The sequence below is a fragment of the Pristiophorus japonicus genome, chromosome 7 (genome assembly GCF_044704955.1).
Source record: "Pristiophorus japonicus isolate sPriJap1 chromosome 7, sPriJap1.hap1, whole genome shotgun sequence".
Taxonomy (NCBI): Eukaryota; Metazoa; Chordata; class Chondrichthyes; family Pristiophoridae; genus Pristiophorus; species Pristiophorus japonicus.
The window spans coordinates 237,106,279-237,177,675 of record NC_091983.1 but is presented as its reverse complement, the minus strand read 5'-3'; the positions used below and the strand labels follow the sequence as shown (position 1 = coordinate 237,177,675).

The following is a 71,397-nucleotide window of genomic DNA, read 5'->3' as shown; positions in this document are numbered from 1 at the left end:
ATTTGGATGCTGACGGCAGTTCCGTTCAATACATTTGCTTGCTTTACATTTCAAAGTACAATTCAGTACAATCCAGGATACATTGTAATATAGTCATCAAATTACGTTACATGTGGCACTATATGGTACACGGAATGGGTGAGGGTACAGTTACAATTCTTTGCAACATACATTACTAAACAGAACTTGCATTATACTTGGCACTACATAGGTGTTTTCAGATCATGTGCTCTATGTATACAAAGGTTTACAAGTACAGCCCGAGGGGAGTTTTATACTGATTCCAGCCCCTGGGTTTACCGTGGCAGAAGGGCTTTAAACTGTGGCTCTTCACCACCGTGCCTTTGCGGCGAATGCACCAATTTTTAGTGCATCCCTCAGCACATACTCCTGGATCTTGGATTGCACCAGTCTACAACACGCAGACGTGGACATGTCCTTGCTCTGGAAGACCAGCAAGTTTCGGCAAGACCAAAGTGCGTCTTTCACCGAGTTGATGGCCCTCCAGCAGCAGATGATGTCTGTCTCGGTGTGTGTCCCTGGGAACAGCCCATAGAACACAGAGTCCTGTGTTACGGAGCTGCTTGGGATGAACCTCGACAGCAACCACTGCATCTCCTTCCAGACCTGCCTTGCAAAGGGGCAGTCCCAAAGGAGATGGATGACAGTCTTATCATGGACAGATACATCTGCAACAGGTAGATTGGTGAGGACGAGATCAAGTAAGTTTTCCCTCGTGTTTGTTCTCTCACCACCTGCTGTGAGCCCAGTCTGGCAGCTATGTCCTTCAGGAATCGGCTGCTCATTCAATGTGGTACTACCGAGTCACTCTTGTTGATGGACATTGAACACCCCAACCAGAGTAGATTGTGTGCCCTAGCAGCCACAGTGCACCGGTGGTGGAGGGAGTGAATACTTAAGATGATGAATGGTGTGCCAAACAAGTGGGCTGCATTGTCCTGGATGGTGTCGAGCTTCTTGAGTGGGGGCTGAGATGATTTCTCCAACAACCACAACAATCTTCCTTTGTGCCAGATATGACACCATCCAGTGGAGAATTTCTCCCCTTAGCCTCATTAACATCAGTTTTGCTCGGGCTCCTTGGTGCCACACTCGGTCAAATGCTGCCTTGATGTCAAGGGCAGTCACTTTCACCTCACCTCTGGAATTCAGCTCCTTTGGCCATGTTTGGACCACGGCTGTAATCAGGTCAGGAGCAATGTGGTCCTGGCAGAAACCAAATTGAGCATCGGTACGCATGTTATTTGTGCATAAGTACGTGGGTGGTCATTGGCTGTTAGATTAGTCCGGCTTTTTTCCAGCAGGAAATACCTGTCAAATTTTCCATTTGTCGGGTAAATTCCAGTACAGGAACAACTTGGCTAGAGATACGGATAGTTCTGGAACCGGCATGTTGTTGGGGCTTTGCTGTATCCAGTTTGCTCCACCGTTCTTTATATCACGTGGAGTGAAGTGAATTTATTGGACACTGGCATCTTCGATGGTGGGTGGAAGAATACAGCTTTTTTTTGTGTTATTTTCAGCTAATATCTGTGCTTGAAAACTGCTCCAAGATGGCTGAACCTGGCTTTGCCATGTTTTAGTGACCCACAAGACTTTGCGAATTCAAAGACTTTCTCATGAGTTTTAAACACCTCACAGCTGCAAAACACTTATCTGAGAACTGTGGAAAAACACTGTCCAGGATAAAAGAGAATGAAAGACCTATTCATTGTGAGAGAGTGTCCCTTTGTTTTGAACCTAGACAATTGCGTACACAGTAGACAGACATCCAGGAAAACAACATAAAATTGCTGTAACACATGAGGTCAGGGGTGGCAGTCAAGAGAATTGGTAACCTGGTCAGTTACAAAGGGAATCAGGGAGTTAATTTCTGATCGTTGACCACGTCTGGAATGAACCCTGTGTGAGTGACTTTGCTTTCTATTCATCACTTAGTGGACAGTCAATTTTAACCATTATGGGATAGATTGGTGCGGGCTAATGATTATAAATTCTTGTGCATTTGATTCTGTCGTAAATTGATTGTACTTCTTTTGATTATTCTAAGTAAAGATAACCCCTGGATAGGGGTGAGAAAAGAAACATCCTGAATCTGTGTGTGTTGGTTTTTTTATCTCACAAATCTGAACTCTGTAAAGTGTAGATAAATCTTACAGGCTAAAATAAGTCTTAATTAAAATAAGTCTTACAGTTTTGGTACCTGATCAGGGACTTGTGATAGACAAACAAAAAATGTCAAGGACCATAGAAGAGTCAGTTACAAAGAATGTGATGAAGAAGTTGCCCCACCAGAGAGGGGTGGGTGTTGATCATTATAGATGGTGATCGGTGGTGGAGGCTGATTTATGGACCCAAGGGTCCACTTGTCGGCTGAGGTTGAAGATAGCCATCTGGTTGTTGGCCAATCGAAGCCAGGTTAAGTTCATGGAATGTGCAAACATTAAGTTACGAAAGAAGATAGAAGATAGAGAAACGGAAGTAAACCAACTTCTAAAGGAGTTGGAGGGAGAAATTTGCATTTGCCCACTCACCTAACCTGTCCAAATCACCCTGCAGCCTTTTAGCATCCTCCTCACAGCTCACACCGCCACCCAGCTTAGTGTCGTCTGCAAACTTGGAGATATTACACTCAATTCTTTCATCTAAATCATGAATGTATATTGTAAAGAGCTGGGGTCCCAGCACTGAGCCTTGCGGTACTACACTAATCACTGCCTGCCATTCTGAAAAGGACCCATTTATCCCGACTCTCTGCTTCCTGTCTGCCAACCAGTTCTCTATCCACGTCAGCACATTACCCCCAATACCATGTGCTTTAATTTTGCACACCAATCTCTTGTGTGGGACATTGTCAAAAGCCTTTTGAAAGTCGAAATACACCACATCCACTGGTTTGCCCTTGTCATACTCTGCGAGTTTCATCCTCAAAAAATTCTATAAGATCTGTCAAGCATGATTTCCCTTGCATAAATCCATGCTGACTTGGACCGATCCTGTCACTGCTTTCCAAATACGCTGCTATTTCATCGTTAATGATTGATTCCAACATTTTCCACACTACTGATGTCAGGCTAACCGGTCTATAATTACCCGTTTTCTCTCTCCCTCCTTTTTTAAACAGTGGTGTTACATTAGCTGCCCTCCAGTGCACAGACTGTTGGAAAATGATCACCAATGCATCCACTATTTCTATGGCCACTTCCTTACGTACTCTGGGATGCAGCCTATCAGGCCCCAGCGATTTATCGGCCTTCAATCTCATCAATTTCCCGAACACAATTTCCCACTTTATAAGGATATCCTTCAGTTCCTCCTTCTCACTACAGCCTCGGTTCCCTAATATTTCCAGAAGGTTATTTGTGTCTTCCTTCGTGAAAACAGCACAAAAGTATTTGTTTAACTGGTCCGCCATTTCTTTGTTTCCCATTATAAATTCACCTGAATCTGCCTGCAAGGAACCTATGTTTGTTTTCCCTAATCTTTTTCTCTTCTTATAAATATAGAAGCTTTTGCAGTCAGTTTTTATGTTCTCAGCAAGCTTCCTCTCATACTCTATATTCCCCCTCCTAATTAAACCCTTTGTCCTCCTCTGCTATATTACAAATTTCTCCCAGTCCTCAGGTTTGCTGCTTTTTCTCAATTTATATGCCTCTTCCTTGGATTTAACACTATTCCCGTTTTAGCCATGGTTGAGCCACCTTCCCCGTTTTATTTTTACTCCAGACAGTGATGTACAATTGTTGAAGTTCATCCATGTGATCTTTAAATGTTTGCCACTGCCTATCCACCATCAACCCTTTAAGTATCACTCGCCAGTCTATTCTAGCCAATTCACGTCTCATACCATCGAAGTTACCTTTCCACAAGTTCAGGACTCGAGTCTCTGAATTAACTGTGTCACTCTCCATCTTAATAAAGAATTCTACCATATTATGGTCACTCTTCCCCAAGGGGCCTCGCACAACAAGATTGCTAATTAGTCCTTTCTTATTACACATCACCCAGTCGAGGATGGCCAGCCCTCTAGTTGGTTCCTTGACATATTGGTCTCGAAAACCATTCCTAATACACTCCAGGAAATCCTCCTCCACTGCATTGCTACCAGTTTGGTTAGCCCAGTCAATATGTAGATTAAAGTCACCCATGATAACAGCTGTACCTTTATTACACGCATCCCTAATTTCTTGTTTGATGCTGTCCCCAACCTCATTACTACTGTTTGGTGGTCTGTACACAACTCCCACTAGCGTTTTCTGCCCTTTGGTATTCCGTAGCTCCATCCATACAGATTCCACATCATCTAAGATAATGTCCTTCCTTACTATTGCATTAATTTCCTCTTTAACCAGCAACGCCACCCCACCTCCTTTTTCTTTCTGTCTCTCCTTCCTAAATGTTGAATACCCCTGGATGTTGAGTTCCCAGCCTTGGTCACCCTGGAGCCATGTCTCCGTGATGTCAATTACATCATATCCGTTAGAAACATAGAAACATGGAAAATAGGTGCAGGAGTAGGCCATTCGGCCCTTCTAGCCTGCACCACCATTCAATAAGATCATGATGGTCATTCCCTCAGTACCCATTTCCTGCTTTCTCTCCATACCCCTTGATCCCTTTAGCCATAAGGGCCATATCTAACTCCCTCTTGAATATATCCAATGAACTGGCATCAACAACTCTCTGTGGCAGGAAATTCCACAGGTTAACAACTCTCCGAGTGAAGAAGTTTCTCCTCATTTCAGTCCTAAATGGCCTACCCCTTATCCTAAGACTGTGTCCCCTGATTCTGGACTTTCCCAACATCAGGAACATTCTTTCCGCATCTAACCTGTCCAGTCCCGTCAGAATATTATATGTTTCTATGAGATCCCCTCTCATCCTTCTAAACTCCAGTGTATAAAGGCTCAGTTGATCCAGGCTCTCCTCATATGTCAGTCCAACCTTCCCTGGAATCAGTCTGGTGAACCTTCGCTGCACTCCCTCAATAGCAAGAAGGTCTTGCCTCAGATTAGGAGACCAAAACTGAACACAATAATCCAGGTGAGGTATCACCAAGGCCCTGTACAACTGCAATAAGACCTCCCTGCTCCTATACTCAAATCCCCTAGCTAGGAATGCCAACATACCATTTTCCTTCTTCAATGCCTGCTGTACCTGCATGCCAACTTTCACCTCCCCTTTTCCTAATCTGCCGCCATTCAGATAATATTCTGCCTTTGTGTTTTTGCCCACAAAGTAGATAACTTCACACATTTATCCACATTATACTGCATCTGCCATGCATTTGCCCTCTCACCTACCCTGTCCAAGTCACCCTGCAGCCTCTTCGCATCCTCCACATGGCTCACACCGTTTAGTGTCATCTGCAAACTTCGAGATGTTACACTCAATTCCTTCATCTAAATCATTAATGTATATTGTAAAGAGCTGGAGTCCTAGCACTGAGGCCTGCGGCACCCCACTAGTCACTGCCTGCCATTCTGAAAAGGACCCGTTTGTCCTGACTCTCTGCTTCCTGTCTGCCAACCAGTTCTCTATCCACGTCAATACATTACCCCCAATACCATGTGCTTTGATTTTGCACACTAACCTCTTATGTGGGACCTTGTCAAAAGCCTTTTGAAAGTCCAAATACACCACATCCACTGGTTCTCCCTTGTCTACTCTGCTAGTTACATCCTGAAAAAATTTCAGCAGATTTGTCAAGCATGAATTCCCTTTCATAAATCCACGCTGAATTGGACCGATCCTGTCACTGCTTTCAAAATGCGCTGCTATTTCATCCTTAATGATTGAGTCCAACATTTTCCCCACTACTGATGTCAGGCTAACCGGTCTATAATTACCCGTTTTCTCTCTCCCTCCTTTTTTAAACAGTGGTGTTACATTAGCTACCCTCCAGTCCATGGGAACTGATCCAGATTCGATAGACTGTTGGGAAATGATCACCAATGTATCCACTATTTCTAGGGCTACTTCCTTAAGTACTTTGCGATGCAGACTATTAGGCCCCGGGGATTTATTGGCCTTCAATCCCATCAATTTCCCGAACACAACTTCACGTCTAATAAGGACATCCTTCAGTTCCTCCTTCTCACTAGACCCTCGGTCCCCTAATACATCCGGAAGGGTATTTGTGTCTTCCTTCGTGAAGACAGAATCAAAGTATTTGTTCAATTGGTCTGCCATTTCATTGTTCCCCATTAAAAATTCACCTGAATCCAACTGCAAGGGATCTACGTTTGTCTTCACTAATCTTTTTCTCTTCACATATCTATAGAAGCTTTTGCAGTCAGTTTTTATGTTCCCTGCAAGCTTCCTCTCATGCTCTATTTTCCCTCTCTTAATTAAACCCTTTGTCCCCCTCTGCTGAATTCTAAATTTCTCCCAGTCCTCAGGTTTGCTGCTTTTTCTAACCAATTTATATGCCTCTTCCTTGGATTTAACACAATCCTTAATTTCCCTTGTTAGCCACGGTTGAGCCACCTTCTCAGTTTTATTTTTACTCCAGACAGGGATGTACAATTGTTGAAGTTCATCCATGTGATCCTTAAATGTTTGCCTATCCACCTATCTGCGCAGTTAATTCGTCCACCTTATTCCGAATACTCCTCGCATTGAGGCACAGAGCCTTCAGGCTTGTCTTTTTAACAGTCTTTGACCCTTTAAGATATTTGCTGCAATGTGGCCCTTTTTGCTTTTTGCCTTGGGTTTCTCTGCCCTCCACTTTTACTTTTCATCTTTCTATCTTTTGCTTCTGCCCCCATTCTACTTCTCTCTGTCTCCCTGCATAGGTTCCCATCCCCCTGCCATTTTAGTTTAACCCTTCCCCAACAGCAAGAGCAAACACTCCCCCTCGGACATTGGTTCCAGTCCTGCACAGGTGCAGACCATCTGGTTAGTACTGGTCCCTCCTCCCCCAGAACCGGTTCCAATGTCCCAGGAATTTGAGTCCCTCCCTTCTGCACAACTCCTCAAGCCACATAGTCATCTGAGCTATCCTGCGATTCCTAGTCTGACTAGCACATGGCACTGGTAGCAATCCTGAGATTACTACTTTTGAGGTCCTACTTTTTAATTTAGCTCCTAGCTCCCTAAATTCGTCTTGTAGGACCTGATCCCATTTTTTACCTATGTCGTTGGTACCTATATGCACCATGACAACTGGCTGTTTACCCACCCCCTTCAAAATGTCCTGCACCCGCTCCGAAACATCCTTGACCCTTGCACCAGGGAGGCAACATACCATCCTGGAGTCTCGGTTGCGGCCGCAGAAACGTCTATATTCCCCTTACAATAGAATCCACTATCACTATTGCTCTCCCACACTTTTTCCTGCCCTACTGTGCAGCAGAGCCACCCATGGTGCCATGGATTAGGCTTCTGCTGCTCTCCCCTGATGAGTCATCCCCCTCAACAGTACCCAAAGCGGTATATCTGTTTTGCAGGGGGATGACCCCCCTATCTGGCCGTGTACCCTTTACCTGCGGTTATTGTTATTGGTTGGGTGAAACGCACCACCAAACTTCTCAGGCATGTTCTCTTAGCTGATTCATGGTTAACACACGAATAGACTTGCTGTGTATCGGGGTTTCTAGTTTCTGAGTATGATTAATACATGCTGTGGTCAATGGCTGGTTGTTGGATTGATTTTTATATTCAACAGTCCAACACTAGAGGGAGCCGTTGCCTTGGAAACTGTTGGAGTGCAGGTTAAATCTTGGGAATGAACTGCAGCTCCTCAATCCCTGTAAAATGGGAGACTCCCTGAACTTATCTTAGACGTGAAGCAATGACACCATCCTATCCGATGTCTTCACCACTGATGTGTTGATGATATTGCTGGGACGGTATATAGTGGGGGTGGACCATATGTGGGAGGGTATCGTGGGGGTGGGGGTGGTGTGGGAGGGTATAGTGGCGGTGGGGGGTGTGTGGGAGGGTATAGTGGGGGTGGGAGGTGTGTGGGAGGATATTGTTGGGGTGGGGGGTGTGTGGGAGGGTATAGTGGGGGTGCGGGGTGTGTGGGAGGGTATAGCGGGGGTGGGGGGTGTGTGGGTGGGTATAGTGGGGGTGGGGGGTGTGTGGGAGGGTATAGTGGGGGTGGGGGGTGTGTGGGAGGGTATAGTGAGGGTGGGGGGTGTGTGGAGTGTATAGTGAGGGTGAGGGGTGTGTGGGAGGGGATAGTGGGGGTGGGGTGTGTGTGGGAGGGTATAGTGAGGGTGGGGGGTGTGTGGAGTGTATAGTGAGGGTGAGGGGTGTGTGGGAGGGGATAGTGGGGGTGGGGGGTGTGTGGGAGGGTATAGTGGGGGTGGGGGGTGTGTGGGAGGGTATAGTGGGGGTGGGGGGGTGTGTGAGACGGTTTGAGGTCTGTAAACTTGTTGCCCTTCCTTTCACAGGTGCCTCCATTTAAAAAATGAGTCCTACACGGCCCAATCTCCAGTACTCCGGCCCTCATCCACCCTCAATGGAGCCCTGAAATATATTATCTGGGGCCTGGGCAATTTCCTCCCGTTTCCCGCTGACCTCTGGCTCGGCCCACCCATGGGGCCACTGGATTTTTGGCCCTCCCAGTTCGGTGAGCGACCCGTTAGCACACATTGAGCACAGGGCAGCTTGCTGACTGTATGTTAATGAGGCCCGAACCCAACACTGGTTTGGGGCCTCTCACTCAATCTATTGAGGGGACACACCGCCAACTTCACTCCCGTTTGAGTGAAAACCGTGCCCCTAGTTTTATCCCACACTCCGGCTATTTCCCCACACTTTAATATTCCTCTTTATTCCAGAGAGTAACTCTGTAATAAAAGCATTCATGGACTTTGCTTCAACACCGTGTTGTGGCAGAGAATTCCACATTCTGACCACACTCTGTATTGGAGGAGAAATTCAACTCACAGCCTTCTGTTTTGACCAGGAGGGAGGGGGTGGCCTGGAGAGGGGTAGGAACCGGTTGGGAGGGGGAACGACCAGGTGAGGGGGAAATGACCGTGAGGGAGGAGACCGAGTGGAAAGGAGGAGGGAGATGATTGGACGGGAGGGAGGGAGCTTATCGGAGACTGGTAACGGTCTTCGACACTGCAGTGGGGCTGGGAGGGGATCTCCTGCACCTTGTGGTTCCACATTCAGGTAAGTGTTTTTTAAATGAACCTTTTTGTTGGCAGCCTCCAGTGGTCCCTTTAAGGACCGCCAGCTAGGCCGCAGGTTCCAGAGAATTTAGCCGGCCCGACACCAGAGGCGTCCGGTACAATTTACTACAGGCATGAGGCCTCCTATTGGCATATGGAACATCCACTGATGGGACTGCAGCAAGGGTTTATTGTGTGAAAATTCTGCTGTTCCTCCTCCTCCATAGGACAGCACAGAGAGGTGTGTCCAAGGTGAACCCCATACCTTCTCCAGTTGTTCTGAGTATGAGGGGAGTCCGGGAGGACTAATATGAAACTAGTGATGTGATCAGTAACCAGTTCTGTTTCTGAGTAAGAATCTAACATGAGACCAAGTGTTTGATGCATCACCCTCTTTATTTCACAGTGAGAATACATTCCCAGCAGTTTGAAAAACAAAAGACAATCAAAGGCTAGAAGACAACGGCTTATTTTCTGAACAAGAGAAGCCTGTGAATGGGCCGCCTGTTAACAGGAGCAATATCTGAATAGATCATTTTCTCAATCACAGATTCAGTCCGTGTATATTCCAAGTGTGAGTGCCCAGTATAGGTGTGAGGAGATCAGAATCTGAACTTTAGTCCATCTTCAGTCCCTGGATCCTAATTTTGGATTGGGATTCATTCTCTATTTTAAGGAGCAGTTTTAACCTTGGCTGTGAGGAAAGATTGGAGATCTTTGGAACAGAGGAGGCTGAGGGGAGACATGATTGAGGTGCATAAAGTTATGAGGGGCCTGGATAGAGTGGATAGGAAGGACCTGTTTCCCTTGGCAGAAGTGTCAACAACCAGGAGGCATAGATTTAAAGTAATTGGGGGGAGGTGTCGAGGAGATATGAGGGGAAATTTCTTCACCCAGAGGGTGGTGGGGGTCTGGAACTCACTGCCTGAAAGGATGGTCGAGACAGAAACCCTCACCACATTTAAAATATACTTGGATGTGCACTTAAAGTGCCGTAACCTACAGGGCTCCGGACCAAGATCTGGAAAGTGGGATTAGGCTGGATAGCTCTTGGTCGGCCGGTGCGGACACGATGGGCCGAAATGGCCTGTCCGTGCTGTAATTCCGATGATTCTATGAACACCTGTGCTCCCAAAACCTTCCGCTTCACTCTCCTCACCTGGGCCCATCTGTTTTCTGAACCTGTGCTGATCTGAGTGAGGCCAAACTGGATTGAGAAACAACCTTTCTGCTCATCCCCACCACAATGTCCAGTGTTTGATTATCAGGAATGGCAGGAAAAGGGAATACTTTACTTCCCACAGAGAGTGTCCCCATTAGCAGGTTTCTCCAGTGAATGTGTTGCTCTTCCTACAGTGCACAGCGTGCAGTCGACACAGTCTGTTATACAGTCCATTCCCAGTATATTTCAGGGTACAGGGGACAGAACAATTTAAACACAGAGGACATTCTTCAAGGTGATGTGATGAAAGGCTCAACATTTTACAAATGGTGAACACACTGGGTCTTACAGTTTAAACATTCCCTTGTAATGAAATGATTCAATGTGGAACTAACTCAGAGTGTGAGAGCCCAGGTACGATCCCACATCTGACCACTCCATGATTTCACATGTAACAACTTCAACGCTCTGTGCTCGGCAACACTTCCCATTTTCTATTGGCTCTTTTCACATCACCTTTCAATGTTCGGGTCAGCATGACTGGGATAAACATAAACATAATCCATCGCTGTGTGAAGATTGAACATCCTGGAACTATATCTGGTAACAGAACCATCTCAATCTCAGTCTGTGCACCATTCATTTAAAGAAAGTTTACAGAAAAGGGAAATTACTGCAGTGATTAATCCCTGTTGCCCCAAGGAGGGCCCACCACCCATGTACAACTGGGTTTACCCTGTGTCTGTGCAGTATGGGGACTTTAAACTAATATCTTTGTGACTTGATGGCTCTGTTTCTAAACCCCAGGTTTCTAACCAGAAATGTTTAAATGTGGATCTTCCTATTCCTGGCTGAGTAATTCTCCTTTATCTTTCAGTGCGGTTTCTCCGCACTTACACAACTGCTCGATCACCAAAGCTGCCCCTCAGAGGTGGTCAGTCAGCAATGAATCTGGGACATTGGCAAATAACTTGGAATTGAAGGGGGCACCTAATTATAAACAATATTAAAAGGAACAACAGCAGCCAGGACCCCTCTGCCAGGGACAGTCAGATCTGCCAGGGCCAGAGCCCAATGTCTGGTTAACGTGTGGGTGGAAGACCACGTGGCTCCCCAACATATTACATCTGGGAATGACAAGGAGGTCGGCCCCCTGGTGATAACCCGGGACTCTCTGCCACAGGACGATAAGTGGTGGTACATTGAACTGGGCACCTGGAAAGAGCTGTTGTTTAGACTCAGCGCACAAAACCAAATAATGTGAACACTGAATGTAAAATACAAACCAGGAACTGGCAAAGAAAAGCTCAGTGTTGGAGTTAATGTAGCTGAATAATTCTGAGTAAAGAAGCTCCACCTCACAATGCAGCATTGTGGGTGGGAGACAAACACTGGCAACTGCCAGTAGGGGGCAGTATTTATAAACAGGGTCACCATGCACAGGGCTCTGGAGATGGGGCATGGGGGGAATCGTTCAATATCCCAATACTGGCACATGCTCAGGGTTAAATCCAATGTGTACTAGGTGGGAGGTCAAAGGAGGTTATGAATAGAGTTAAGCACATCTCACTGTTTGATGTCTGTAAAGGTAACAGAACCTTCAGAAAAGTTTCATTCTCCTATCTTGTTAAAGGCTACTTCCATCAGCCCATTTGTGTTAAAGAAAACTAGGTGAAAGAAACTCCTATCGAAGGATTGCTTGTCTTTTTCCAAGTCATTGAGGAATTCAATGACACGTCCTTCGTATTGTTGGTCGTCAACTTTGGTGTCGAAAGTCCTGCAACAGAATTCAGAATGATTACTTTTTTCTTCCTGGCAGATCCAGTCTGGAAACCAATCAGATTGAAAGGAAGATAGGAACAGGAGTAGGCCATTCAGCCCCTCGAGCATCCTCTGCCATTCAGTTAGATCCTGGCTGATCTGCACCTCAGCTCCATTTACCCGCCTTAGCTCCATATCCCTTGATACCGTTACCCAACAACAATCTCTCGATCTCAGTCTTGAACCATCCAATTGACCCAGCATCCACAGCCTTTTAGGGGGGAGAGAGTTCCACATTTTGTGTGAAAAAGTGCTTCCTCATTTTGTTGCTGAATGGCCGATTCTCCCATCAGAGGGAATAGTTTCTCTGTATCTACCTGATTGAATCCTTTTAACATTGCAAACACCTCATTCTGGTCACCCCTCAATCTCCTATACTCAGGAGAAGACAAGTTGAGGCAACCTGGCTTCAGAATTTAACCCTCTAACCCGCGGTATAATTCTGGTGAATCTGCCCTGAAGCCACTCCAATGCCAATTTATCCTTTGTGAGGTGCGGTGCCTATAAATGAACGCAGTACTCCAGATACAGTCTGACAAGTCTCTGTTCAACTGAATTATCACTTCTTCCCCTTTGTACTCCACTCCCCTCGAGATAAAGGCCGACATTCCATTGGTCATTTTCATTGCTTTTTCTGTTTGTTGGCTCACTTTAAATGATTGGTGCGCTTGGATTCCCAGATCTCTTTGCTCCTCGACAGTTTCCAGTTTCTCACCATTTAGAAAATACTCCGATTTATCTTTCTTTGGTCCAAATTGTTTTAGTCAGCTGTGGCTCAGTGGATAGCATGCTCACCTCTGAGTGAGAAGGTAATGGGTTCAAGTCTCACTCCAAGGATTTAGAGATATATAATCATAGAAATTTACAGCGTGGAAGGAGGCTATTTCGGCCCATCGTGTCTGCGCTGGCTGACAAATAACTATCCAGCCTAATCCCACTTTCCAGCTCTTTGTCCATAGTCCTGTCGGTTATGGCACTTTAAGTGCACATCCAAGTACTTTTTAAATGTGGTGAGGTTTTCTGCCTCTACCATCCTTTCAGGCAGTGAGTTCCAGACCCCCACCACCCTCTGGCTAAGTATGCACCCCTCAACTAACCTCTAAACCTCCAAGCAATAACTTTATATCTATGTCCCCTGGTTGTTGACCTCTCTGCTAAGGGAAATAGGTCCTTTCTATCCACTCTAGGTCCCTCATAATTTTATACAGCTCAATAAGGTCTTTCCTCAGGCTCCTCTGATCCAAAGAAAACAAACCCAGGCTATTCAATCTTTCCACATAGCTATAATCCTCCAGTCCAGGCAACATTCTCGTAAATCTCGTCTGTACCCTCTCTTATGCAATCACATCATTCCTGTAATGTGGTGATGAGTACTGCACGCAGTACTCTAGCTATTGCCTGACTTAATATAGTGTTTTATACAGTTGAAGCATAACCTCCCTGCTCTTCTATTCTATGCCTCAGCTAATAAAGGCAAGTATTCCTATTGCCTTCTTAATCACCTTATCTACCTGGGCTGCTACCTTCAGGGATCTGTGGATATGCACACCAAGGTCCCTCTGCACTTCTCAGTGTCCTACCATTTAATGAGTATTCCCTTGCCTTGTTAGCCTTCCCCAAACGCTTTACCTCACACTTCACCATGTGGAAATGTATTTTTATCTAAGCTGTATCACACTGTATTTTTGTGCCCTTTTTGATATAAAACAAAATGGAGTCCTGGTCCTTCCAGAAATTTCTGCAACAGACAGTCGGTTTGCATAAACAGCTAAACCTGGCTTGAAACGGCTGATAACTAATCAATGGTCACCAGACAGTTAGGAGACAAGTCCTGCTGAGACAAGTACCACCCATGGTGCTCTCCTATTGTCCATACAACACCAGTTCCACTCCGCCCCACCCTTTTTGAAATACTCAAACCACCAGCCATTATCTCTTGTACAGACCTCATCCATTTGATGCACAAAGATAACTGACCAGGAAACTGGACAATCCTGACACAATTCAATGCCGGTAATAGCTCATTACCACACTCTTATCGAGTAATGGCTGACTGGCCAACTAATAACCCTGACAAAAGGAAATATTTGGAGACCATGTCAGGACAAGGATGTCGTAATTAACTCTTTATCTGTATTCACTGACTGTAAGACGGAGCCAATACACAGGATGAGGCCATAACTTGGGTTTTTATTGTATAAATATCTCGTGAAGTTGTACCATTTCGAAGGTGTTCACTTAGCCATTGATGAGTGAGACCTTTCCCTTGCTAGCAAGTAAAATTAAAGGAACATCTGCCGGGCTGAAGGTGTCTGAGTTGTATATTGTGAGTCGAGATTTCGACAGTTACATCTTGGAGGTTCCACCGAGATTGCTTACTCTCTAATCTGTGAGTTAAATGGATGTGGGCATAGTGCCTCTTCAGTGAAGGGTTTCACTGGCCAGAATAAGGTGAGCCTTTTTCTCACAAGAGGTTTCTTCACTGTTGAATCGCATATGTAATCTGTTGACTACAGGGGACATAATACGATCTACAAGACTCGACATTTGAAAGCTAAAGTTGTTTTTGTGATCATTTCTTTCTCAGCTTGCAAGCAGAAGGGATCTGGTCCTGGAAATATTTTGAAACAGCCCGGGGAGATTTTCATTAGGAGTTAGATGTAGTCCTTACTACTAGGGGGATCAAGGGGTATGGCGAGAAAGCAGGAATGGGGTACTGAAGTTGCATATTCAGCCATGAACTCATTGAATGGCAGTGCAGGCTCGAAGGGCCGAATGGCCTACTCCTGCACCTATTTTCTATGTTTTAATTTTTCTAAAATGGTTCTTATGTGATAAGATTAGGAAACGGTTCTTATGTGATAAGATTCGGGGGGAAAAAAACGCTAATCGATCGACAGTTCTTATGTGATATGAGTTAAGGTAATGGGACCATAAGTTTTATAAGTTTTATTAGGATAAGTTATGGACTCGGTCTGTAGTGGTGTACAACGCAGACTGAGAATTGATTATTTATTTAGATAGAGTTTAAGGTTATGATTTGTATACTCGCGTGAATATTATTTGTCCTAGTTGTCCTTGTTATACTGTTGTGTTTAAAACCTTTGTGCGACATTGCAATTAGAGAAACGGGAAGAGTCACTCGGGAAAATTGTGATTCAGGAAAACAAGGATTGATTGAGAAAAGAAACAGTAACTGATTGATCAACTGCGGTTGGTTCGTGCCAACATCTCTCACAACCCAGACTGAGCCCGAATTAAGAGCCTTTTCAGGCCACGTAACAGCCAGGAGAAATGGGCGTAGAGAACTCGGTTGGCCAAGAGGATTGTGAGATCAGAAACTGTGGAAAATCTTAATCATTCAGAATGAATGCTGGAGCAAGTAAAACACCACAAAAGGGCACACCAGCCTATTTTATGCTCCAGAATTGTGGTCAGTCTTCAATTGAACACCTAAAAAAAAAAAATGGGTAAAGTGGACTAAGGATGAAAACAGGCCATTTCCACCTGATGGTTCATTTAATTTAGAGAGAACAACATGTCTCGAGGAGTGTCTTATAAACAGAGACCCAGAAGAGGTAAAGAAAAAAAAAAGGAAAGTAATAGAAAAGGCCTGGGTTCCGATTCTTCAAGCCCACGTAAAATTAACAGAGAAAGCAAATCAATATGTAAGAAAAAAAGAGAACGTGATAGTGACTTATGGATCCAAAATAGAGCTGGCCAACAAAAAGCTTTGTTGAATGAAGAGAGACTTTTGTGAATGTCTGTCTTTGAATGAGAGTGCTTGTGTGTGTTTTTTTTTGACTGCGGAATTTTTCATGTGTCTGGAAGCCTGTTTGGAAAGGTGGTGGAACTGCCTGTTTGTTTTAGCTCCACCCACTTTTTCAAACAGAGTGAAGGTTTTTTTTTAACCTTTCGTGGTGTTGTCCTGTATGTGGGAAGTTTAAGACATTTTAAGTTAGAAACGCAGGTGTGGATTTATTCGGATGAGGAGTTACAGAGCTAGGAAATGCACAAAGGATAGGTTTGTTGAGATATGGTCCCGGTGGTTAAAAAGAAAGAGAATTTATTTGACACGCCCACTTAATTGTCGAAAGAAGACACGCAATCATTGATTACATTGGGTTGAAAGACATAAATTTAGTCTAGGAGTGAGTTTAAGAACGGGGAAGGAAAGTTTCAATGCCTTTTTTTAAAAAAGCCTTTGTGGGTCTCTCGAGGTTGCAGGCTGGGGGAGTACGCTCCCATTGTCCTTTGTGTAAAACCTTGACGCGAAAGCTTCTAGCTCAGTAAGAAGATTTTTAAATAAAAGATTGGCAGTATAAAATTTGAAATGGGATTTTGAGATATTTCAGGTGATTCTCCTTGATCAACATTTTGGGTGTATTGAAAAAAGCTTGGGTTTGGAAGCCTTTTAATAAAATTATAAAACAAGTACTTTGCATTCTGTGATCTGTGAATCACTATAAGCATAAATGAGAAGTTCGTGTAACACTCCGATTCTTCCGGTTTAGAAGCCCAATAGTGACAAATGGAGGTTTGTTCAAGACCTACGAGCTGTGAATGAATCTACTATATTCTCACAATGCTAAAAGAAGGATTTGGAATCAAGTATCCTGGAATGGTCGCTCACTTCAGCACCAGCCTTGGGATTACCAGATTACACTAAGACATTCAACTTATTTGTTCATCACAAGTCGGGTTTTGCACAATCTGTTTGGACTCAGTTACATGGGGACAGGCAGCCACCGGTAGCGTATTTCAGTGCCCAACTAGACCCAGTGGCACGCGACTACCAGGATGTCTTCCTTCATTGGCAGTAGCTTATTACCCTGTACAACAGGCTCAGACAATAATTCTAAATCAGCAAACCGTTTTATATATCCCACACTCTGTCGAGATTTTACTTGCTAAATGTGCCACCCAACACCTAACTTCTGCAAGAACCACTAAATATGAAGTTGAACTGTTATCAAATCCGAACCTTATCATTAAAAGATGTACTACCTTAAACCCAGCCACTCTATTCCCCACGGAAGAAGACGGCGAACCTCATTCATGTGAAATGGTAACCGAATTAGTGACTAAACCACGTATCAATTTAACAGAAGTACCAATGTGTAACCCTGATCTAGTGTACTATGTTGATGGATCAGCCTTACGAAATGATAGGGGCCAACCTAGAGCGGCTTATGCAATTGTGACCCAGTTTAATGTTGTCGAAACAGCCTCTCTTCCAGACTCCTTTTCAGCCCAACAAGCCGAATTGTTTGCGTTAACTCGAGCCTGTATTCTGGCTGAAGGACAAACAGTTAATATCTACACTGACTCCAGATATGCTTTTGGGGTATCCATGACTATGGACAAATTTGGAAAATTCGCAGGGACCTGACTTCAGGAAACACTATCAAAAATACAGAACAAGTGGAAAATCTCCTGCGAGCCATTCAATGCCCCTTGAAACTTGCCATTATCAAATGCCAAGCACATACAGACCAGTCGAATGAGGTGGCACTTGGGAACGCCAGAGCTGATAATGCAGCTAAATCAGCAACTCTGTCAAAAGGGGGGATGCAGGTGTCATTGTTCCCACTAAGGAAAAATAATTGCTCAGACCCGCCACCCACTATTAATGACGTGCTGGCCTTTCAGACACAGGCCAGTACGGAGGAGGTGGTGACCTGGACGAAGGATCAATGTTATAAAAATGCAGAAGGAATATGGGTTTACCATGACGGCCGCGTGGTGGCGCCCAAGTCCTTACTTCCATGGATTGCCCGATGTGTTCATACATTCACACATGCGGGAAAAGAGGGGGTGGCAGATTATATTTTGGCAACTTGGTATGCACCAGGTATTTCGGCAATTGCAAAACAAATCTGTGAAATTTTGTTACCTGTCAGACAATGAATCCGGGTAAGACGGAAAAAGTAGAATCTGCCTCCCACCCAAATCCAGTGGGGCCTTTTGTACATTTATAAATGGATTTTATTGAATTACCTATGTGTATGGGATTCAAGTATGTATTAGTTATTGTAGATGTGTTCTCTAGATGGATTGAAGCCTTTCCATGTAAAAAGGCCGATGCCACTACTGTTGCTAAATGTTTGTTAAAAGAAATCATACAGCACTTCGGAATCCCTGCTAAGCTTTCAAGTGATAACGGGTCACATTTCACAGGAACTGTTATAAGAGAAATGTGTAAAGCTTTACAGATTAACCAACATTTTCATTGCAGTTATCATCCACAGTCTGCTGGACTTGTTGAAAGATATAATGGAATGCTTAAAAATAAGCTGGCAAAATTATGTAATGACACTGGACTGAAATGGATAGAACTGCTGCCCTTAGCCTTGATGGTAATGCGATCTGCAACCAACAGAACAACAGGCCTGTCACCGCATGAGATAATTATGGGATGTCCCCAACAACTACCTTTTACAGCACCATTTACTGCAAAACAAATGGACATCCACAAAATGGAGGAAAATATGTTAAATTATTGTATTGCACTAACCAAATGTATTTCCAGCTTTCATTTGCAGGTAAAAGAAGCTCAACTCAAGCCAGCGGAAGGGAAGTGTCATAACCTGGAGCCCGGGGAATTCATTTACATCAAAATCTTTAAAAGAAAAAGCAGTCTACAACCAAGATTTGAAGGACCATACCAGGTCTTGCTGGTGACTAATACTGCAATCAAGGTAAAGGAAAGACCAACATGGATCCATGCGTCCCATTGCAAAAGGGCACCCGACCAGGGGGAAGGGAAGAAGGAACCAGAGGAACAGGAAAAGGAAGACTGAATAAGGAACTGTACGGACTATGGGGACTGATGGTGCTGGGCTTGACAGGGTTTTGCTTTGCATTATTGATTATACCAGGGGTACAGACACGCAAACGAAGGGAACTGCAGGTAAACATATTTATGGCGCTGAGTCATAAGTATGCTCAGGACAGAAACTTGTCTAGTTGTTGGATATTTTCCCATGTACCTGTCCACTCAGAAGGGGGTATTCCACTAAGAACCGTCCCCTTTAACGAATCAGAAATGGTAGAGTGGTTAATTGTGCAAAATAGAACAAACCTAACCAAGGTGTCAGAAACGAAGGATCTAACAGAATGGACGTCACCAGGGTATAAACTTACAACCTTCCAGAGATGGTACCAGCCAAATTATAATAATAACCATCAGCCACCCTTCCTAAGTACTACTCCCGGAATAGGAAATCCTGAAGGTATAATAAGTCTAGTGAGCAATGAGACTAAAGGACCAGAAATGGGACGCAGCAAGTGTTCCCAAATGACTAAATGGCAAGCCACAACAAATCCCACTGATGGAAGAAAGATAGCAACCGTTAGCTGGACAATGGTCCATAACAAAGCCTCAGGTGAGACCACTCGAGTATGGATGGCACGAAAGGACCAGAAGCTGACGTCCTATAATTGCACCTAATTTATTTGTGGCCATAAAGCCTACCCATGGTTACCAGCCAACTGGACAGAGTCCTGTTACTTAGGATATGTGGTACCCTTTATCAGATCAACAAAGACTCTAAGGGATGACTAAGGAAGTCATAGATTTAAACGGGATTTGACATGGCTAAATGGAATATTCAAGGTAATGGTGCCACCCTATGGAATAGCATCAACCGAATGGCAGTTACGGCAATGGGCTAATTTAGTCGAATCAGTAGCCAATGCAACTTCCCAAGCCTTCGAAGGGGTGAATGATGAAATGGTAGCCATTCGAACAGTGGCTCTCCAAAATCGTACGGCCTTAGATTATCTTCCAGCCAAAGAAGGAGGGACATGCGCATTAATAGGTGGAGAATGTTGTACGTATATCCCGGATAAGTCAGAAGAAATCGGCAGTCTAGCTGAATACATTAGGAACAAGGTAATGGAGTATAAACAGACAGTTGGCCAGGACGGTACCACCTTGTGGGATTGGGCATCGGGATGGTTGGGACCCCTAGGGAGAAATGTGGTACAGGGTTTGATCATATTCCTGCTGATAGTCTTTGCCCTATATCTTTTATTTGTCTTGGTTAAGTGTTGCTGTGCCAGGTTGGGAAAAACCGTGTTACCTACCGAGGCCACGACTAGAGTTTTGGGAGCAACAACAGCTGAAAGTTCCTGCGTGGAAATAGAAATAGAGAGACTATGCAAGATCAGAATGGATTAAGTTGTCCTTGTGAAGAACAAAATGGGGGAATGTGGAAATGTATTTTTATCTAAGCTGTATCACACTGTATTTTTGTGCCCTTTTTGATATAAAATAAAATGGAGTCCTGGTCCTTCCAGAAATTTCTGCAACAGACAGTCAGTTTGCATAAACAGCTAAACCTGGCTTGAAACGGCTGATAACTAATCAATGGCCACCAGACAGCTCGGAGACAAGACCTGCTGAGACAAGTACCACCCATGGTGCTCTCCTATTGTCCATACAACACCAGTTCCATTCTGCCCCACCCTTTTCAAAATACTCAAACCACCAGCCATTATCTCTTGTACAGACCTCATCTATTTGATGCAAAACGATAACTGACCAGGAAACTGGACAATCCTGACACAATGCAATGCCGGTAATAGCTCATTACCACACTCTCATCAAGTAATGGCTGAATGGCCAACTAATAACCCTGACAAAAGGAAATATTTGAAACCATGTCAGGACAAGGATGCAGTAATTACTCTTTATCTGTATTCACTGACTGCAAGATGCAGCCAATACACAGGATGAGGCCACAACTTGGGTTTTTACTGTATAAATATCCTGTGAAATTGTACCATTTCGAAAGTATTCACTTAGCCGTTGACTGAGTGAGACTTTTCCCTTGCTAGCAAGTAAAATTAAAGGAACATCTGCCAGGCTGAAGGTGTATGAGTTGAGATTTCGACAACCAGATTGGATTCCATCTGTCATTGTTCTGGCCACCTGACCAGTACATTGATATCTTCCTGGAGGCATAAGAACATAAGAACAAAAGAATTAGGAACAGGAGTAGGCCATCTAGCCCCTCGAGCCTGCTCCGCCACTCAAAAAGATCATGGCTGATCTGGCCGTGGACTCAGCTCCACTTACCCGCCCGCTCCCCGTAACCCTTAATTCCCTGATTATTTAAAAATCTATCTGTCTGTGATTTGAATACATTAAATGAGCTAGCCTCAACTGCTTCCCTGGGCAGAGAATTCCACAGATTCACAACCCTCTGGGAGAAGAAATTCCTTCTCAACTCGGTTTTAAATTGGCTCCCCCATATTTTGAGGCTGTGCCCCCTAGTTCTAGTCTCCCCGACCAGTGGAAACAACCTCTCTGCCTCTATCTTGTCGATCCCTTTCATTATTTTAAATGTTTCTATAAGATCACCCCTCATCCTTCTAAACTCCAACGAGTAAAGACCCAGTCTACTCAATCTATCATCATGAGGTAACCCCCTCATCTCCGGAATCAGCCTAGTGAATCATCTCTGTATGCCCTCCAAAGCTAGTATTTCCTTCCTTAAGTAAGGTGACCAAAACTGCACGCAGTACTCCAGGTGTGGCCTCACCAATACCCTGTACAGTTGCAGCAGGACCTCCCTGCTTTTGTACTCCATCCCTCTCGCAATGAAGGCCAACATTCCATTCGCCTTCCTGGTTACCTGCTTCACCTGCAAACTATCCTTCTGTCATTCATGCACAAGGAACCAATCGTGGAGCAGTGGAGGCGTGTCCTGCACAGTAGGAGCTGTGAGCAGTGAGAGAAGGAGCTATCAACCTGTGCTCCTGCCTGGAGAGCCCTGAGACCAGCCCAGGAAGAGAAGGAGGGAAGGGGCTTCAACACCAACTTTATCCAGAGGGAGAGGAGGAGGAAGCAGAAAACTTTATCAACTTTTATCATTTCTGCAAGGAGTTGGAGAGAGGGGGAAAAACCAAAAACATCCAGTGTGGAAGGAGGGAGACTCAACAATTCTACAGGTGGGTGTGGGTGCATTTCCCCAAACAGACTTTGTTGTATCGGTGGGGGGAGGAAAGAAGACCACTGAGGGCCGGAACATCGCGGGGGGTGTGTGTGTGTGTGGTAGTGTGCGTGGGGGCTGTGCTTACAACTGGGCCCCCCCCACAATTGGAACCCCCCCCCACCCCCCCCACATTTGCCTAGCCTGGGATAGCTGGAGCTACCAGGCTGAAGAGTCATTAATCACCCTATTGAGGATCGTTAGGAGTGCCTGGTGGCTCCAGCTACCCCAGGTGAAGACATCTTCTCCCCCCACCTGAAGACCACCCCAAAGACTTTTGTGTTTTGCCATCTGGGGAGTGCACCCACCCACAGCTGCGAGGGGAGACCTGCCCTCGCAGCCCCCCCCCCCTTCCCACCCCCCTCTCTCTTTCTCTGTTACTCTGTTTCTCCCCTCTCTCTCTGAGAGCCTCTTTCTTCCAAATTTAATTAAAAAAAAAACATTTAAGACAACTGAGCAGAGGGAGCAAGGCCCCTCCCCAATTGCCAACTAGGGGAGAGGTACCTCATTAAGGGCTCCTCTGCTCAGTCAATCTACAAGAGGCCTAATAAAGACCATTAAGGCCTGTGACTTTGGGGTGGGTGTAGCCCTTAAAGGGACCCCGTGATGGCGACCCCATCCACGCCGGTGGCAGGGCCAGCAAGGTCGTATGCGCAGGCGGTGTCCACATCCACGGCACCTCCTGCGCCAGCCGCTGCCCTGCCACCTTTCAGACTAATAACAAAAAAAACACGGGGTCAAGAGCTACACTCACCCCACAATGAGCATCGAGGAGTGCGTGCGGGCGATGGCTGGGGTAGTCGGCCCCTCGGCCATTGTCGCAGCCTCCAAGATGTCTGGGAAGGCCGTGTTCTTCCTGGGGTCGGAGCGGGCGGTGTCCCTGGCCCTTGAAAAGGGGCTCACGGTGGGCGGGACGTTCCTGCCGGTGGACCCTCTCGAGGCCACCGCGCAGAGGGTCATCATTTCAAACGTCCCGCCCTTTGTTCCCGCTGAGCTCCTCCTCCCTCACCTACACCAACTGGGGGAGGTAAGGTCGGGGATCAACCCCATACCGCTCGGCCTCAGGGAGAACAGCCTGCGCCACGTGTTCTCCTTCCGCCGCCAGCTCTTTGTCCGGCTGGCGCGGGAGGAGACGACGGAGGGGAACTTTAATGTGGTGCACGAGGGGACTGCCTACCGCGTCTTCTGGACGTCGGACGGCGTGCGGTGCCATGCCTGTAGGGAGGTGGGGCATGTTCGTAAGAACTGCCCCGCCTCCAAGGCCGCCAAACCACCGAAGGCGGCCAAGGCTGGCACCGCCGCCACCCCTCCCCCTAGTTGCGTCCGCGTGCCGGGAGCCATGGGTGCGCGGGCATCGTCGGAGGCCTTTGTTTTCAGGGCCTCCGGCGGGGGGGAGGGAGAGCGTTCGACCGGAAAGAAGGCGCGGAAGAAGGCGAAACATCTCGAGGCGGGTCCCCTCGGTGCGCCGGAAAGTCTGACCACCGCGCTCAGCCCAACCCAGTCACCGGCGAGCGCGGGGTGCCCCGAGCCCGTGCCCGGGCCCTTGAATACCACCACAGAGGGGCCCAGGCGCGGGCAAGAAAAGGAAAAGGGGGGGGCGGAGCGGGAGGCCTCGGCAGACATGGAGGTCTCCCTGACTCCGCGCGCCCCCAGGAACAAAAAGAGGCACCGCCCCAATGAGGCGGAGGGGGAACAACATCCCTCCGCGGAGGAGGCGGTGCCCGCCGCGTGTCCCGCGTCCCCCACCAGCGCCCCCAAATTGCGCTGCAGGCGCGAGGAGTCTTTCCCCGGGGAGGGTGAGACAGTTGAGGCTGCCCAGCCTCTGCCTCCCGGGGATGGAGTGGAAGATCTGCCTGTCGTGGGGGGCGTGGGGACCGCGGAGGAATGCGTAGCCGCCGGGCCGGGCGTCCCGGGGACTGAGGCGGGCGAGGCCGAAAAGGCCGAACCTGAGCCCGCCCAGCTATTATCCAACTTCCCCCGGGAGTCGCTCGACCCGGCAGAAAAACAATTAAATAATTATGACACTGTAGATGCTGGGCCGGGGGGTGGCAGCGGGGAGGGGGAGGAACACCCACCCTCGCCCCTTACTTTGGAGCTGGAGCACTTGGAGGGCCTGGGGATTTCCTATGGCCGGGTCTCTCCTTGTTCTCCGGTTCCTGGGGCGGAGGGGGAACCCCTTCCGCTGTCATTTCCCGACCCGGCACCATTTTTAAAAGAGCCCAGTGGGGACTCCTCTGCCGACGATCCTGGGGGTGGGATCGGGGCAGTGCCAGGGCCGGTTGGAGCGGCCGGTTCATTTGCCGTACCTTGTGCGGTCGATGGGCCGGCTGCTGGCGGCCACCTCCCGGAGGAGGACGGGGACTCGGTGGGGGACGCGGGTGAAGACCTAGAGACCACCGCCAGGGAGGCGGTGGATCTGCTCGCGGCCGCCGCTGAGGCCCTCCTCGTTCCTGCAAAGGAACTCCGGGACTTTTTGGCCCAGAGCCGGGGTCGCCGCGACCAAGCCCGACTGGCCCTGGAAAAATGGTCCGAGCCGGAGCTGATCAAGGGGTCCGTCCGCGCCGCCGTTAAAACCTTGGCCGCGGGCGGGCCCTTGACAAAGGAGCAGCACCTTGAGCTGCGCGAGCTCGAGGGACTCCTCGCTGGGCTGCGGAGGGAGCGGAGTTCAACAAAAGACTCCGCTCCCTCCCCCACAATAGGTTAAGGTAGAGGTTGCACTATGCTTTTGCCATGAAGATAACCATAGCCAGCCTCAACATCAACGGCGGCAGAGGGGCACGCCGTCGATTTGACAATTTTTCGCTCCTGCGGGAGGGGAAATATGCGGTGTGCTTCCTGCAAGAAACCCACACCGTTCCGGGAGACGAAGCCACGTGGCTCCTGGAATGGCAAGGAGAGGTCCGCATGAGCCACCTCACCGCCATTTCTAGTGGGGTGGCCATCTTGCTGGGTCCGCATTTTCAGCCGGAGATCTTGGGGGTCGAGGAGCCCGTGCCAGGCCGCTTGCTGCACGTAACGGTTCGCCTGGGGGACGTGCCGCTCCATCTCGTGAACGTGTACGCCCCTCATCCCGGCCCGCAGCAAACGCGCTTCTTTGAAGAGGTGTCCGCTCTTCTTGGCTCCGTCGACGTCGGCGACTGCATTGTCCTCGGGGGGGATTTTAACTGCACCCTCGAGGCGAGGGACCGCTCCGGTGCCCCGCAGTGCATGACGGCGATGGAGAAGTTGAGGGACCTGGTCGGGTCCTTCGACTTGGTGGACGTCTGGCGAAATCTCCACCCCGACTCCAGCGCCTTTACTTGGGTGAGGCCTGGAGTTGGATGGTCTAGAGTCGACCGCCTTTACGTGTCTCGGGCGTACGTTTCCTGCGTCCCGGCGGCCTCCATGCGGCCGGTGCCGTGTTCGGACCACCACCTGGTGTGGGCGGAGCTCGCTTCGCTCCGCGCGAGGACGGGGTCCGCGTACTGGCACTTTAACAACCGGCTGCTGGAGGACGTGCGGTTCCAGGACTCGTTCCGTCGATTCTGGTCCGACTGGAGAAGGAAGCAGGGGGGCTTCCCCTCCTTGAGGCTATGGTGGGACGTGGGCAAGGCTCACGTCCGCGTCTTCTGTCAAGAGTACGCGAGGGGGTCGACCAAGAGGCGGGCGGCCAGAGTCGGGCGCCTAGAAAAAGAGGTGCTCGACCTGGAAGCCCGTCTCGGTCAAGTCGTCCAGGACCCGGCCCTGCGGACGGTGTACGAAGCGAAGAAGGCCGCGCTGAAGGACCTGCAGCTCGTCGGGTCCCGAGGCGCGTTCGTGAGGTCGCGGATCCGGTTCCTGCGGGATCTGGACCGCGGCTCCCCCTTCTTCTACTCGCTGGAAAAAAGGCAGAGTGTCCGTAAGCAGCTCTTGACGCTGCTGGCCGACGACGGCTCTCTCGTCTCGGATCCGGAGGGCGTCAACAACAGGGTCCGTGAATATTACGGGGCTCTGTTCTCTCCGGATCCGTCCAGCGAGGAAGCGCGTAGAGTTTTGTGGGAGGACCTGCCGAAGGTCGGCCCGGAGGGCGCCGAAAATCTGGAAGCTCCGCTAAGCCTGGCGGAGCTGACCGGTGCCCTCGCCCGGCTCTCGAGGGGAAAATCCCCGGGGCTGGACGGGCTGACCGTGGAGTTCCACAGGGCGTTCTGGGACGTCCTGGGGAGCGACTACGCGCGGGTCCTGGGGGAAAGTCTGGCGACCGGGGAGATGCCCCTCTCTTGGCGCAGGGCAGTCATCGTCCTGCTGCCTAAGAAGGGCGATCTCCGCCTCCTTAAGAACTGGCGCCCGGTCTCCCTCCTCAGCACGGACTACAAAATCTTCGCCAGGGCGATGTCTGCTCGCCTTGGTGCCGTGCTGGACCACATGATCCACCCCGACCAGTCATACACGGTCCCGGGCCGGACGATCCACGACAACATCCATCTGGTCCGGGACCTCATCCATTGTTCCCAGGAGGCTGGTCTGTCGGTCGCCTTCCTATCCCTCGACCAAGAGAAGGCGTTCGACAGGGTGGATCACGACTATCTGCTCGGAACTCTGCGCGCTTTCGGGTTCGGGACGCATTTCGTCGCCCGGATCCGACTTTTGTACGCCGCCGCGGAGTGTCTGATTAAGGTTAACGGGTCCTTGACGGCGCCCCTTCGCTTTAGGAGAGGGGTGCGCCAGGGATGCCCCATGTCCGGCCAGTTATACGCCGTTTGCGTGGAGCCTTTCCTGCGCCTCTTGCGGACGAGGTTGACGGGACTGGCTCTGCAAGGGCCGGGCGTGGAGGTCGTCCTCTCGGCTTACGCCGATGACGTGCTCCTCGCGGTAGAGGATCCCGCTGACCTGCGGAGGATGCGTGAGTGCCAGGAGATTTACTCGGCCGCGTCCTCCGCCAGGATCAACTGGGAGAAATGTTCCGGACTCCTGGTGGGTCAGTGGCGGGTGGACTCCCTGCCGGAGGAGCTCAGGCCTTTTGCCTGGAGCACGACCCATCTCCTCTATCTGGGAGTCTACCTTAGCCCCGACGAGGAAGCCTGGCCGGCGAACTGGCAGGAGCTGGAGGCCAAGGTCGCCGCTCGCCTAGGGCGCTGGACAGGACTGCTCCGAGTGCTGTCCTACAGGGGTCGAGCGCTAGTCATAAACCAGCTGGTGGCCGCAATGCTGTGGTACCGGCTGGTCACTTTGACCCCTCCCCCTGCGTTTGTCGCCAAGATACAGAAGAAGCTGGTGGACTTCTTCTGGAACAACAGGAAGCACTGGGTCTCTGTCGCGGTCTTGAGTCTCCCGCTTGAGGAGGGCGGTCAGTCGTTGGTGTGCGTCAGCGCCCAGCTCGCGACTTTCCGTCTTCAGACCCTGCAGAGATACCTTTACGTCGAGCCCCCTCCTAGGTGGTGTGCTCTGGCGAGGTATTTCTTCCGCCAGCAGCTCGACCTCAATTATGACACGCAGCTCCTGTTTGTGAACTTGGGGGGTGCCAGGACCGCCCTCCGGGAGCTGCCTGTCTTTTACAGGGAACTCATCAGGGTCTGGAACAAAGTCTCCACCAAGCGCAGCTCTCCGCCGGCTGGAGTGGCGGCCGTCCTGCAGGAGCCGCTGCTCGGGAATCCGTACCTCCACGGCCGAGGCTTCATGTGGCGGTCGGAAGAGAGGGCTGTGGCTGGTGAGGTGACCAGGGTCAGGGACCTGCTCGATGGCGGAGGAGCGGGCTGGATGGCGCCAGTCACGCTGGCGCGGCGCCTAAATTCTGCCAACGTCCGCCGCGCGGCCGATGCCATCGAGTCGCTAAAAACAGCTCTGGGCCCTGACTCCGTTAGGTGTATCGAGGAGGCTCAAGCACGTGGGGAGATCCCGTCCGAACTGACCCCCGTCCGGACGGAATTCCTCATCGGCGCCAAACCCCGGAACCTCCCTCGGGGGCCGGCGCCTCACAACTTGAGCCGCCTCGGGGAAATCCCCTCCGTGCCTTTCAGTTCCGCGCGGAGGGGTTTCCTGTACGGGCTGCTCCTGCACACCCTCAACTTTGCCATCCTCGCCGGCCGTCCGGACACGCCATGGCGCACCATCTTGCCGTCCGGAGGAGGCGGGGGTCCCCGATGGAGGGCACTCTACGCAGGGGTCCTCCCACTATTCATCGGGGACTTGGCCTGGAGGGTGGTGCACGGAGCAGTGCCGTGCAACAAATTTTTAAGCCGGTTCACGGACTCCCAGGCCGCCTGCAATTTCTGCGGTCTGGAGGAGTCCGTGTTCCATGTTTTTATTGAGTGCACAAGGTTGCAGCCCCTGTTCCATTATTTGAAGGGGCTGCTCCTGAAATTCTGGCTGCACTTCAGTCCCACTCTCCTGATCTTTGGGCACCCTGTGCGGAGGGGAGCGGGTAGGTCCGAGGGCCTCCTCGTAGGACTGCTCCTGGGCACGGCCAAGGGTGCCATCAGCCGGTCCAGGCAGCGGGCGGTCGAGGGGGTCGTTCAACCTGACTGCCTGCCTCTCTTCCGCTCTTACATCCGGTCCAGGGTGTCCTTGGAGATGGAGCACGCGGTGTCCACCGGTACGCTCGCGGCCTTCCGCGAGAGGTGGGCACCGGAGGGACTGGAGTGCATCATCACGCCCGGCAACCAAATTTTAATTTGATTTTACGTTTTAATGTTAATTTGTTTTAATTGCCGGTGCTTTTAGTGTCCCCTTCCCTTTTATAGGGGGCACTGGGGAAAAATTGTGATTTTAGTGCCCAAAAAAAAAAAGAAAAAAAAAAAGAAAAAAAAAACACAAAAAAGGGGAAAAAAAAAAAATGGGCCTTGTAAATGTCTGGAGTGTCACCCAGGTCGGGTGGCACCGTTTAATGTTTTATGTTTTCACAGATAAACTCAAAAGAGTTTCATGCACAAGGGACCAATCGTGAAGCAGTAGAGGCGTGTCCTGCTCAGTTGGAGCTGTGAGCAGTGAGTGGAGCTGCTAGCAACTTGAGCTCCTGCCTGGAGAGCCCTGAGACCAGCCCAGGAACAGAAGGAAGGAAGGGGCTTCAACACCAACTTTTATCCAGAGGGAGAGGAGGAGAACAGAAACATTTCAACTTTTTACCATTCTGCAAGGAGTTGGAGAGAGGGGGAAAAACCAACAACATCCAGTGTGGAAGGAGGGAGACTCTGCACTTTCTACAGGTGGGTGTGGGTGCATTTCCCAAAAAGACTTTGTTGTATCGGTGGGGGGAGGAAAGAAGACCACTGAGGGCCGGAACATCGCGGGGGGTGTGTGTGTGTGTGTGGTAGTGTGCGTGGGGGCCGTGCTTACAACTAGGCCCCCCCCCACAATTGGAACCCCCCCCCACAACCCCACATTTGCCTAGCCTGGGATAGCTGGAGCTACCAGGCTGAAGATTCTTTAATCACCCAATTAACATCGTTAAGAGTGTGTGCCTGGTGGCTCTAGCTATCCCAGGTGAAGACGTCTTCTCCCCTCACCTGAAGACCATCCCAAAGACTGTGTTTTTTGTGTGTTTTTGCCATCTGGGGAGTGCACCCACCCACAGCTGCGAGGGGAGACCTGCCCTCGCAGTCCCCCCCCCCCCCTTCCCACCCCCCTCTCTCTTTCTCTGCTACTCTGTTTCTCCCCTCTCTCTCTGAGGCCTCTTTCTTCCAAATTAATAAAAAAAAAACATTTAAGACAACTGAGCAGAGGGAGCAAGGCCCCTCCCAAATTACCAACTAGGGGAGAGGTGCCTCGTTAAGGGCTCCTCTGCTCAGTTTATATACGAGGCCTAATTAAGACCATTAAGGCCTGTGACTTTGGGGTGGGTGTAGCCCTTAAAGGGACCCCGTGATGGCGACCCCATCCACGCCGGTGGCAGGGCCAGCAAGGACGTATGCGCAGGCGGTGTCCACATCCACGGCACCTCCTGCGCCACCCGCTGCCCTGCCACCTTTTACACTTATAACCAGGAAACACGGGGTCAAGAGCTACACTCACACCACAATGAGCATCGAGGAGTGCGTGCGGGCGATGGCTGGGGTAGTCGGCCCCTCGGCCATTGTCGCAGCCTCCAAGATGTCTGGGAAGGCCGTGTTCTTCCTGGGGTCGGAGCGGGCGGTGTCCCTGGCCCTTGAAAAGGGGCTCACGGTGGGCGGGACGTTCCTGCCGGTGGATCCTCTCGAGGCCACCGCGCAGAGGGTCATCGTGTCAAACGTCCCGCCCTTTGTTTCCGCTGAGCTCCTCCTCCCTCACCTACAACAATTGGGGGAGGTAAGGTCAGGGATCAACCCCATACCGCTCGGCCTCAGGGAGAACAGCCTGCGCCACGTGTTCTCCTTCCGCCGCCAGCTCTTTGTCCGGCTGGTGCGGGAGGAGACGACGGAGGGATCATTTAATGTGGTGCATGAGGGGACTGCCTACCGCGTCTTCTGGACGTCGGACGGCGTGCGGTGCCATGCCTGCAAGGAGGTGGGGCACGTTCGCAAGAACTGCCCCGCCTCCAAGGCCGCCAAACCACCGAAGGCGGCCAAGGCTGGCGCCGCCGCCACCCCTCCCCCTAGCTGCGTCCGCGTGCCGGGAGCCATGGGTGCGCGGGCATCGTCGGAGGCCTTTGTTTTCAGGGCCTCCGGCGGGGGGGAGGGAGAGCGTCCGAGCGGAAAGAAGGCGCGGAAGAAGGAGAAACATCTAGAGGCGGGTCCCCTCGGTGCGCCGGAAAGTTTGACCACCGCGCTCAGCCCAACCCAGTCACCGGCGAGCGCGGGGTGCCCCGAGCCCGTGCCCGGGCCCTTGAATAACACCACAGAGGGGTCCAGGCGCGGGCAAGAAAAGAAAAAGGGGGGGGCGGAGCGGGAGGCCTCGGCAGACATGGGGGTCTCCCTGCCTCCGCGCGCCCCCAGGAACAAAAGGAGGCGCGGCTCCGATGAGGCGGAGGGGGAACAACATCCCTCCGCGGAGGAGTCGGTGCCCGCCGCGTGTCCCGCGTCCCCCACCAGCGCTCCCAAATTGCGCTGCAGGCGCGAAGAGTCTGTCCCCGGGGAGGGTGAGGCAGTCGAGGCTGCCCAGCCGCTGCCTCCTGGGGATGGCATGGAAGATCTGCCTGTCGTGGGGGGCGTGGGGACCGCGGAGGAATGCGTAGCCGCCGGGCCGGGCGTCCCGGGGACTGAGGCGGGCGAGGCCGAAAAGGCCGAACCTGAGCCCGCCCAGCCAATACCCAACTTCCCCCGGGAGTCGCTCGACCCGGCGGAAACACAAACTGATTTTAATGAAACTGTAGATGCTGGGCCGGGGGGTGGCAGCGGGGAGGGGGAGGAACACCCACCCTCGCCTCTTACTTTGGAGCTGGAGCACTTGGGGAGCCTGGGGATCTCCTATGGCCGGGTCTCTCCTTGTTCTCCGGTTCCTGGGGCGGAGGGGGAACCCCTTCCGCTGTCATTTCCCGACCCAGCACCATTTTTAAAAGAGCCCAGTGGGGACTCCTCTGCCGACGATCCTGGGGGTGGGATCGGGGCAGTGCCAGGGCCGGTTGGAGCGGCCGGTCCATTTGCCGTACCTTGTGCGGTCGATGGGCTGGCTGCTGGCGGCCACCTCCCGGAGGAGGACGGGGACTCGGTGGGGGACGCGGGTGAAGACCTAGAGACCACCGCCAGTGAGGCGGTGGATCTGCTCGCGGCCGCTGCTGAGGCCCTCCTCATTCCTGCAAAGGAACTCCGGGACTTTTTGGCCCAGAGCCGGGGTCGCCGCGACCAAGCCCGACTGGCCCTGGAAAAATGGTCCGAGCCGGAGCTGATCAAGGGGTCCGTCCGCGCCGCCGTTAAAACCTTGGCCGCGGGCGGGCCCTTGACAAAGGAGCAGCACCTTGAGCTGCGCGAGCTCGAGGGACTCCTCGCTGGGCTGCGGAGGGAGCGGAGTTCAACAAAAGACTCCGCTCCCTCCCCCACAATAGGTTAAGGTAGAGGTTGCACTATGCTTTTGCCATGAAGATAACCATAGCCAGCCTCAACATCAACGGCGGCAGAGGGGCACGCCGTAGATTTGACAATTTTTCGCTCCTGCGGGAGGGGAAATATGCGGTGTGCTTCCTGCAAGAAACCCACACCGTTCCGGGAGACGAAGCCACGTGGCTCCTGGAATGGCAAGGAGAGGTCCGCATGAGCCACCTCACCGCCATTTCTAGTGGGGTGGCCATCTTGCTGGGCCCGCATTTTCAGCCGGAGATCTTGGGGGTCGAGGAGCCCGTGCCAGGCCGCTTGCTGCACGTAACGGTTCGCCTGGGGGACGTGCCGCTCCATCTCGTGAACGTGTACGCCCCTCATCCCGGCCCGCAGCAAACGCGCTTCTTTGAAGAGGTGTCCGCTCTTCTTGGCTCCGTCGACGTCGGCGACTGCATTGTCCTCGGGGGGGATTTTAACTGCACCCTCGAGGCGAGGGACCGCTCCGGTGCCCCGCAGTGCATGACGGCGATGGAGAAGTTGAGGGACCTGGTCGGGTCCTTCGACTTGGTGGACGTCTGGCGAAATCTCCACCCCGACTCCAGCGCCTTTACTTGGGTGAGGCCTGGAGTTGGATGGTCTAGAGTCGACCGCCTTTACGTGTCTCGGGCGTACGTTTCCTGCGTCCCGGCGGCCTCCATGCGGCCGGTGCCGTGTTCGGACCACCACCTGGTGTGGGCGGAGCTCGCTTCGCTCCGCGCGAGGACGGGGTCCGCGTACTGGCACTTTAACAACCGGCTGCTGGAGGACGTGCGGTTCCAGGACTCGTTCCGTCGATTCTGGTCCGACTGGAGAAGGAAGCAGGGGGGCTTCCCCTCCTTGAGGCTATGGTGGGACGTGGGCAAGGCTCACGTCCGCGTCTTCTGTCAAGAGTACGCGAGGGGGTCGACCAAGAGGCGGGCGGCCAGAGTCGGGCGCCTAGAAAAAGAGGTGCTCGACCTGGAAGCCCGTCTCGGTCAAGTCGTCCAGGACCCGGCCCTGCGGACGGTGTACGAAGCGAAGAAGGCCGCGCTGAAGGACCTGCAGCTCGTCGGGTCCCGAGGCGCGTTCGTGAGGTCGCGGATCCGGTTCCTGCGGGATCTGGACCGCGGCTCCCCCTTCTTCTACTCGCTAGAAAAAAGGCAGAGCGTCCGTAAGCAGCTCTTGACGCTGCTGGCCGACGACGGCTCTCTCGTCTCGGATCCGGAGGGCGTCAACAACAGGGTCCGTGAATATTACGGGGCTCTGTTCTCTCCGGATCCGTCCAGCGAGGAAGCGCGTAGAGTTTTGTGGGAGGACCTGCCGAAGGTCGGCCCGGAGGGCGCCGAAAATCTGGAAGCTCCGCTAAGCCTGGCGGAGCTGACCGGTGCCCTCGCCCGGCTCTCGAGGGGAAAATCCCCGGGGCTGGACGGGCTGACCGTGGAGTTCCACAGGGCGTTCTGGGACGTCCTGGGGAGCGACTACGCGCGGGTCCTGGGGGAAAGTCTGGCGACCGGGGAGATGCCCCTCTCTTGGCGCAGGGCAGTCATCGTCCTGCTGCCTAAGAAGGGCGATCTCCGCCTCCTTAAGAACTGGCGCCCAGTCTCCCTCCTCAGCACGGACTACAAAATCTTCGCCAGGGCGATGTCTGCTCGCCTTGGTGCCGTGCTGGACCACATGATCCACCCCGACCAGTCATACACGGTCCCCGGCCGGACGATCCACGACAACATCCATCTGGTCCGGGACCTCATCCATTGCTCCCAGGAGGCTGGTCTGTCGGTCGCCTTCCTATCCCTCGACCAAGAGAAGGCGTTCGACAGGGTGGATCACGACTATCTGCTCGGAACTCTGCGCGCTTTCGGGTTCGGGACGCATTTCGTCGCCCGGATCCGACTTTTGTACGCCGCCGCGGAGTGTCTGATTAAGGTTAACGGGTCCTTGACGGCGCCCCTTCGCTTTAGGAGAGGGGTGCGCCAGGGATGCCCCATGTCCGGCCAGTTATACGCCATTTGCGTGGAGCCTTTCCTGCGCCTCTTGCGGACGAGGTTGACGGGACTGGCTCTGCAAGGGCCGGGCGTGGAGGTCGTCCTCTCGGCTTACGCCGATGACGTGCTCCTCGCGGTAGAGGATCCCGCTGACCTGCGGAGGATGCGTGAGTGCCAGGAGATTTACTCGGCCGCGTCCTCCGCCAGGATCAACTGGGAGAAATGTTCCGGACTCCTGGTGGGTCAGTGGCGGGTGGACTCCCTGCCGGAGGAGCTCAGGCCTTTTGCCTGGAGCACGGCCCATCTCCTCTATCTGGGAGTCTACCTTAGCCCCGACGAGGGAGCCTGGCCGGCGAACTGGCAGGAGCTGGAGGCCAAGGTCGCCGCTCACCTAGGGCGCTGGACAGGACTGCTCCGAGTGCTGTCCTACAGGGGTCGAGCGCTAGTTATAAACCAGCTGGTGGCCGCAATGCTGTGGTACCGGCTGGTCACTTTGACCCCTCCCCCTGCGTTTGTCGCCAAGATACAGAAGAAGCTGGTGGACTTCTTCTGGAACAACAGGAAGCACTGGGTCTCTGCCGCGGTCTTGACTCTCCCGCTTGAGGAGGGCGGTCAGTCGTTGGTGTGCGTCAGCGCCCAGCTCGCGACTTTCCGTCTTCAGACCCTGCAGAGATACCTTTACGTCGAGCCCCCTCCTAGGTGGTGTGCTCTGGCGAGGTATTTCTTCCGCCAGCAGCTCGACCTCAATTATGACACGCAGCTCCTGTTTGTGAACTTGGGGGGTGCCAGGACCGCCCTCCGGGAGCTGCCTGTCTTTTACAGGGAACTCATCAGGGTCTGGAACAAAGTCTCCACCAAGCGCAGCTCTCCACCGGCTGGAGTGGCGGCCGTCCTGCAGGAGCCGCTGCTCGGGAATCCGTACCTCCACGGCCGAGGTTTTATGTGGCGGTCGGAAGAGAGGGCTGTGGCTGGTGAGGTGACCAGGGTCAGGGACCTGCTCGATGGCGGAGGAGCGGGCTGGATGGCGCCAGTCACGCTGGCGCGGCGCCTAAATTCGGCCAACGTCCGCCACGCGGCCGATGCCATCGAGTCGCTAAAAACAGCTCTGGGCCCTGACTCCGTTAGGTGCATCGAGGAGGCTCAAGCACGTGGGGAGATCCCGTCCGAACTGACCCCCGTCCGGACGGAATTCCTCATCGGCGCCAAACCCCGGAACCTCCCTCGGGGGCCGGCGCCTCACAACTTGAGCCGCCTCGGGGAAATCCCCTCCGTGCCTTTCAGTTCCGCGCGGAGGGGTTTCCTGTACGGGCTGCTCATGCACACCCTCAACTTTGCCATCCTCGCCGGCCGTCCGGACACGCCATGGCGTACCATCTTGCCGTCCGGAGGAGGTGGGGGTCCCCGATGGAGGGCACTCTACGCGGGGGTCCTCCCACTATTCATCGGGGACTTGGCCTGGAGGGTGGTGCACGGAGCAGTGCCGTGCAACAAATTTTTAAGCCGGTTCACGGACTCCCAGGCCGCCTGCAATTTCTGCGGTCTGGAGGAGTCCGTGTTCCATGTTTTTATTGAGTGCACAAGGTTGCAGCCCCTGTTCCATTATTTGAAGGGGCTGCTCCTGAAATTCTGGCTGCACTTCAGTCCCACTCTCCTGATCTTTGGGCACCCTGTGCGGAGGGGAGCGGGTAGGTCCGAAGGCCTCCTCGTAGGACTGCTCCTGGGCACGGCCAAGGGTGCCATCAGCCGGTCCAGGCAGCGGGCGGTCGAGGGGGTCGTTCAACCTGACTGCCTGCCTCTCTTCCGCTCTTACATCCGGTCCAGGGTGTCCTTGGAGATGGAGCACGCGGTGTCCACCGGTACGCTCGCGGCCTTCCGCGAGAGGTGGGCACCGGAGGGACTGGAGTGCATCATCACGCCCGGCAACCAAATTTTAATTTGATTTTACGTTTTAAAGTTAATTTGTTTTAATTGCCGGTGCTTTTAGTGTCCCCTTCCCTTTTATAGGGGGCACTGGGGAAAAATTGTGATTTTAGTGCCCAAAAAAAAACAAAAAAAAAAAAGAAAAAACACAAAAAAAAAACACAAAAAAAGGGGGAAAAAAATGGGCCTTGTAAATGTCTGGAGTGTCACCCAGGTCGGGTGGCACCGTTTAATGTTTTATGTTTTCACAGATAAACTCAAAAGAGTTTCATGCACAAGGGACCAATCGTGAAGCAGTAGAGGCGTGTCCTGCTCAGTTGGAGCTGTGAGCAGTGAGTGGAGCTGCTAGCAACTTGAGCTCCTGCCTGGAGAGCCCTGAGACCAGCCCAGGAACAGAAGGAAGGAAGGGGCTTCAACACCAACTTTTATCCAGAGGGAGAGGAGGAGAACAGAAACATTTCAACTTTTTACCATTCTGCAAGGAGTTGGAGAGAGGGGGAAAAACCAACAACATCCAGTGTGGAAGGAGGGAGACTCTGCACTTTCTACAGGTGGGTGTGGGTGCATTTCCCAAAAAGACTTTGTTGTATCGGTGGGGGGAGGAAAGAAGACCACTGAGGGCCGGAACATCGCGGGGGGTGTGTGTGTGTGTGTGGTAGTGTGCGTGGGGGCCGTGCTTACAACTAGGCCCCCCCCCACAATTGGAACCCCCCCCCACAACCCCACATTTGCCTAGCCTGGGATAGCTGGAGCTACCAGGCTGAAGATTCTTTAATCACCCAATTAACATCGTTAAGAGTGTGTGCCTGGTGGCTCTAGCTATCCCAGGTGAAGACGTCTTCTCCCCTCACCTGAAGACCATCCCAAAGACTGTGTTTTTTGTGTGTTTTTGCCATCTGGGGAGTGCACCCACCCACAGCTGCGAGGGGAGACCTGCCCTCGCAGTCCCCCCCCCCCCCTTCCCACCCCCCTCTCTCTTTCTCTGCTACTCTGTTTCTCCCCTCTCTCTCTGAGGCCTCTTTCTTCCAAATTAATAAAAAAAAAACATTTAAGACAACTGAGCAGAGGGAGCAAGGCCCCTCCCAAATTACCAACTAGGGGAGAGGTGCCTCGTTAAGGGCTCCTCTGCTCAGTTTATATACGAGGCCTAATTAAGACCATTAAGGCCTGTGACTTTGGGGTGGGTGTAGCCCTTAAAGGGACCCCGTGATGGCGACCCCATCCACGCCGGTGGCAGGGCCAGCAAGGACGTATGCGCAGGCGGTGTCCACATCCACGGCACCTCCTGCGCCACCCGCTGCCCTGCCACCTTTTACACTTATAACCAGGAAACACGGGGTCAAGAGCTACACTCACACCACAATGAGCATCGAGGAGTGCGTGCGGGCGATGGCTGGGGTAGTCGGCCCCTCGGCCATTGTCGCAGCCTCCAAGATGTCTGGGAAGGCCGTGTTCTTCCTGGGGTCGGAGCGGGCGGTGTCCCTGGCCCTTGAAAAGGGGCTCACGGTGGGCGGGACGTTCCTGCCGGTGGATCCTCTCGAGGCCACCGCGCAGAGGGTCATCGTGTCAAACGTCCCGCCCTTTGTTTCCGCTGAGCTCCTCCTCCCTCACCTACAACAATTGGGGGAGGTAAGGTCAGGGATCAACCCCATACCGCTCGGCCTCAGGGAGAACAGCCTGCGCCACGTGTTCTCCTTCCGCCGCCAGCTCTTTGTCCGGCTGGTGCGGGAGGAGACGACGGAGGGATCATTTAATGTGGTGCATGAGGGGACTGCCTACCGCGTCTTCTGGACGTCGGACGGCGTGCGGTGCCATGCCTGCAAGGAGGTGGGGCACGTTCGCAAGAACTGCCCCGCCTCCAAGGCCGCCAAACCACCGAAGGCGGCCAAGGCTGGCGCCGCCGCCACCCCTCCCCCTAGCTGCGTCCGCGTGCCGGGAGCCATGGGTGCGCGGGCATCGTCGGAGGCCTTTGTTTTCAGGGCCTCCGGCGGGGGGGAGGGAGAGCGTCCGAGCGGAAAGAAGGCGCGGAAGAAGGAGAAACATCTAGAGGCGGGTCCCCTCGGTGCGCCGGAAAGTTTGACCACCGCGCTCAGCCCAACCCAGTCACCGGCGAGCGCGGGGTGCCCCGAGCCCGTGCCCGGGCCCTTGAATAACACCACAGAGGGGTCCAGGCGCGGGCAAGAAAAGAAAAAGGGGGGGGCGGAGCGGGAGGCCTCGGCAGACATGGGGGTCTCCCTGCCTCCGCGCGCCCCCAGGAACAAAAGGAGGCGCGGCTCCGATGAGGCGGAGGGGGAACAACATCCCTCCGCGGAGGAGTCGGTGCCCGCCGCGTGTCCCGCGTCCCCCACCAGCGCTCCCAAATTGCGCTGCAGGCGCGAAGAGTCTGTCCCCGGGGAGGGTGAGGCAGTCGAGGCTGCCCAGCCGCTGCCTCCTGGGGATGGCATGGAAGATCTGCCTGTCGTGGGGGGCGTGGGGACCGCGGAGGAATGCGTAGCCGCCGGGCCGGGCGTCCCGGGGACTGAGGCGGGCGAGGCCGAAAAGGCCGAACCTGAGCCCGCCCAGCCAATACCCAACTTCCCCCGGGAGTCGCTCGACCCGGCGGAAACACAAACTGATTTTAATGAAACTGTAGATGCTGGGCCGGGGGGTGGCAGCGGGGAGGGGGAGGAACACCCACCCTCGCCTCTTACTTTGGAGCTGGAGCACTTGGGGAGCCTGGGGATCTCCTATGGCCGGGTCTCTCCTTGTTCTCCGGTTCCTGGGGCGGAGGGGGAACCCCTTCCGCTGTCATTTCCCGACCCAGCACCATTTTTAAAAGAGCCCAGTGGGGACTCCTCTGCCGACGATCCTGGGGGTGGGATCGGGGCAGTGCCAGGGCCGGTTGGAGCGGCCGGTCCATTTGCCGTACCTTGTGCGGTCGATGGGCTGGCTGCTGGCGGCCACCTCCCGGAGGAGGACGGGGACTCGGTGGGGGACGCGGGTGAAGACCTAGAGACCACCGCCAGTGAGGCGGTGGATCTGCTCGCGGCCGCTGCTGAGGCCCTCCTCATTCCTGCAAAGGAACTCCGGGACTTTTTGGCCCAGAGCCGGGGTCGCCGCGACCAAGCCCGACTGGCCCTGGAAAAATGGTCCGAGCCGGAGCTGATCAAGGGGTCCGTCCGCGCCGCCGTTAAAACCTTGGCCGCGGGCGGGCCCTTGACAAAGGAGCAGCACCTTGAGCTGCGCGAGCTCGAGGGACTCCTCGCTGGGCTGCGGAGGGAGCGGAGTTCAACAAAAGACTCCGCTCCCTCCCCCACAATAGGTTAAGGTAGAGGTTGCACTATGCTTTTGCCATGAAGATAACCATAGCCAGCCTCAACATCAACGGCGGCAGAGGGGCACGCCGTAGATTTGACAATTTTTCGCTCCTGCGGGAGGGGAAATATGCGGTGTGCTTCCTGCAAGAAACCCACACCGTTCCGGGAGACGAAGCCACGTGGCTCCTGGAATGGCAAGGAGAGGTCCGCATGAGCCACCTCACCGCCATTTCTAGTGGGGTGGCCATCTTGCTGGGCCCGCATTTTCAGCCGGAGATCTTGGGGGTCGAGGAGCCCGTGCCAGGCCGCTTGCTGCACGTAACGGTTCGCCTGGGGGATGTGCCGCTCCATCTCGTGAACGTGTACGCCCCTCATCCCGGCCCGCAGCAAACGCGCTTCTTTGAAGAGGTGTCCGCTCTTCTTGGCTCCGTCGACGTCGGCGACTGCATTGTCCTCGGGGGGGATTTTAACTGCACCCTCGAGGCGAGGGACCGCTCCGGTGCCCCGCAGTGCATGACGGCGATGGAGAAGTTGAGGGACCTGGTCGGGTCCTTCGACTTGGTGGACGTCTGGCGAAATCTCCACCCCGACTCCAGCGCCTTTACTTGGGTGAGGCCTGGAGTTGGATGGTCTAGAGTCGACCGCCTTTACGTGTCTCGGGCGTACGTTTCCTGCGTCCCGGCGGCCTCCATGCGGCCGGTGCCGTGTTCGGACCACCACCTGGTGTGGGCGGAGCTCGCTTCGCTCCGCGCGAGGACGGGGTCCGCGTACTGGCACTTTAACAACCGGCTGCTGGAGGACGTGCGGTTCCAGGACTCGTTCCGTCGATTCTGGTCCGACTGGAGAAGGAAGCAGGGGGGCTTCCCCTCCTTGAGGCTATGGTGGGACGTGGGCAAGGCTCACGTCCGCTTCTTCTGTCAAGAGTACGCGAGGGGGTCGACCAAGAGGCGGGCGGCCAGAGTCGGGCGCCTAGAAAAAGAGGTGCTCGACCTGGAAGCCCGTCTCGGTCAAGTCGTCCAGGACCCGGCCCTGCGGACGGTGTACGAAGCGAAGAAGGCCGCGCTGAAGGACCTGCAGCTCGTCGGGTCCCGAGGCGCGTTCGTGAGGTCGCGGATCCGGTTCCTGCGGGATCTGGACCGCGGCTCCCCCTTCTTCTACTCGCTGGAAAAAAGGCAGAGTGTCCGTAAGCAGCTCTTGACGCTGCTGGCCGACGACGGCTCTCTCGTCTCGGATCCGGAGGGCGTCAACAACAGGGTCCGTGAATATTACGGGGCTCTGTTCTCTCCGGATCCGTCCAGCGAGGAAGCGCGTAGAGTTTTGTGGGAGGACCTGCCGAAGGTCGGCCCGGAGGGCGCCGAAAATCTGGAAGCTCCGCTAAGCCTGGCGGAGCTGACCGGTGCCCTCGCCCGGCTCTCGAGGGGAAAATCCCCGGGGCTGGACGGGCTGACCGTGGAGTTCCACAGGGCGTTCTGGGACGTCCTGGGGAGCGACTACGCGCGGGTCCTGGGGGAAAGTCTGGCGACCGGGGAGATGCCCCTCTCTTGGCGCAGGGCAGTCATCGTCCTGCTGCCTAAGAAGGGCGATCTCCGCCTCCTTAAGAACTGGCGCCCGGTCTCCCTCCTCAGCACGGACTACAAAATCTTCGCCAGGGCGATGTCTGCTCGCCTTGGTGCCGTGCTGGATCACATGATCCACCCCGACCAGTCATACACGGTCCCGGGCCGGACAATCCACGATAACATCCATCTGGTCCGGGACCTCATCCATTGTTCCCAGGAGGCTGGTCTGTCGGTCGCCTTCCTATCCCTCGACCAAGAGAAGGCGTTCGACAGGGTGGATCACGACTATCTGCTCGGAACTCTGCGCGCTTTCGGGTTCGGGACGCATTTCGTCGCCCGGATCCGACTTTTGTACGCCGCCGCGGAGTGTCTGATTAAGGTTAACGGGTCCTTGACGGCGCCCCTTCGCTTTAGGAGAGGGGTGCGCCAGGGATGCCCCATGTCCGGCCAGTTATACGCCGTTTGCGTGGAGCCTTTCCTGCGCCTCTTGCGGACGAGGTTGACGGGACTGGCTCTGCAAGGGCCGGGCGTGGAGGTCGTCCTCTCGGCTTACGCCGATGACGTGCTCCTCGCGATAGAGGATCCCGCTGACCTGCGGAGGATGCGAGAGTGCCAGGAGATTTACTCGGCCGCGTCCTCCGCCAGGATCAACTGGGAGAAATGTTCCGGACTCCTGGTGGGTCAGTGGCGGGTGGACTCCCTGCCGGAGGAGCTCAGGCCTTTTGCCTGGAGCACGACCCATCTCCTCTATCTGGGAGTCTACCTTAGCCCCGACGAGGGAGCCTGGCCGGCGAACTGGCAGGAGCTGGAGGCCAAGGTCGCCGCTCGCCTAGGGCGCTGGACAGGACTGCTCCGAGTGCTGTCCTACAGGGGTCGAGCGCTAGTCATAAACCAGCTGGTGGCCGCAATGCTGTGGTACCGGCTGGTCACTTTGACCCCTCCCCCTGCGTTTGTCGCCAAGATACAGAAGAAGCTGGTGGACTTCTTCTGGAACAACAGGAAGCACTGGGTCTCTGCCGCGGTCTTGAGTCTCCCGCTTGAGGAGGGCGGTCAGTCGTTGGTGTGCGTCAGCGCCCAGCTCGCGACTTTCCGCCTTCAGACCCTGCAGAGATACCTTTACGTCGAGCCCCCTCCTAGGTGGTGCGCTCTGGCGAGGTATTTCTTCCGCCAGCAGCTCGACCTCAATTATGACACGCAGCTCCTGTTTGTGAACTTGGGGGGTGCCAGGACCGCCCTCCGGGAGCTGCCTGTCTTTTACAGGGAACTCATCAGGGTCTGGAACAAAGTCTCCACCAAGCGCAGCTCTCCGCCGGCTGGAGTGGCGGCCGTCCTGCAGGAGCCGCTGCTCGGGAATCCGTACCTCCACGGCCGAGGCTTCATGTGGCGGTCGGAAGAGAGGGCTGTGGCTGGTGAGGTGACCAGGGTCAGGGACCTGCTCGATGGCGGAGGAGCGGGCTGGATGGCGCCAGACACGCTGGCGCGGCGCCTAAACTCTGCCAACATCCGCCACGCGGCCGATGCCATCGAGTCGCTAAAAACAGCTCTGGGCCCTGACTCCGTTAGGTGCATCGAGGAGGCTCAAGCACGTGGGGAGATCCCGTCCGAACTGACCCCCGTCCGGACGGAATTCCTCATCGGCGCCAAACCCCGGAACCTCCCTCGGGGGCCGGCGCCTCACAACTTGAGCCGCCTCCGGGAAATCCCCTCCGTGCCTTTCAGTTCCGCGCAGAGGGGTTTCCTGTACAGGCTGCTCCTGCACACCCTCAACTTTGCCATCCTCGCCGGCCGTCCGGACACGCCATGGCGTACCATCTTGCCGTCCGGAGGAGGCGGGGGTCCCCGATGGAGGGCACTCTACGCAGGGGTCCTCCCACTATTCATCGGGGACTTGGCCTGGAGGGTGGTGCACGGAGCAGTGCCGTGCAACAAATTTTTAAGCCGGTTCACGGACTCCCAGGCCACCTGCAATTTCTGCGGTCTGGAGGAGTCCGTGTTCCATGTTTTTATTGAATGCACGAGGTTGCAGCCCCTGTTCCACTATTTGAAGGGGCTGCTCCTGAAATTCTGGCTGCACTTCAGTCCCACTCTCCTGATCTTTGGGCACCCTGTGCGGAGGGGAGCGGGTAGGTCCGAAGGCCTCCTCGTAGGACTGCTCCTGGGCACGGCCAAGGGTGCCATCAGCCGGTCCAGGCAGCGGGCGGTCGAGGGGGTCGTTCAACCTGACTGCCTGCCTCTCTTCCGCTCTTACATCCGGTCCAGGGTGTCCTTGGAGATGGAGCACGCGGTGTCCACCGGTACGCTCGCGGCCTTCCGCGAGAGGTGGGCACCGGAGGGACTGGAGTGCATCATCACGCCCGGCAACCAAATTTTAATTTGATTTTACGTTTTAAAGTTAATTTGTTTTAATTGCCGGTGCTTTTAGTGTCCCCTTCCCTTTTATAGGGGGCACTGGGGAAAAATTGTGATTTTAGTGCCCAAAAAAAAAAACAAAAAAAAAAAGAAAAAACACAAAAAAAACAAAAAAGGGGGGAAAAAAAGGGCCTTGTAAATGTCTGGAGTGTCACCCAGGTCGGGTGGCACCGTTTAATGTCTTTATGTTTTGCAGGTAAACTCAAAAGAGTTTCATGCACAAGGGACCAATCGTGGAGCAGTAGAGGCGTGTCCTGCTCAGTTGGAGCTGTGAGCAGTGAGGAGAGCAGCTAGCAACTTGAGCTCCTGCCTGGAGAGCCCTGAGACCAGCCCAGGAAGAGAAGGAAGGAAGGGGCTTCACCACAACTTTAACCCAGAGGGAGAGGAGGAGAAAAGAAAACTTTGCAACAACTTTACCATTCTGCAAAGAGTTGGAGAGAGGGGGAAAAGACAAACAACATCCAGTGTGGAAGGAGGGAGACTCAACATTCTACAGGTGGGTGTGGGTGCATTTCCCCAAACAGACTTTGTTGTATCGGTGGGGGGAGGAAAGAAGACCACTGAGGGCCGGAACATCGCGGGGGGTGTGTGTGTGTGTGGTAGTGTGTGTGGGGGCCTTGCTTACAACTAGGCCCCCCCCACAATTGGAACCCCCCCCACCCCCCACATTTGCCTAGCCTGGGATAGCTGGAGCTACCAGGCTGAAGATTGTCATTAATCTCCCTATTAAAGATCGTTTAGGAGTGTGTGCCTGGTGGCTCCAGCTACCCCAGGTGAAGACGTCTTCTCCCCCCACCTGAAGACCATCCCAAAGACTGTGTTTGTGTTTTTGCCATCTGGGGAGTGCACCCACCCACAGCTGCGAGGGGAGACCTGCCCTCGCAGCCCCCCCCCCTTCCCACCCCCCTCTCTCTTTCTCCGTTACCCTCTGTTTCTCCCCTCTCTCTCTGAGGCCCCTTTTCTTCCTAATTTTAAAAAACAAAACCCAATTAAGACAACTGAGCAGAGGGAGCAAGGCCTCTCCCCAATTGTCAACGAGGGGAGAGGTGCCTCGTTAAGGGCTCCTCTGCTCAGTTAAATATACGAGGCCATTAAAGACCATTAAGGCCTGTGACTTTGGGGTGGGTGTAGCCCTTAAAGGGACCCCGTGATGGCGACCCCATCCACGCCGGTGGCAGGGCCAGCGAAGACATATGCGCAGGTGGCAACCGCTTCCACGGCACCTCCTGCGCCACCCGCTGCCCTGCCACCATTCAGACTCATTACGAAGAAACACGGGGTCAAGAGCTACACTCACCCCACAATGAGCATCGAAGAGTGCGTGCGGGCGATGGCTGGGGTAGTCGGCCCCTCGGCCATTGTCGCAGCCTCCAAGATGTCTGGGAAGGCCGTGTTCTTCCTGGGGTCGGAGCGGGCGGTGTCCCTGGCCCTTGAAAAGGGGCTCACGGTGGGCGGGACGTTCCTGCCGGTGGACCCTCTCGAGGCCACCGCGCAGAGGGTCATCGTGTCAAACGTCCCGCCCTTTGTTTCCGCTGAGCTCCTCCTCCCTCACCTACACCAACTGGGGGAGGTAAGGTCGGGGATCAACCCCATACCGCTCGGCCTCAGGGAGAACAGCCTGCGCCACGTGTTCTCCTTCCGCCGCCAGCTCTTTGTCCGGCTGGCGCGGGAGTACACGACGGAGGGGAATTTTAATGTGGTGCACGAGGGGACTGCCTACCGCGTCTTCTGGACGTCGGACGGCGTGCGGTGCCATGCCTGCAGGGAGGTGGGGCATGTTCGTAAGAACTGCCCCGCCTCCAAGGCCGCCAAACCACCGAAGGCGGCCAAGGCTGGCGCCGCCGCCACCCCTCCCCCAAGTTGCGTCCGCGTGCCGGGAGCCATGGGTGCGCGGGCATCGTCGGAGGCCTTTGTTTTCAGGGCCTCCGGCGGGGGGGAGGGAGAGCGTCCGACCGGAAAGAAGGCGCGGAAGAAGGCAAAACATCTAGAGGCGGGTCCCCTCGGTGCGCCAGATAATTTGACCACCGCGCTCAGCCCAACCCAGTCACCGGCGAGCGCGTGGTGCCCCGAGCCCGTGCCCGAGCCCTTGAATAACACCACAGAGGGGCCCGGGCGCGGGAAAGGAAAGGAAAAGGGGGGGACGGAGCGGGAGGCCTCGGCAGACATGGGGGTCTCCCTGCCTCCACGCACCCCCAGGAACAAAAGGAGGCGCGGCTCCGATGAGGCGGAGGGGGAACAACATCCCTCCGCGGAGGAGTCGGTGCCCGCCGCGTGTCCCGCGTCCCCCACCAGCGCTCCCAAATTGCGCTGCAGGCGCGAAGAGTCTGTCCCCGGGGAGGGTGAGGTAGTCGAGGCTGCCCAGCCGCTGCCTCCTGGGGATGGAGTGGAAGATCTGCCTGTCGTGGGGGGCGTGGGGACCGCGGAGGAATGCGTAGCCGCCGGGCACTGCGTCCCGGGGACTGAGGCGGGCGAGGCCGAAAAGGCCGAACCTGAGCCCGCCCAGCCAATACCCAACTTCCCCCGGGAGACGCTCGACCCGGCAGAAACACAATTTACTGTTTTTAATGAAACTATAGATGCTGGGCCGGGGGGTGGCAGCGGGGAGGGGGAGGAACACCCACCCTCGCCTCTTACTTTGGAGCTGGAGCACTTGGGGAGCCTGGGGATCTCCTATGGCCGGGTCTCTCCTTGTTCTCCGGTTCCTGGGGCGGAGGGGGAACCCCTTCCGCTGTCATTTCCCGACCCAGCACCATTTTTAAAAGAGCCCAGTGGGGACTCCTCTGCCGACGATCCTGGGGGTGGGATCGGGGCAGTGCCAGGGCCGGTTGGAGCGTCCGGTTCATTTGCCGTACCTTGTGCGGTCGATGGGCCGGCTGCTGGCGGCCACCTCCCGGAGGAGGACGGGGACTCGGTGGGGGACGCGGATGAAGACCTAGAGACCACCGCCAGTGAGGCGGTGGATCTGCTCGCGGCCGCCGCTGAGGCCCTCCTCATTCCTGCAAAGGAACTCCGGGACTTTTTGGCCCAGAGCCGGGGTCGCCGCAACCAAGCCCGACTGGCCCTGGAAAAATGGTCCGAGCCGGAGCTGATCAAGGGGTCCGTCCGCGCCGCCGTTAAAACCTTGGCCGCGGGCGGGCCCTTGACAAAGGAGCAGCACCTTGAGCTGCGCGAGCTCGAGGGACTCCTCGCTGGGCTGCGGAGGGAGCGGAGTTCAACAAAAGACTCCGCTCCCTCCCCCACAATAGGTTAAGGTAGAGGTTGCACTATGCTTTTGCCATGAAGATAACCATAGCCAGCCTCAACATCAACGGCGGCAGAGGGGCACGCCGTAGATTTGACAATTTTTCGCTCCTGCGGGAGGGGAAATATGCGGTGTGCTTCCTGCAAGAAACCCACACCGTTCCGGGAGACGAGGCCACGTGGCTCCTGGAATGGCAAGGAGAGGTCCGCATGAGCCACCTCACCGCCATTTCTAGTGGGGTGGCCATCTTGCTGGGCCCGCATTTTCAGCCGGAGATCTTGGGGGTCGAGGAGCCCGTGCCAGGCCGCTTGCTGCACGTAACGGTTCGCCTGGGGGACGTGCCGCTCCATCTCGTGAACGTGTACGCCCCTCATCCCGGCCCGCAGCAGACGCGCTTCTTTGAAGAGGTGTCCGCTCTTCTTGGCTCCGTCGACGTCGGCGACTGCATTGTCCTCGGGGGGGATTTTAACTGCACCCTCGAGGCGAGGGACCGCTCCGGTGCCCCGCAGTGCATGACGGCGATGGAGAAGTTGAGGGACCTGGTCGGGTCCTTCGACTTGGTGGACGTCTGGTGAAATCTCCACCCCGACTCCAGCGCCTTTACTTGGGTGAGGCCTGGAGTTGGATGGTCTAGAGTCGACCGCCTTTACGTGTCTCGGGCGTACGTTTCCTGCGTCCCGGCGGCCTCCATGCGGCCGGTGCCGTGTTCGGACCACCACCTGGTGTGGGCGGAGCTCGCTTCGCTCCGCGCGAGGACGGGGTCCGCGTACTGGCACTTTAACAACCGGCTGCTGGAGGACGTGCGGTTCCAGGACTCGTTCCGTCGATTCTGGTCCGACTGGAGAAGGAAGCAGGGGGGCTTCCCCTCCTTGAGGCTATGGTGGGACGTGGGCAAGGCTCACGTCCGCGTCTTCTGTCAAGAGTACGCGAGGGGGTCGACCAAGAGGCGGGCGGCCAGAGTCGGGCGCCTAGAAAAAGAGGTGCTCGACCTGGAAGCCCGTCTCGGTCAAGTCGTCCAGGACCCGGCCCTGCGGACGGTGTACGAAGCGAAGAAGGCCGCGCTGAAGGACCTGCAGCTCGTCGGGTCCCGAGGCGCGTTCGTGAGGTCGCGGATCCGGTTCCTGCGGGATCTGGACCGCGGCTCCCCCTTCTTCTACTCGCTGGAAAAAAGGCAGAGTGTCCGTAAGCAGCTCTTGACGCTGCTGGCCGACGACGGCTCTCTCGTCTCGGATCCGGAGGGCGTCAACAACAGGGTCCGTGAATATTACGGGGCTCTGTTCTCTCCGGATCCGTCCAGCGAGGAAGCGCGTAGAGTTTTGTGGGAGGACCTGCCGAAGGTCGGCCCGGAGGGCGCCGAAAATCTGGAAGCTCCGCTAAGCCTGGCGGAGCTGACCGGTGCCCTCGCCCGGCTCTCGAGGGGAAAATCCCCGGGGCTGGACGGGCTGACCGTGGAGTTCCACAGGGCGTTCTGGGACGTCCTGGGGAGCGACTACGCGCGGGTCCTGGGGGAAAGTCTGGCGACCGGGGAGATGCCCCTCTCTTGGCGCAGGGCAGTCATCGTCCTGCTGCCTAAGAAGGGCGATCTCCGCCTCCTTAAGAACTGGCGCCCGGTCTCCCTCCTCAGCACGGACTACAAAATCTTCGCCAGGGCGATGTCTGCTCGCCTTGGTGCCGTGCTGGACCACATGATCCACCCCGACCAGTCATACACGGTCCCGGGCCGGACAATGCACGATAACATCCATCTGGTCCGGGACCTCATCCATTGTTCCCAGGAGGCTGGTCTGTCGGTCGCCTTCCTATCCCTCGACCAAGAGAAGGCGTTCGACAGGGTGGATCACGACTATCTGCTCGGAACTCTGCGCGCTTTCGGGTTCGGGACGCATTTCGTCGCCCGGATCCGACTTTTGTACGCCGCCGCGGAGTGTCTGATTAAGGTTAACGGGTCCTTGACGGCGCCCCTTCGCTTTAGGAGAGGGGTGCGCCAGGGATGCCCCATGTCCGGCCAGTTATACGCCGTTTGCGTGGAGCCTTTCCTGCGCCTCTTGCGGACGAGGTTGACGGGACTGGCTCTGCAAGGGCCGGGCGTGGAGGTCGTCCTCTCGGCTTACGCCGATGACGTGCTCCTCGTGATAGAGGATCCCGCTGACCTGCGGAGGATGCGTGAGTGCCAGGAGATTTACTCGGCCGCGTCCTCCGCCAGGATCAACTGGGAGAAATGTTCCGGACTCCTGGTGGGTCAGTGGCGGGTGGACTCCCTGCCGGAGGAGCTCAGGCCTTTTGCCTGGAGCACGACCCATCTCCTCTATCTGGGAGTCTACCTTAGCCCCGACGAGGGAGCCTGGCCGGCGAACTGGCAGGAGCTGGAGGCCAAGGTCGCCGCTCGCCTAGGGCGCTGGACAGGACTGCTCCGAGTGCTGTCCTACAGGGGTCGAGCGCTAGTCATAAACCAGCTGGTGGCCGCAATGTTGTGGTACCGGCTGGTCACTTTGACCCCTCCCCCTGCGTTTGTCACCAAGATACAGAAGAAGCTGGTGGACTTCTTCTGGAACAACAGGAAGCACTGGGTCTCTGCTGCGGTCTTGAGTCTCCCGCTTGAGGAGGGCGGTCAGTCGTTGGTGTGCGTCAGCGCCCAGCTCGCGACTTTCCGTCTTCAGACCCTGCAGAGATACCTTTACGTCGAGCCCCCTCCTAGGTGGTGCGCTCTGGCGAGGTATTTCTTCCGCCAGCAGCTCGACCTCAATTATGACATGCAGCTCCTGTTTGTGAACTTGGGGGGTGCCAGGACCGCCCTCCGGGAGCTGCCTGTCTTTTACAGGGAACTCATCAGGGTCTGGAACAAAGTCTCCACCAAGCGCAGCTCTCCGCCGGCTGGAGTGGCGGCCGTCCTGCAGGAACCGCTGCTCGGGAATCCGTACCTCCACGGCCGAGGCTTTATGTGGCGGTCGGAAGAGAGGGCTGTGGCTGGTGAGGTGACCAGGGTCAGGGACCTGCTCGATGGCGGAGGTGCGGGCTGGATGGCGCCAGACACGCTGGCGCGGCGCCTAAATTCTGCCAACGTCCGCCACGCGGCCGATGCCATCGAGTCGCTAAAAACAGCTCTGGGCCCTGACTCCGTTAGGTGCATCGAGTAGGCTCAAGCACGTGGGGAGATCCCGTCCGAACTGACCCCCGTCCGGACGGAATTCCTCATCGGCGCCAAACCCCGGAACCTCCCTCGGGGGCCGGCGCCTCACAACTTGAGCCGCCTCGGGGAAATCCCCTCCGTGCCTTTCAGTTCCGCGCGGAGGGGTTTCCTGTACGGGCTGCTCCTGCACACCCTCAACTTTGCCATCCTCGCCGGCCGTCCGGACACGCCATGGCGTACCATCTTGCCGTCCGGAGGAGGCGGGGGTCCCCGATGGAGGGCACTCTACGCAGGGGTCCTCCCACTATTCATCGGGGACTTGGCCTGGAGGGTGGTGCACGGAGCAGTGCCGTGCAACAAATTTTTAAGCCGGTTCACGGACTCCCAGGCCGCCTGCAATTTCTGCGGTCTGGAGGAGTCCGTGTTCCATGTTTTTATTGAGTGCACAAGGTTGCAGCCCCTGTTCCACTATTTGAAGGGGCTGCTCCTGAAATTCTGGCTGCACTTCAGTCCCACTCTCCTGATCTTTGGGCACCCTGTGCGGAGGGGAGCGGGTAGGTCCGAAGGCCTCCTCGTAGGACTGCTCCTGGGCACGGCCAAGGGTGCCATCAGCCGGTCCAGGCAGCGGGCGGTCGAGGGGGGCGTTCAACCTGACTGCCTGCCTCTCTTCCGCTCTTACATCCGGTCCAGGGTGTCCTTGGAGATGGAGCACGCGGTGTCCACCGGTACGCTCGCGGCCTTCCGCGAGAGGTGGGCACCGGAGGGACTGGAGTGCATCATCACGCCCGGCAACCAAATTTTAATTTGATTTTACGTTTTTTAAGTTTAATTTGTTTTAATTGCCGGTGCTTTTAGTGTCCCCCTTCCCTTTTATAGGGGGCACTGGGGAAAATTGTGAATTTAGTGCCCAAAAAAAAAAACCAAAAAAGAAAAACACAAAAAAAAACAAAAAAAAAGGGGGGGGAAAAAAAAGGGCCTTGTAAATGTCTGGAGTGTCACCCAGGTCGGGTGGCACCGTTTAATGTTTTTATGTTTTGCAGGTAAACTCAAAAGAGTTTCATGCACAAGGACCCCCAGGTCCCTCTGCACCGCAGCATGTTGTAATTTCTCCCCATTCAAATAATATTGCCTTTTACTGTTTTTTTCCCAAGGTGGATGACCTCACATTTTCCGACATTGTATTCCCTCTGCCAAACCTTAGCCCATTCACTTAACCGATCTAAATCTCTTTGCAACCTCTCTGTGTCTTCTACACAACCCGCTTTCCCACTAATCTTTGTGTCAGCTGCAAATTTTGTTACACGACACTCTGTCCCCTCTTCCAGGTCATCTATGTATATTGTAAACAGTTGTGGTCCCAGCACCGATCCCTGTGGCACACCACTAACCACCGATTTCCAACCCGAAAAGGACCCATTTATCCCAACTCTCTGCTTTCTGTTAGCCAGCCAATTCTCGATCCATGCTAATACATTTCCTCTGACTCCGCGTACCTTTATCTTCTGCAGTAAACTTTTGTGTGGCACCTTATCGAATGCCTTTTGGAAATCTAACTACACCACATCCATCGGTACACCTCTATCCACCATGCTCGTTATATCCTCAAAGAATTCCAGTAAATTAGTTGAACATGATTTCCCCTTCATGAATCCATGTTGCGTCTGCTTGATTGCACTATTCCTATCCAGATGTCCCGCTATTTCTTCCTTAATGATAGCTTCAAGCATTTCCCCCCTACAGATGTTAAACTAACTGGCCTATAGTTACCTGCCTTTTGTCTTCCCCCTTTTTTAAACAGAGGCGTTACATTAGCTGCTTTCCAATCCGCTGGTACCTCCCCAGACTCCAGAGAATTTTGGTAGATTATAACAAATGCAACTGTTATAACTTCCGCCATCTCTTTTAATACCCTGGGATGCATTTCATCACGACCAGGGGACTTGTCTACCTTGAGTCCCATTAGCCTGTCCAGCACCACCCCCTAGTGATAGTGATTGTCTCAAGGTCCTCCTTTCCCACATTCCCGTGACCAGCAATTTTTGGCATGGTTTTTGTGTCTTCCACTGTGAAGACCGAAGCAAAATAATTGTTTCAGGTCTCAGCCATTTCCACATTTCCCATTATTAAATCCCCCTTCTCATCTTCTAAGGGACCAACATTTACTTCAGTCACTTTTTTCCGTTTTATATATCGGTAAAAGCTTTTACTACCTGTTTTTATGTTTTGCGGAAGTTTACTTTCGTAATCTGTCTTTCCTTTCTTTATTGCTTTATTATTCATTCTTTGCTGTCGTTTAAAATGTTCCCAATCTTTTAGTTTCCCACTAATCTTGGCCACCTTATATGCATTGGATTTTAATTTAATACTCTCCTTTATTTCCTTGTTTATCCACGGCTGGTTATATCTTCTCTTACCACCCTTCTTTTTCACTGGAATATATTTTTGTTGAGCTCTATGAAAGAGCTCCTTAAAAGTCCTCCACTGTTCCACCGTTTAGTCTACAGATTTCTTCTTCATTATCAACCACACAGCCAATTTTAGTATAATTTGCAAACTTCTTAATCGTACCCCCTACATTCATGTGTAAATCATTGTTATATAATCACAAAAAGCATGAGACCTGGTACTGAGCCCTGCGGAACCCCACTGGAAACAGCCTTCCAGTCACAAAAACACCCATCAACCATTACATTTTGCTTCCTGCCTCTCAGCCAATTTTGGATACAACTTGCCACTTTGCCCTGGATCCCATGTGCTTTCACTTTCCTGACCAGTCTGCCATGTGGCACATTATCAAAAGCCTTGCTATAATTGATATGCACTACATCAAATGCACTACCCTCATCGACTCTCCTGGTTACCTCATCAAAAATTCATTGCTGCTGCAGTTGTGAAGAGAACTTTTGAGGCACATCAGCAGACTTTCTGGGATACTTTGTCAAGACCTCACCAACACTTGAGTAACATTTATTCCATAATTTTTCTGAGGACTTCACCTAAAATGAGTAAGTGCTGAGCTACTCCACCTTATTGGACACCTTATGGGAGTCACCAGGAGAAAGGGAGTGCTTGGTCATCGTCACCTGCGAGGGCACCCTCTTGGGTTGGACGAGGAATGGGAGGAGGACATGAGGCCTGGCAGAGCAGCACCAGATGCTGTAGAAGAGATGGACAGGAGGGCGAGGTGATGTCCTTCCCCCCCTGAGGGTACAAGACGTCCCTCCTCCTCTGGAACTCCTCCACCCCAGTCTCCAGTACCACATCCGAGAACCTTTGCACCCTCTCCCTCGGTCCCTGAGCCATCCTGCAATGTGCCGCTGTGTACCAGCCAGAGCACTCCACACCTTCAGTGGAAGTGGGTGCGAGAAGGCCACATATACTGCTCCATGAAAATGGTGTCTAATCAGCACTTGAGTGTTAAACCTGCAGGTTTGTGTTGTACCATCTCCAGCAAGTTCAAATTTTGGCATTCAGCAATTAGGACCCAAATTGTGTGCTAAATCCAGACTTTCAAATAGGTTAGTCTTATTAGCACTGCAGCCATTTAGCGCCTGTTTTCACCCTTTGGTCAAAATAACCCCCAGAATGTGGTGTGTGTGAGAATGTCTGAAAACAGGAGCCAGCCCCATTATTGTTACAATAGGGAAGTCTATGCTCTTGGGACATTCCAGCAGAGAAAAGCCCAACTACTTTAGTTACAAAGTGTAGAATTCACATCCTGGGATCGCGTCCCGAGGAATTGTGGCTCGGCTATGTCCAGTGCTCGATATGAACCTGAGTGATGTGAGTGTGGAGGTCTAGCCGTGTCCTCAGAGGAAGGAACTGAAGGTTATGAGACACGAACCAACTTATTACACGATTAATGTTGGCCAACGACCCACCTGACTGGACCAGCCCATTAATCACAGGCTTGCTACAGGTTAAATAATGTTGGCTAAGTATCTGATGTAAAGAAATATCAATCACAATATATCACCAACTAAACTCACCTGACATAGAACCAGCCGATATGTGACATTCCTATTTTAATGGTTGGATCCGTTGGTTCAGGTGGGCTGGTGAGTTCAGGAACTAGTACAACAAATACCCCGAATTTCTGTTGTATTGTGCCATTTACCAAGTATCCCTGAAGTCCCCAAGGTGCAGAGACAGGAACAATTGTATCTGCAGACAGAGAAAACACTGTTACAGCATTCTACTGGAAGGTCACCTGCGGCATTGCTCATGGTGAGTCTGAAGTTACAGGTTGGGGCAGGGGGACAGTGCTGGGGTGTGGAAGACACTCATGTGATACACTGAATCACAGAATGATAGAATGGTACAGCACAGAAAGTGGCTCGCTCTTTGTAGAGCTTTCTAACTAATCCACTCCCATGTTCGTAACCACAGCCCTGCATTTTTTCCCTTCAGCTATTTATCCAATTTTCTTTTGAATATTACTATTGAATCTGCTTTCACTCTGCTTTCAGGCAACAACTCTCTGTACAACACAATGTTTCCTCGTGTCGCCTCTGGTTCTGTTGCCAATCACCTGAAATCTGCCTCCTCTGGTTACCGACCCTTCTGCCACTGAAAACTGTTTCTCCTTATTTGTTCTATCAAAACCATTCATGATTTTGAACATCTTTATCAAATCTGCTCTTAACCTTCTCTAAACAGAACTGAGCCTCAGTCAGGACCCGGCATTCCAGTAGCAGCCAGTGAGCTGAGAGAAATGAAGAGTATGGGCTTCCACAAGGGTGTATGTGGACTCTGGTTCAGGTCTGGCAAAGAACCTTTATTATCCAGAGACAATTCAAGGGCCATGGCTGGAGTCGGAACATGAGCTTGGTATCCCAAACCCCCATGTGTGGGCAGCCTCGTCAGATTCTGGGCACACATGGCCTGCAAGCACCAAAGAAGTAGCCCATGTGGCACTTCTGCCCACCAGCAACATGTCAATGATCTCACAAACTGAGGCTGGGTCAGTTATGGAGGGCACAATGGGCACAATCCTAGCACAACCCTTGGGATTGAAAATGGTGGCATTATTTGGTCAGTGTGTCTCTCTATACAGGAAGTTTCAAAGAAAACATTTCAAACAGCGAAGGGTTGTTTTATATTCTATTGTTACATTGAAGGAATATCTCATGTACCTGCAGCATTCAAAAACCATGAATAATTCTGTAGTTTGTCCAGGCCAGTCGCGAGTGCACTCTTGATATCCATTCCATTAACCTCTATTTCAATCCATTGAACGGGTAAATATTCCATCTCGTCATAATTCTAAGAGAAAAGATATTAACACATGGCACAACTGTACAGTTACTGAAACAAATCTGTGTTGAGAGGACTGTCCGAGGTGCCCAGGTGTGGCAGCAGTATTCATGTCCTGGATGGACTGGGCTAGAAAGAGAGTTAGGATTTTATGATGGGCTCTTGGCCTCAGCTTCCTGTCTCTCTCACTCTTTCACCCTTGGTGATGTCCTGCACTATGGGCCTTGGTCCTTATGGGTTTTCAATAAGCAAACATGGAGAACATTATTAAAAGCCTCCCACACTGAATCAGTGCTAATGACCCATTGTCCAGGTACCGTGTTTCCCTGTGAGTCTTTTCCCACTTTATATATACAGGGAAATTCCACTGGGTTAGAAATTGGTCCGCATTTCTGTGAAGAAGACTGGGACAAAAAGGCATAATTTCAGAGTGCAAAGCCTCAGGCCCAATCTGTGCCTGCATTAAAGGCGTCACAATATTGATATGGCTTCGCCAGCATCCTGGGGGGCTGCCCAAAAAATGCGTTGGGTCTCTTACATATGTAAAGTAGGTGCCTTATGCTTGTTACAAGCTTCCTTTCAGAAACCGACTTGGATTGAGTGGAGCCAGGAGAAGCAGGAGTGCTCCCCGACTCCACAGTCCCTGCCATCGCCCCAATGCCCCCTCTCTGTGGCCACACCAACCCCCCACTCCCAGGGTTTAGCTTACAGCCGCTGCTGGAGAGACAAGTGGCCCGATATTCTTCTTAGTAAAATGAACAAGCTGCCCGTGGAGACACAGCAGGGGGTTACAGAAACCCATAAAATGTTAATGTGGCCCGAGGACCAATTTCGGGTCGACCTCAGGCCTCTCGGTTGGGACACGTGCTGTCGGCGCATCGCTCGTTATGGACTAAAAAACGGGCCATAAACCATTCCCACAGGTACAAACATAGAACGCAGTGAACTGCTAACTATACTCACGTTGAACTGAATCACTTCTATGGGCTGAGGGCAGCCATAGTCACCACAGAAATCGTACAAATCTTGATCTTGTTCCTTTGCAGCGATCTGACGTCCGAAGAGGACAGACACAGTTAAGCAGAGTCTCAGCATCTTGGTGTCCGCTCCGATCACTGTCGAACGCACTGAATGACTCTCAGTCCCTTCTGGTGTTTGAGCAGCGAGTTCACATCTTTTTATAGTGTTTTATGAAGACGGTTTTGAATACAGTTTAGCTGCAGGTAGGAGCGTTGTGTTGAAGAAATACCGTCGCTGACTGATTATGGAAATGTTACTCTGTTCCATCCATGTGATGGATTTAGAAATATTAACTCTCTGAGAGTCGGTTCCCGGGAAGTCTGAACATTTGGGGCAACCATTTTGCAATTATTCCAGCTCACACCCTTCGGGTTGCCAACCCTCTCTGTTTGGGATCTACGGGAATGGATGATTGATTTCCCAGGAGCTGGCCAATGGCTTAGCCATGCTGCTACCAAGAATGGCCTGCACTGTCTCTTCCCAGATGGTGAGGTGAGGCTAGGAATGGGAGATGTGCCTTGTGATTGGTGCAGATTGCTGCAGGTGAGTGATCAGCATGGCCGGAGTCGTGCATTGAGCAGTGTGTGAGGCTGGTGAATCAGTTGGTAGGAAATGGCTTTTGAAGATGGAGTCACTGACTTTGACCCCTGGTCTGAGGCCATGAAGCTTCTTTGGGCACTGGAGCCAGGTGGTGGGGGCGACACTGCTGGCAGTGACGGCCTCGGTGATGTGGTTCCACATCGTTCTTTCTGGAGGGCCTCCTGGCCCCTGTGGGCGGAGGACCTCTCCTGCAGTGTTGGCCCCCTGTACAAAGCTGGAGTGCTGCGTGCGAGACCCTGGGTGCCCTTCCCTGGCTTGCTCACCCATTTGTATTCGTGCTGAAGCACTTTTCCCATTTTTTGAGGTATGGAAGGGAATTCAGCTTTAGGAGCTAAATACTTCCATTTGGGATTTCTTTTTAATGCTAATTTTTTTTTAAAGGCAGTCAGGGCTGAAAACTGCATTTTCTTCCTTCATTTTTATTTTGATCAGTTCAGAAGACATTGGCCTTTTAATATCCGACAATTCCTAGTGAATTTATTGCCTTGCTTCCAGAGATGGTTGGAAGATGGAACGCCGCTTCTGGACACCAACTTTGCCTCAAATGCCTGCACTAACTCCACCAGGAGGGTGTTACACAGTGAGTTAGTGCTGGGCTAAAAATCTTTCATCCCCAGCACGAATCTTTCTCTCTGACCGCCATGACCATTTTCAGTGGCCGTTAACCCGAGCCACCCCATTACTAAGGCAACTCTCGTGGCGGACTCAAATTTCTGGGCCCTGGAGTTTTATGAATGGAAATCTTCGAAGGTGGAAGACAAGTTTTTAAGAATGTTAAAAAAGCATACAGGATCCTTGGCTTTATAAACAGAGGAATTGATTAAAATACCAAGGAAGTTAGTGTAAAGTATTTACCAGGGAGACTAACAATGTGGACATGAAATTAGAAGAATGGATCAAAAAAGATACAAAGATATTTAAGACAGAAGGAGGGGAGATGATTGATAAACTAATCAAACTTTGGGAGTATAAATCCCTGGTCCAGATGGATTGTATCTGTGAATATTAAAACAAGCAAAGGGAGAGAAAGCAGAGGCACTATTATATATTGATAAATGTATAAAAGGGAATAGTGCCAGAGGACTGGCACACAACTAATGTGATTCCTATATTTAAAGTGGGAGATAGAACAAGTCCAAGGAGCGAAAGACTATTTAGCTTAAAGTCAGTGATGGGAAGGTTCATGGGGTCTTTACTGATTTACTCGATAAGGGTGGTATAATTGTGGATTATGATCTACTATGGTTCAGAAAAGAAAACATAGAAACATATAAACATAGAAAATAGCAGGAGTAGGCCATTCGGTCCTTTGAGCCTGCACCACCATTCAATAAGATCATAGCTGATCATTCACCTCAGTACCCCTTTCCTGCTTTCTCTCCATACCCCTTGATCCCTTTAGCCGTAATGGCCATATCTAACTTCCTCTTGAATATATCCAATGAACTGGCATCAATACTCTCAGCGGTAGGGAATTCCACAGGTTAACAACTCTCTGAGTGAAGAAGTTTCTCCTCATTTCAGTCCTAAATGGCTTACCCCTTATCCTTAGACTGTGTCCCCTGGTTCTGGATTTCTCCAACATTGGGAACATTAGAAGCATAGAAAATAGGTGCAGGAGTAGGCCATTCGGCCCTTCGAGCCTGCACCGCCATTCAATGAGTTCATGGCTGAACATGCAACTTCAGTACCCCATTCTTGCTTTCTCGCCATACCCCTTGATCCCCCTAGTAGTAAGGACTACATCTAACTCCTTTTTGAACATATTTAGTGAATTAGCCTCAACAACTTCCTGTGGTAGAGAATTCCACAGGTTCACTACTCTCTGGGTGAAGAAGTTTCTCCTCATGTCGGTCGTAAATGGCTTACCCCTTATCCTTAGACTGTGGCCCCTGGTTCTGGACTTCCCCAACATTGGGAACATTTTTCCTGCATCTAACCTGTCTAACCCCGTCAGAATTTTAACGTTTCTATGAGATCCTCTCTCATTCTTCTAAACTCCAGTGAATACAAGCCCAGTTGATCCAGTCTTTCTTGATATGCCAGTCCTGCCATCCTGGGAATCAGTTTGATGATCCTTCACTGCAGTCCCTCAGTAGCAAGAACTTCCTCAGTTTAGGAGACCAAAATTCTCATGGCAGAGGGGTCCCGACTATTTCTGTGATTGAGGAGCCTGAGACATACGAGATAACTACACACACACACAGACCCGAACACACAAGCTCTGTTAACTCAGTATCGGGCCGTGTTTGCTACTCACAAGCACAATTGTGGGCACTCAATACAGGAGGAGGTGGTTAACGGGCCGGCCCATGTTAAAGTAAAACAGTGCCCCATTCCAGCTGAGAGTCAGTTAGCGCTACAAACCACACTGGACACATTGCTACAGCAGGGCATTATACGGCAGGACATTTTTGCAAATAATTCACCAATTTTGTCAGTTAAAAAAGCAGATGGGAGCTGGCAGCTCACGATCGATTACCGAACCTTGAACACGGTAACACCGGCATATTCCCACATGCAGGGGGCACTGCAACAAGTCCCTAGGATTTCTTCGGCAGCTCCTCCCAAACCCACGACCTCCACCACCGAGAAGGAAAAGAGCAGCAGGTGCACGTGAACACCAGCACCTCCAAGTTCCTCACCAAGACATATCTCACTGTTCTTCATCGTCACTGGGTCAAGATCCTGCAACTTCCTACCTAACAACAATGTGGACATACCTTCACCACCGGACTGCAGCGGTTCAAGAAGAATGCTCACTAATGTTCCCTGTAAGCCCCGTGGCCGCACAGCCGCATGTCTGCACAGTGCTCCAGGGGTCCCACGCAGTCGGCTTTTCAATAGATAAACACACATGCACGGTATTTTAAATGGGCCGCGGAGCCCCTTAAAGGAGACGCAGGGCCCGAAAAAATATTACAGGAACTTTGATGCTCACCGTCATCTTCTCAAGAGCACCTGGGGATGGGCAATAAATGCCGGCCTTGCCAGCGACACCCATAACCCAAGGAGGAATAAACAATACAGTGAGCTCAATGTGCAATGATCCGGCTAAATATGTCCCAGGTTAAAGTTTATACAGCTTTATTTTTACTGCGTGACCGAAGAGCACTTTAACAATTTACAAATGTAAAAATCAGCTCCACGTATTGCTCTGAAATGCCGACCCTGTAAATATCGGGATGAAGAATTGGGATTTGGCTTCAGATCTGCCTTTGGAGGTCGGCTTTACTTCAGTGAACTTTGGGTGGTCTAGATCTCTCCGACATTTACAATGACCCTGTTTTTGAGCGAAGTTTCGAGCTGATTTTACTACTTTGCAATAAGAGACACGCAAGTCCTCTCTTGGCTCCTGTTCTCAGTAACATTTACATGGGGTTTTACATCTTTTTATGTTGAACGAATGAGAGATGAAGAAAAACATTGTTACAGTTCGTAAAGTGACCTCATCTGCACCTGTTCCTTTGGACAAACCAAAAACCTGAATTTTACTAATTGGAGCTTTTATAACATGGGACACAAAATATTCCTGCAATTCTTTGACTCTTTATTCTTGTCGGTCCTGGGAATTTACCCACATAACAACAGGGGCCCCACATGAATTAGATTGGGTGACCCTGCAGGATACATTTGGCCCTCACCGAGTGGTCAATGAATGTCCCTCAAATGGGACTGCGTCACCTCCACCCACCGACTGGGTGGAGCAAACAGAGGTGATGGGGACAGAGCAGCCTCTGCTGTTCCACCGAGTACAGCAAGATTCCAAAATTCGTGGAAACCGCTCAGTGTTTGGACTCATTGGAAAGGAAATTCGATTTGGAACTATCAAACAGAAAGTTTGGGATCCAAAAATGCTTATGGAAGAAATCTATGAGTTTTTAACCAAGTTTGGGATTTTTAAAAGGTGAATGTTGGGTCTGCAAGAAAAGGGGTGGGGTCAATCTCTAAAAGGCCAGTTTGGACATTAGAGCTAATCAAATTGCCTGGGAACTGTTTACCCTAGAAACCTGCCCCAAGAAAACATTAGCATTTAAACAGTCAAACACGGAAGAAACATTATCCACCCCACCCAGAGGACCCAAATGTCACACACATATTCCAACACCTTTTCAACAGACATAGAAATATCTGGCTCAGGCCAGACTTCTGGAAGCAAAAAAAGCGGTGCTATCACAATGGACAAGAGCTCATCAACTCAAAAAAATCTATCAATGCCAGATTAAAACTTAATCAAGTTTCAGTTAGCTGGGCAGCAAAACTTAAACAAAAGAAACGTTAGATTTGGCGCGAAGATTAAACAGACTCTTAGAGTATAATTAAGGGCCTATCGTACCAAGAGATCTATTTCTATTCTGACCATCACAGAAAGAACATTTCTGACCAAGCCCTTCGGAACAACAAGATCGAGAGCACACGGCAAGAAAACGCAGGAAGAAACATCGCGACATCGGAGAAAAGAACTCGCCCCAACTGGCTTCAATACGCAGCAGGGGTCTTCTGCCACGTCCGGGGTATGGCAGGGCAAACCGGCTATAAACAAAGAACCCCGAAACATCGAAACAGCCCTAACTGTCAAAGGAAGGATTGGTGAGCATTATCTCTGTTGCCCTCGAGTCTAACTTAGCTAGAGAGTAAGTGGGAGGTGGGAGGTATTTCTGTTGTGTTTATTACCGAAACAAAGTATTCCCCATTGTTTAGAACCTTTTGTAAGATGTTACAGTTTTACTGGAGTATATTTGTGTTCTTTGCTTTGTTGAATAAAATCCATACCTTCTTTGTACAAAACAGTTGTCTGCTGTAATTTATCACACCCTGTTTAATAAATCCAGGCTTGAGAACCAGGGAGTGGGAGCGACTCGCAACTGCTCTGGGTCAGGGGAGGCAAACTGACCCCGCACACCACCCCCTACAGAATGGCGAGCCAGTTAGGAGCGTGGTCAAAAGGGTGTGATGCAGTAGACACTGTTTTTGAGAAAAGAAGCAAAATGGAAGAGAGGATTTCCTCTTACATGTTCAAGAAAGTCAATATAACAAAGAAATGGTACTGAACCTATTGCGCGCTGAGCATCCTGTGGACGCTGCAGCCAAATGGACTGAGAGTAAGGACCATAAGCGCTCTGTGGAGAAAGCAATATGGTTAGTCTGCCTACACCGACAAGTCTAGCAATTGGACAAGAAAGTCGAATCTCTGGAGGCAGACCTCAGGGAGTCCGAGGAACACTCGAGTGCCAGAGCTATCATGGGGGAGTGATCATTTGAGGAGTTAGGCAAGCAAAAGCAAGGAAAAGTACAGTTAGTGGAAACACATAGAAACGGCCAGGATTACCTTCAGTACCAGGTCACCGAAGCGAAGGGATAAGAACTGGTGTTGCAGGAGGTAAACACCCGCCTCACCAGAATAATTAAAGCGCAGGAGGAGAAGTTAAGGGACGTTCAGGCCACTTATAAGGTAGCAAGCAGCTGAGGGTTCGAGACTGGAGACCACGGTCCCTGCCAAAAGCAAATTGAGAGTCTGAGCCTTGCTCTTTCCAAGGCCAAAGACATGTTCTGCCTAATAAACCCGAGTACGGCAGGAAGAGCAGGGGGAACCGTTCGACCAGTATCTGTGGCACCGGGGCTTAGCCCGGTTTGGCAGCAGGAGGGGCGAACGGAGAGGACCATTCACCCAGTATCTGTGGCACCAGGGCTTAGCCCGGTCTGGCAGCAGGAGGGGCGAACGGAGAGGGACATTCACCCAGTATCTGTGGCACTGGGGCTTAGCCCGGTCTGGCAGCAGGAGGGGCGAACGGAGAGGGACATTCACCCAGTATCTGTGGCACTGGGGCTTAGCCCGGTCTGGCAGCAGGAGGGGCGAACAGTTTGCGGGGCAGATGGGGACGGTGCACCACCACCTGTGACATCGGGTTGTAACTCGACTTGGCAGCAGGGTGAGGTGGGAGTGACACCAGTACGACAAGGGCCGGGACTGGTGCCGATGTGCCCGGTCCGGCAGCAGAAGTACGGTGCGCCCATTCTCGGTGAGGCAGCAGGACCCCTCGAAAGTAACTTCGTGGTCCCCCACAGCACCCAGCAGCCTGGAACCATGGTAACCCACCCATAAAGGACAAGCTCACCCATAAAGGGGACCCTTCGGTTCACTTTATGGAAATAGACCAAGCGACAGGCATCAATGGGTGCGACGACTCCGAAACGGCAAAAATGCTCCTATTCTCCTGAGAAAGTAGATTGTACCAGCCTCTCTCCACAAACACCAAGTGCGGGCAAAGTATATCTGCGGCCATCCAGGAAGAAATCCTGGAGGCTATGGGCCTCAACAATGGGAGCCCGTTTTCCCGAGTGGAGAGGACACTGCAACAGGCAGGGGAAACCCCACAAGCTTTCACAGACAGGCTGTGGCTCGTCTACAAGAGTGCCTGCAGTGGGACCCTCAACCGGGATCACTTGACCCGGGATGAGAAGGCTCACTGGTTCCGGAGCCTGGTGGCAAAGAGTTTGCCATGGGTGAAGGCCAAAGCTGAGCTGTGGTTCGATCCTAGGGATCCCAACGCCACCGAGGAGTCAGTGATTAGGCAACTAACCCTGGCTTTTAGGAGCGGCCGAGGGACAGAGGAGAACCCACCCAAGGGGAGGGTAGATGAGTTAAGGCCCCACCAAGCAAAGAGGGAATGGCACCAGGAAGGGGGTATCACTTCCGACACCAAGCATAACTGCTTTGGATGCGAGAAAAGTGGGCATTGGAGAAAGGGATGGAGGAACCATTGGAAGGATAATGTAGCTAAGTAACTCCCAGCACCTGCCCAAAAGGCCGGACCCGGACCTGGAGCGCAGAACTCTCCCTCTTCCTTCGAGGAGTTCGTGGCCGCGCTCTGGTCCGTATTGGACGGCCCAGGGAAGGTAGCTACAGCCATCGGAAGGGGAACCCCATCCGCCCCGCCAAATCCTGACCTGTGATATATTCACAGAGCACAGCACACACAGCTTCTTAACATGGAGGAGGCTCTCTCGGAAGATTCCAGAAACTGCCTGGTTCTGTTTAATGATTAACTATGCACTTGCAGTACACAATACGTCCACATCCACAGTGTGGAGCTACAAACATTACAAGCTTACAGACATTACACTTCTCCCTCCTAAATGAAGAAGCCATCACAACAAACATCATACATAACTTTCATGTTTCTACATAACACAGGATATAAACTTATTTTTTTTTATATTTACAAATTTAACTTCACCACTTGTTTTCTGTTTCGAAGAGGATACCTTCGCTCTCGAACAGTACCTTCCAAACATGGTGTCGAATCTAAACTCATTCGAGGCTCATCCTGAGGAACGTTTTCCTCCACGGAATTTCCTTGATTTTCATTTGAACTCACTCTAACTTCAGGCTCTTTGTTTTCCTGACTCGGACTCAGACTTTCATTCTGATTCTCTCCTGGATTTGTTTCCAGTACATTGGATTTATTATTTGCAACTGGTATATCAAGACTGTCTGATGAGTCAGAAATAATTAAAATCATTCCCACCTTCAACTCCTTCCATGTCTGTAGGTAAAATATGATCAATATGAACAAACCTAACACTGTCCATTGTCAAACATCTTTGACAAATATGTGCGAGGACCACATATCTTCACCACTCTTCCTGGTAACAACTTTAACCATTTATGGTGATGGTTTTTCACACTCACCTTCTGGTTTAATTTCACACTTCTCTCTTTTACTCTACCTTTATCATGATTCTCTTTCTGTCTTAATTGTGACTCTTCTACGGACTGTGCCAAATTTGGCTTTAACAACGAGAATCTGGTTCGTGGCTGTCATTTGAGAAACAACTCTGCTGGTGTTCTACCAGTAGTTGTATGAGGAGTATTTCGATATGTAATCTTACATTCCAACACAGCCTGGTTCTGGACTGCATTGTCTGGAACTTCGATTATATTATTTTGCAGTGAAATACATTTCTAGCCGATCCACATACGCTTTAAAATGTTCCCGGTCTTGTCTATATTCTCCCAAATATCCGATTACACCTGCCATTTTAATCTCTAGCTGTTCTCACCATGTGCTGTATTTTACCTCGGATTTTGTAGCTTTTTTCCAAAGACAGAAACTTCCAATGTCTCTCTGTCAGCTGGCTGAATCCTTCACCAACAAAATTTTAGCTTTAAATCATCCGAAAAATCCAATCTCAGTCGTCAACTGTGATATTTTCACAGAGCACAGCACACACAGCTTCTTTACATGGAGGCAGCTCTCTCGGAAGACTCCGGAAACTGCCTGGTTCTGTTTAATGATTAACTATGCACTTGCAGTACATAATACATGCAGATCCACAGTGTGGAGCTACAAACATTACAAGCTAACAGACATTACATGACCCATGACGAGAACCGGCACCCCTGTGTACCTGTGTCCCCGAGAATACAATGCACACAAGAGACATAGAAACATAGAAACATAGAAAATAGGTGCAGGAGTAGGCCACTCGGCCCTTCTAGCCTGCACCGCCATTCAATGAGTTCATGGCTGAACATTCAACTTCAGTACCCCATTCCTGCTTTCTCGCCATACCCCTTGATCCCCCTAGTAGTAAGGACCTCATCTAACTCCTTTTTGAATATATTTAGTGAATTGGCCTCAACAACTTTCTGTGGTAGAGAATTCCACAGGTTCACCACTCTCTGGGTGAAGAAGTTCCTCCGCATCTCGGTCCTAAATGGCTTGCCCCTTATCCTTAGACTGTGACCTCTGGTTCTGGACTTCCCCAACATTGGGAACATTCTTCCTGCATCTAACCAGTCTAACCCCGTCAGAATTTTAAATGTTTCTATGAGGTCCCCTCTCATTCTTCTGAACTCCAGTGAATACAAGCCCAGTTGATCCAGTCTTTCTTGATAGGTCAGTCCCGCCATCCCGGGAATCAGTCTGGTGAACCTTCGCTGCACTCCCTCAATAGCAAGAATGTCCTTCCTCAGGTTAGGAGACCAAAACTGTACACAATACTCCAGGTGTGGCCTCACCAATGCCCTGTACAACTGTAGCAACACCTCCCTGCCCCTGTACTCAAATCCCCTCGCTATGAAGGCCAACATGCCATTTGCTTTCTTTACCGCCTGCTGCACCTGCATGCCAACCTTCAATGACTGATGTACCATGACACCCAGGTCTCGTTGCACCTCCCCTTTTCCATGCATTAAGATGGAGGTGGAGGAGGTGACAGGGACCTATCTGCTAGATACTGGAACTTCAAGCACCATTGTATACACAGATAACCCAGCCGCCTCACCTCTATCTAATGGGGTCCAGTACAGTCGAGAAGGTTTCACAGGGAACGAACAGGCTGGGTTGTTCTCCATCCCACTATCATTGGGAACAGTGAACCGTTCTAGGGACAGGGATCCTCAGCCACCAGCCTCTGACTGTGGAAAGCCCACAGGGGACGTTGCAGACTCACAGATTGCACCGATAGGGGCGGTGAACTGTATTACTGGAGGAGCTATCCCCCCAATCATTTGGGACTCGGACACACCCCCAGTAGCCAGAGCCTTAAGAAGGACTCCCCGCACACCACGGCCTAAGATACCGTGATCACCAGTGCCCCAGTTTCAGTGGTTCAGCCCCGGGAGGTTTGCCATCCATAAAAGAATATCCAAAATCAGGGATCAGTCTACGGACAGGGACTCCCCAGCCAGCAGCCTTCAGCGGTGAGGGATTGACGGGAGAGGTAGTGGTGGACCAGCCACCAACTGAGAGTCCGCAGCCTGCAGCCTCAGGCTGCACAGAACACACAGGGAAGGACATGGACCCAGCAGTTACACAGAAGGGGGTAGTGTACTGTAGTACCGGAGGGGCCATTCCCCCGATCATCTGGGACTCAGGGAAACCCCCAGTTCTCGGGGTCCTGTGGTATAGACCACCTTACATCCAGCCATGCAAGCTGCCCAGAGGCCGCAAAAGGAAGGAGCAGAACAGGATTTAGCCTGGCCACCCGGAGACGGGTGGCGAATGTACGTAGTGTTACTGTACGATTTTAAGGGTGTTTTAAATATTTTTGGGAGTTAAGTTTAGATTTTAGAAATTTTAAAATTTTAAAGTTTAAGTTGAATTGTAGAACTGGATCACCTTTGCCAAGCCAGAGAACTGTTTTTCTCAAGGACAGGGCTATCTATTTTGTCCCTACACAGAAAGAACCGAATGAGGAGAGGGGCCTTGCTCCTGCTTGCCCTAATGGGGGCGAGTATGGGTCACAGAGGTGACATCGAGGAATACCAGGGGGTACACTATACAGTAGCTTCATTTATCTTAAACCTTACAGAAGTACACTTACCTGCATGGTGCCCGAAGGAAACGGAGCAGCTATACCAGGCCCTACTCAGAGAAATGTTCAAGAAATTTTACGAGTTCGATTTTGGCAACGTAGACAAAGCAGATTTATACACCCTACAGGCTGGGAACACGATGGGCACAGGGAGACAAGGGGGAGGTAATGTGGGTCAATCCCAAGAGTGTTATAACTGTGGAATTTTGGGACACTGGAGCTGGAATTGTAGGCTCCCGAAAGGAGGGAAGCCAGTGTGGAAATGTATTTTTATCTAAGCTGATACCATACGGTATTTGTGTGCCTTTTGATTAAAATGGAGTCCTGGCCCTTCCAGAACTTTCTGCATTTTAGCAGCCAGCTTATTATGAACTTCCAAACCTGCTGTTAGATGGCTGATGGTTATCAGACAGCTAGGAGACAAGTCATGCTGAGACAAGTAACCCCCCATGGTGCTCTCCTATTGTCTACACTACAGGAGTTCCATGTCACCCCACCCTTATCTTCTAGCCATTATCTCTTTCCTTTACCTCATCCATTTGAAGCAAACAGGTAAACTGACCAGGAAATTGGATAATCCTGATACAATACAAGACAGGTGATAGCCCATTACCTATGACTCATGGAGTAATGGCCGTTTGGCTTTCTGATAACCCTGACAAAAGGAAATATCTCGACACCATGTCAGGACCAGGATATAGTAATTAACTCTTTATCTGTATTCACTGACTGTGAGACAGAGCAATACACAGGGAGAGGCCAGAACTTGGGTTTTACTGTATAAATATCTTGTGAAGCTGTACCATTGCGGAGGTGTTCATTTGGCCCTTGACTGAGTGAAACCTACCCCTTGCGAGCAAGTAAATTAAAAGGGAAACTTCCATCGGAGCTGTAAGTGTCGGAGTCATTCTTTTCTGAGGTCGAGATTTCGACACCAGGTTACGAGGGTGCTGAGGCAAAACAGAGCCACAGGAAGGCAGCCGACGACCCGGTACAAATGTTAGTGGCCACATTACAGCAGCTTATGGGCTCAGGTGGAGAAATACTGGACTAAAAATCTCTGATGTTTCAGTGTGAATAATTATTAAAAGCATGTGGATGGTCTGTAACTTGTCTTTAAGTGTGTGTGTGTCTATAGTTTTTTTTCAACTGGCACTGGTTAGTTTGAAATTGGTTTGAATTAATTTGGAATTGAGATTAATTAACCTGGGAAAACCAAACTTTCATTATGGCCATGGTGGAATCACATATATTTGGTATTTTAAAATAATAATTTTCTGACCAATTGAAGAATGTAACCAGTGGAGAAAAGGCTGTGTGCTGCTATTAGACATGAAAGAGAGAACCATTGTAATGTGTAAGCTATTGGTATGTGTGGTACCATGCATTAGTCGGTGAGTTTGTCGAAAAAAAAGGTAACCCTCTGCACAAGCAGAAAGCAACACCTTGTCAAGAGTGTATTATTATTCTGAGCATTTGTAAAATGTTGAAGTTATATTTTAAGTTATATTTTGAGTGGATGTTTTCCCTCAGTAACAGTAAGGGGAAAATAGCTGGATGAATTAACCCATTGGGCGGGCAGAAAAGCCACAATGGATGTTCTTTAGTTTCTTTCAAATAGGCAATTACCGGAGAGGTATAATTCATTTATAGGGAAATGACCTCAAGGTGCAGCTGAACTTGAACCTGGATGGGACATTGCTGTGTGAACTCCAGTAATTAGATCACAAAGGCTGGACATTTGACTTAGCTAAATTGATTTAAAGATGAAAAAATTGAATAACTGGAGAAGGACCTGTGAGGGGGCAGCCCCAACAGAGCGAAAGATTTTTCTTTTCTTTTTGTCTTAATGGGAACGAATCGAGCCAAAGATACGAGATTGTGTTGGGAATAGTGGTGGAAGGAGAAACAAGGGATCCATGTCTGACTTGTCTGTGTGGGTTCGAGGCCCAATGTCTTGTCTGCATGGGTTTGAGGCCCAGAATACATTGTTTGTCGGTGTGGGTTTGAGGCCCAATGTCTGTGATCCCAAATCCCCCGAACACCATCAACGCCACAGAGCTCATCTCATACACCAGGAAGCCCCCGCCCAGGGCCCTGATGGTACAGACGACTGTAGATAGGTGTCCCACCACCACCAGGGGTCCAGGGAACGAGTTAGTGTTAATCCTTACTGACAAAGTGATGTTAAAAGTGATGTTTCAGGAATTTTATGAACTGGACTATGGAAATGTAGATAAAGAACAGTTTTATGGTCTGAATGTTGGGAATAGTGTGGGGTCCGGGAGGCAGAGAAGAGAAACCTGGAACGATGTAGCCCCAGTGTTCAGTACAGGAACGGGTATTGTTAATAGCATGGATAATGTGCAACTCCAGATACAGATCACTGGGTTAAAAAACCAACTGCATAAGATTTTAGGGGAAGAGAATACAGTAGTGGGTTCAGAGCTTCATGAGTTCATTTAAAGGAGGTAATTGCGGAGCTGGAGAGGCACGCTAATAACTGTTAATAATTTGATACAGGAGGACAGGAGCACCTCGGAGCAGGCCGCATGGAATGAGGTGTGCTTGCTGTATGGAGCATGGTTGCTGGACGAGGGCCGCAGCAACCTGGAGGACCTGAGGCAAGGTTGCGTCCCTTCATGGATAAGCAACAAGCATCTCGCTGTGCTGCACCCATATAGCAATTTATTGAGCCCGTGCCAGCTTCGTTTAGCCTCTGAAGCCTACCCTGTCCCTGTAGATTGCGGGCGGTCCAACCATACAATGATGGGAATTGTAGTAAGGATGCCGGTAATGGGCAGGTCACCCCAGCCAGCACCGGTATACAGGGTTGAGAATATCGGGGTCATTCGCAGAGGAGTGCATGTTTTAAAGCGGTCCCGCCGTATGTCATAAAGTGGGAGCATGCTATGACAGGCATTGATCTCTCCGGATGCCAGAGCCGGGGTGCACAAGTAATACTGTGTCCCCAGCACTTGAATGGTTTTGCTCGATCAGAATGTAAGTTTGCTTCTGCAGGCGCGGAACCTATCAATTGCGCCATGGAAGTGATGGCACAAGACCATGTTCCTCCACAGGTAGCATTCATAGGGGGTGGGACATATTGTGTCACCGCAAGTGCGCCCAGCATGGACAGCACATCTGGTGTCCGGTAAGTGACAGCAATTTCTGTTTTAAACCCGAGGCAGAAGTTCAAGTGGCCCAGGAACGGATTGTCCCCATTCCTGAACCCTCCACTGTTCATCTCACTGTAAGTGACAACATAACAAACCTGCAAGACTATGTTTCACATTTTGGTTACAAAATTCCCCCTCTCCCCGAACATCTTACCGCTCTACTCAAAGCTGTAGAAATATCGCAGAAACATTTCTATACTCTATAACAAAAAACAATTGAGATAGGGGGCGAGATTTCGGAGATCACAGTTCCACCCTGGTGGGATATTTTCAGAAATATAGAGGTCCCAGCCGGGATCAGAATAGCTCGCGATTACTCTTTATCTATGGTGTACTACCTGCAGGGTGAGAGGCAGAGGTCATCGGTCCCGCCACCAGAGGGTGCTGGACGAGCCCTAGCAACTTGAGAGTTGCATCAGGGAGGGAAACACAAAATATGAGAGGACACTGCAGGAAAATCGCAGTCACCCGGTGGGGTCGGGTTCAGATTCCACCTGCTGTAAAACGCAGAGGTCAAGTGTTAAAAAGTTTGTACTAGGTGTGTTTTACTGTGTACTTTTGTGAAACTGGAGTCATGGAGGGGTGTTGGACACCCTCTATGCTGTAATGTAACTTATGACTGAATTGCCCTGTAAACAGTAATACATACGTCTGGGTTTAGCTAGGTAAACCACAGGGTAAGGTTGGCTCTCGGGAATCAGGAATTTTGATCATTGAGGATGATACTCTGTGGCGAAGAGTGTCAAATGGGGAACTGTAAGATTCCAAAATTCGTGGAAACCCCTCCCTCAGTGTTTGGACTCATTGGAAAGGAAATTCGATTTGGGACTATCAAACAGAAAGTTTGGGATCCTAAAATGCTTATGGAAGAAATCTATGAGTTTTTAACCAAGTTTGGGATTTTTAAAAGGTGAATGTTGGGTCTGCAAGAAAAGGGGTGGGATCAATCTCTAAAAGGCCAGTTTGGACATTGGAGCTAATGAACTGTTTATCCTCAAAATCTGCCCCTAGCAAACATTCGCATTTAAACAGTCGACCACGGAAGAAACATTATTCACTCCACCCAGAGGACCCAAATATCACATACATATTCCAACACCTTTTCAACAGACATATAAATATCTGGCTCAGGCCACACTTCTGGAAGCAAAAAAAGCAGTGCTATCACAATGGACAAGAGCTCATCAACTCAAAAAAATCTATCAACGCCAGATTAAAACTTAATCAAGTTTCAGTTAGCTGGGCAGCAAAACTTAAACAAAAGAAACGTTAGATTTGGCGCGAAGATTAAACAGTCTCTCCGAGTATAATTCAGGGCCTATCGTACCAAGAGAGCTATCTCTATGCTGACCATCACAGAAAGAACTTTTCTGACCAAGCACTTTGGAACAACAAGATTGAGAGCACACGGCAAGAAAATGCAGGAAGAAAC

The 71,397-nt window shown here is 52.0% G+C and overlaps 1 protein-coding gene across 1 annotated transcript; it reads right to left on the bottom strand.

Annotated features, from left to right (window-relative positions):
- Positions 1-11,925: 11,925 nt before the first annotated feature.
- On the bottom strand, positions 11,926-55,938 carry LOC139266704 (heme-binding protein 2-like). The gene is made up of 4 exons (XM_070884292.1): positions 55,807-55,938; positions 54,723-54,852; positions 53,577-53,751; positions 11,926-12,091 (listed from the first exon to the last, which is right to left on the bottom strand). The coding sequence occupies exons 1-4, from the start codon at positions 55,936-55,938 to the stop codon at positions 11,926-11,928; spliced, it is 603 nt and encodes a 200-aa protein (XP_070740393.1).
- Between the last annotated feature and the right edge of the window lie 15,459 nt (positions 55,939-71,397).

Excerpts from the sequence above, each read along its gene's own strand:
- LOC139266704 (XM_070884292.1), bottom strand. The coding sequence starts at position 55,938 with ATGCTGAGACTCTGCTTAACTGTGTCTGTCCTCTTCGGACGTCAGATC. Across the intron at positions 53,752-54,722 it reads ATGGTTTTTGAATGCTGCAG|ATACAATTGTTCCTGTCTCT; the intron begins GTACATGAGATA and ends CTCTGTCTGCAG. Across the intron at positions 12,092-53,576 it reads ATCGGCTGGTTCTATGTCAG|GACTTTCGACACCAAAGTTG; the intron begins GTGAGTTTAGTT and ends ATTCTGTTGCAG.